Here is a 72,089-nt window from a genome sequence, read left to right on the forward strand (position 1 = left end):
ATGTCAGAGTCACATGTTGGGTCATGATTTGCAGAGACATTTATCATACCAATAACTGGGGGCTAACTCCACAATGCACGACCCATTTTCATTAACAAGGAGGGTCTAATGGGAGGGGGTAGATCACAGATGAGCCTAAATAATGGTACCAAACTTCCTGTATTTACTGAAAAGAAAACTAATAAATTAAATTAAAAAAAGACAAAAAAAAAGGTTAAAAAAAATTCAAGATATTCTGAATAAAACATATGAAAACCTACTTTTTTGAATAATGGAACATCCAGAAGCTATAGATTGTTACTAGAACATTTTCAGTGCCACGGATGGGATACCTTCCAGTAAATTGTTGACCAAGGAGGTCCCTGTTGCCTCCAAAACATTATAGGCTATTGCCAAGACCCTTGGTTTCCATTGAGAAAGAAAAGGTAAGACCCTATTGCTGAAGACTTCACATGCCTGAGTGGCAAAGTCACTGAGAAATCAAGCTGGTTCTAAGCAGAAAACCTTCTTCCTATATCCCAGCCAACTGAAAGCTGGAAAATGTTGGATTTTATGCAGCCCTATGTGAGACAGAAGACATCAGTGGTGAAAACAGTGGACATTGGAAGCCTCAAGTTTGGCCATACATGCCAAATGACCAAATGAGTGTAATAGTGGCATGTCTGCTCTAGGGGAAACCAACTGCTCTTTAACTGGACTGAAGGCCCACTCTATGGGAGGGAAGACATGTCTGGTACTGAAAACCTAATCAAAAGCCTATGGCAGGCAACAGGGACCTCCCTGTCCAACAACTCACTGGAAAATATACCATCCCAGGCACTGAAAATGTTCTAGTAACATTCTATGGCTTCTGGGTGTGCTATTATTTAAGAAAGTAGATGTTCATATGCCTTATTCAGAATATCTTGAATTTTGATTGCCTCCAAAACATTATAGGCTATTGCCAAGGCCCTTGGTTCCCCATGATAAAGGGATAGTCAGACCATATTGCTAAAGACTTTACATGCCTGAGCAGCAAAGTCACTGAGAAATCAAGTTGTTGAGCAGAAAACCTTCTCCCTGTAGCCCAACCAACTGAAAGCTGGAAAAAGCTGCACTGTATGCAGTCTTATGGGAGACAGAAGTCATAAGCAATGAAAACAATGGACATGGGCTGGAGAGATGGCTTAGTGGTTAAGCGCTTGCCTGTGAAGCCTAAGGACCCCGGTTCGAGGCTTGGTTCCCCAGGTCCCACGTTAGCCAGATGCACAAGGGGGCACACGCGTCTGGAGTTCGTTTGCAGAGGCTGGAAGCCGTGGTGCGCCCATTCTCTCTCTCTCCCTCTATCTGTCTTTCTCTCTGTCTCTGTCGCTCTCAAATAAATAAATAAAAAATTAAAAAAAATCATTTACAAAAAAATAAACAATGGACACTGGAAACCTCAACATTGGCCAGAATGGCCAAAGGACTGAATGAGTACAATAGTGGCATGTCTGTTCTGGGGGAAACAAACTGCACTCTAATTAGACTGAAAGGTCCACTCTATGGGAGGGAATATGTGCCTGGTACTGAAATCCTAATCAAAATCCTATGGCAGGGGAGGTCATGAGCCTTAGGGTTATAAAGTCTGCTCTTCTCTGGATAAATGCATGTATTATTCTCACCAAATTTCCCTGAAAGCATTATATTTAATGATCATATTCATATAGTATTGCTACTCTCATTTTGGGTTACAGAATTTTCTCTTTTGAGATGGCGGTGACCACTGGGATTACCCAAAAGCCAACATAGTGCTGAGAAGAAGGGATGGAGGAGTGTCCAGCACTGAAACATTTCACACCCTTCAAGCCTTAAGGTCCATTGCTGAAGAAATGGCAGAAAGAATGTAAGAGCCAACGTAAGGGTACCACTCGTTACATGCAACTGTCCAGACAGAATTTGGCCTCGATATTCAGGACCTCACAGTGCCTAGAAATGCCCACACAAGACCCTCAAAATGATGATGACATCAAATTAAAAGAGAGACTAATGGAAAGAGGGAGGGTATATGATGGAGAGCAGAGTTATGAAGGGGAAAGTGGGGGAGGGGTGGGACAAGAAATACCATGGTTTGTTGTCTGTAAGTATAGAAGTTGTCAATAAATAAAAGAAAAAAAAGCCTATGGCAGGGGATTTAATCAGCCTTATAGGTATAAAGCCTGCTCTTGTCTGGATAAATGCATATATTATTCTTACTAAATTGCCCTGAAAGCACTACACTCAATGTTCATATTCATATATTAATGCTAACCTCACTTCTGATTAGAGAAGCTTCTCTTTTCAGATGGCTATGACCACTGGAATGACCCAAAAATCAACATAGTGCTGAGAAGTATGGATGAAGGAGTGTCAAGCACTGAAATATCTCACACCCTCCAGGTTCCATTATGGAAGAGGTGGAAGAAAGAATGTAAGAGCCAAAGGAATGGTACCACTCCTCACAATGCAACTGTCTGGACAGAAATTGGTCTCAATATGCATGACCTTGCACCTAGCAAAAACTCCACTAGATCCTCATAATAGGAGAAAAAGATGATGACATGATATTAAAAGAGAGACTAATGGAGAGACTGAGGGGATGTGATGGAGTGCAGAATTATGAAGGGGAAGTGGGGGAGGGGAGGGTAATATCATAGTTTATTGTCTATAAGTATAGTACTTGTCAATAAAAAATCTATACTTTGGGCTGGAGAGATTGCTTAGTGGTTAAGCACTTGCCTGTGAAGCCTAAGGAGGCTGGTTCGAGGCTCGATTCCCAAGGACCCACTAATAGCCAGATGCACAAGGGGGTACATGCATCTAGTTCATATGTAGTAGCTGGAAGCCCTGGTGTGCCCATTCTTTCTTTCTCTCTGCTTCTTTCTCTCTCTGTCTGTCTCTCTCAAAAAAAAAATAATAAAAACTTTAAAAATAAATTTAAAAAATCTATATATTAAGTAAATTAGGGCTGGAGAGATGGCTTAGCGGTTAAGCGCTTGCCTGTGAAGCATAAGGACCCCGGTTTGAGGCTGAATTTCCCAGGTCCCACGTTAGCCAGATGCACAAGGGGGCGCACACGTCTGGAGTTCGTTTGCAGTGGCTGGAAGCCCTGGCGCACCCATTCTCTCTCTCTCCCTCTATCTGTCTTTCTCTCTGTGTCTGTCGTTCTCAAATAAATAAATAAAAAATGAACAAAAAATATTAAAAAAAAGAAAATTTTAAACATAAATTTTAAAAAAGCTGCCAAATACTTAGTGTGCCATATTTCTGGTTTCTACTTATGAATGATTATTTTAATCTGTGTGAAATAAGTTTTTCTATACTGCATGATTAAAATAAAAAATGAAAGAAAATTGAAGTCATCCTTGGCTACATAACATGTTCTAGGCTAACTTAGGCTATACAAGATACTGTCTTTAAAAATAAAAGTTACACAATTTCTATGATGCTAGGAATACCTGAATTTTGTATTTAGACTTTTCTCTTTATAATCACATAACAAATACAACTTTTTTGTAATGGAATATATGCATACCATGATAGTAGTCAGAAAGGAGTTAGCAGGCAGTAAATGAATTTACCCTTTGGGCCAGGATAAGAAGAATAATGTATTGAATACACTGCAAAAGGCAGTGGGCTCAGCAATAACAAGAGTGCCACCTACAGCCAATCTCACTAGATTTTGTGACTTGAACAACAGTTATTAGCCCACATTTTGTGAAATAACTGTATTTGTGATTGAGTTTATGGTAGGGTCTTGGCTCACAATGTCTTACAATATTAGCTGGATCTTCAGTCACCCACACCTTGACTGGGGCTGGAGAATCTTTAGAAAACCTCATTCACATGCCTCTTATAAGAAGCTTCCATTTCTGAAAATGTGTTCTTCCTCATAAACTTGTTCAAGATGTAGCAACAGTCTTTCCCCTATAGCAAGCAAATACAGAAAGGGACAGAAGAAATACTAGGAAATTGGGCCTTTAGAAGCCATATTATCAGTCAATGCTCTCAACTAATGTGTGAGTCAAATTTGATCAGAGAAGCAGAACAAGTATGTGTACTATAGAATAAGGAATATGCTTTGTAGCATGCTTTCTACTAGTGTGGACCTTTTTTTAATTTTTTTTGTTTATTTATTTATTTGTTTCTTTTTTTTTTTTTTTTTTTGAGGTAGGGTCTCACTCTAGCTCAGACTGACCTGGAATTCATTATGTAGTCTCAAGGTAGCCTCGAACTCACAGCAATCCTCCTACCTCTGCCTCCCAAGTGCTGGGATTAAAGGCGTGCGCCACCACACCGGGCTTATTTATTTATTTGATAGCAACAGACAGAGAATGGGCACGCCAGGGCTTCCAGCCACTGCAAACGAACTCCAGATGCATGCGCCCCCTTGTGCATCTGGCTAACGTGGGTCCTGAAATTGAGCCTGGAGCCAGGGTCCTTAGGCTTCACAGGCAAGAGCTTAACCACTAAGCCATCTCTCCAGCCCTAGTGTGGACCTTTTTATGAGGTGTCTACTTCGACATCTGTAGAAAGTTAGCAGGGTAACATTCAATATTGAAACAGACTTGAAGTGAGAGAATGTACAGGCAGACAGAAAATCCTAAGGGTGAGCTACAAATTGAATCTCCTGAGAGGGGATATGGAGCATATGAAGATAAAGAAGAATGTGTACTTTTTCTCATCAGTTCCATCTTTAATGATGCCAGTGGCAGCAGGATCAATGGGAATGTTTTACCGTGGGGTTACTTCAAGACCTGTTCCAAAATTTAGAGAAGGAAAAGAATTAATCAGAAGGATTTTGTTAAGCATTTTTAATGATGTCTTTGAAGAGGTAGGGCCTATATGATGTGTGTCTTGTCTGCAATGACTGCAATTAAAGAGATTTTTAAATGGACATTCCAGGCAAGGGAGGAGCTATTAGAAATAAACAAAAACAGCGAAAGGAGAATAGAGTATGTTTAAAGGAGCAGATGAGACCATCTGGTGGGAAATGGTAGTGTAGGACAGCTGTACTCATCTGCATAGTTAGTGATCTCTAGGTGCGTAGAATAATTGGAAAAAAAAAAAACAACACAAATACTTAGAGTCTTGAACTTCATCTAATGTAAAATAGTTTGTTTTTACCACTGACAGGAAGCCAAAGCAAATGAAGCATGGAAGCATAAATCCTGTGCACTGCAATATGCCACAGATATTCTGGTAATTGCTATTCTAGACAGTCAAACAATATGCTTATGAATTGGCAAAACTTACAAGTGCATTATATAGTCAAGTAGTCATCAAAAATGTGCTGCTTCACATATCAGACATGAATATTCTCTATATTAGCTATATGGAAAGAGATTAAGGATAAGAATTTAAGTTCACATAAATTGTGAAGAAACTGCTAGAAACATGAGAATTATGTGCTAGATATGAGTTGTATGAAGCTAACTGTAACAGGTTGCTAAGGGTCCAGGAAAGTTCTTGCACCCCAAACCCTGGGTATATTTCTAATATTAGTGAAAGAATTAAATAAGAAAAAGAAAACTGAGAAGAATCATTATTAAATTTTTATACTTATTGAGGGAAGTACAGTCAAAGAAAGGAACCCACCTGGCTTGAGATCCAACATGGGGGGCCTGGGGGAAAAAAGCATGGCAAAGAAAGTTCAGGGAGCTCCTTCCATGTGGGGAGATGGAGCAGATAAAGATCCCATGTGGAGAGTAAGGACTAATATTACCTACACAAGACCATCATAATAGAAGGAAAAGATCATGATATCAAAATAAATGAGAGGCTGATTGAGAGGGGGAGGGGATATGATGGAGAATGGAATTTCAAAGAGGAAAGTAGGGGGAGGGAGGGTATTACCATGGGATATTTTTTATAATCATGGAAGTTGTTAATAATAAAAAAGTGAAGAGAAAAAAAGAATTAATTTTGGAGTTCACCAATGGCTCTTCAAAGGAGACTTTAGGAACCCAGAAGTAGCCCTATAGCTTCTCTGGTACTGGCGTTTTCTGTCTGTTAGAATGAGTTGGGACCATGCTGACCAAGAAGTTTTCCCTTCTTTGGGAATTGAGGAGGACTGATTGCTCATCAGCTGTGACTCTCGTGTTTCAGACTGTATACTGATTTGTTGTTGTTGTTGTTATTGTTTCTGGGCCTCAGTATCTTCCCTGATAAGGAACAGGTGACCTATCAGGGGCCCAATGTAGTAGTGTCCCATCATCACCAGTGGCCTCATGACCTGGGAGCACAGGCCAAAATATTGGCCTTTTCAGCTACAATGTTTCCAGTTGGCTTTGGCATCTATATAGGTTATTAATACACTTAGAAAGCAAGTTACACCAACCAGGATGTATGTACATATACAGTACATTTGATTACTGAAATAGATTTAATTAAATTATGACACAAAAGCTTAAAGTCATTTTGTTCAACCTTTTAAAATTTGGTTGTCCTGGGCTGGAGAGATGGCTTAGAAGTTAAGCGCTTGCCTGTGAAGCCTAAGGACATTGGTTCAAGGCTTGATACCCCAGGACCCACGTTAGCCAGATGCACAAGGGGGCAAATGCATCTGGAGTTCGTTTGCAGTGGCTGGAGAACCTGGCGTGCCCATTCTCTCTCTCTGTCTGCCTCTTTCTCTCTCTGTCTTTTGCTCTCAAATAAATAAAAATAAACAATTTTTTTTTTCAAAAAAACTTTGGTTGTCCTATGGCAGTATAGGCCATACTGAGGCATAGAAAGAAAGTAAGCACATATCCTTTAAATATCTATTAGCTATAAGTACAGGAAGAACCTGTTACCAGTCTTGAAAACAATACAAATATCAACCAATTAATTTAACCTAGAAATTGTCAAGAAAGGACAAGTAAGACAGTGTAAAGACTTAGCCTCTGTGTTTGGAAACATTTTAGTCCAGATAACTCTATGGGTACCAATTATCCAGGCAACAATGGAAACAGAACCACAGAGCTTGAAATTATTTCTCACAGACGAAGACCATTGCTTGAGCATGAAGCTGTACCCTAAAGTACGGAATATGTCTTAAGAGTTAAATTTCTTATAACCACTGGACTTGAGGTGCCGGAAATGAGGCAGTTACTTTACATACAATAGCGAAGAATCTGGTCATTGTTGAGCCCAAAGAGCTAAGCTTTAATACAACCCTTGAAAAATCTGTCTTGAAAGAAAAAACACCACTTGACAACCAATGTTTTTAGCTTAATCTTGATAGCGATTGACTTTATGTACTATAGAAATTTTTATTTTTATTAACATAAAAAAATTATGTCTTACCCATGACTTAAAATTGATAAAACTTAGGCAAGCTATCCCAACATATTTTACCTGACAGAAAGATGAAAGTTTTCATTATTGAAATTAAATCACTTAAACCTAAGTAATTAAACCTAGTGATGACAATTCAATAGAATTAGCATGAATAAAATGGAAGCTATCTTTAAAATCACAACATCTTTAGGTATGAGTACCTCATCTTTGGAAATAAAATGCTTATACATGAACCTTTTTAAGACTCAGTTTCCCCAATAGTTAAAACCTTGACAAATAGAGGAACCTAATTTAATTTACCAAGAGTCTTAAAGCTAGTTTATATGACCCTCAAACCACATCAAAGTAGCAGCAGTGAACTGTTAATGATTAAGGCCTTACCCATAAAACACAATTTCTCTACTGGTTAAAAACCCTGACATCAAGTAAGTATAATTTATATTTTATCCAGTTAAATATTTCAATGAATTATATTATATATGATATAATAACAGTAAGCAAGAGCAAAAAGAAATGAGAGCAGAGAGCTAAGCATGCTGACATTCTTTACCCTATTCTGAAGTTGTTTGTTTTTACCCAGGAAATTTATTTTACCCATTTGTAATATACAAGGTGATAGGGGTTTGTCTATGTTTAAGCTGGTTAGACCTCCAAAGAATGTGAGTTACATCTGTGCTATGACTTTGTGACCCACCTAGCATAGGAGAACATCACATATGTCAATGTGAGTTTATATTCCTATGTAAAACTGTTAGAGCATCCTTAAGAGTCTGTAAACAGTTGAACAATTTTTAATTTTAGGCATGATATTTATCTATGTTTAGCCTGAAAATTAGCTTTTTGTTCCTTATAAAAGGAAATTAATTTTAGGCAAAATTTGGTCTTTTTGGATCTCCTATAATATCTTTTCTACATGTGCCTACATTTATCCATATACTTTAACATTCTGATATAAATTTCACTCAAATTCTATTTTTAATGAGCATTCTATGCCCAAAATTGTAAAATTCCTTCTCAGTTTCATCAATCATCCTACTCAGTCTTCAGCAGACAGAGCCCTCTTGGAGGAAGTATGTCACAGGAAGTGGATTTTGAGACCAGTAAAGAGCCAGCTTGCTTAGCTCTTGATGTTCATTCTAGCTGCTGTTAGCTCTTTTCTTTTTGAGGTGAGTCAGCTTTGTCTCTCATGATGATTCTTCCTCTAGAAATTATAAACCTGAAATAAACCCTTTCCTCCCATAAGCTGCTTCTGGTCAAATACAGATACACAAAGGTAACTCACTGCCACAGAAAACTGGCACAAAGAATTGGAGTTGTTGCTGTGACAAATCTGTTCATATGTTTTTTAGTCTTTTGGAATGTATATGCAAGAGGAATGTGGAGGGATTTAGTACTTTTAACTGTAGAAGTATTGTAGTGGTATAAACAGAACTCCATGAACTATTCTGGTAAGAGTTTAAAAATGATAATTATAGGGGAAATTGTGAACTGTGAAGGCTCGGCTAATGAACTTTACAAAAGGGAAGGACAGAACTTTGCTGGAACTTGATTACTGATAGAAAGAGTGGCTGCTTTTCACTCATGGCCTGAAAATTGGAGCTAAGTTTAAACTAATGGGTTGGTGTGGTTGTTAGGAGGTATAAAAGAGAAGGATAGGAAAGATGCACAATTTATCACAGGAAAAATTCAAATAAGTTTGAAGTTACAGGCATAGAGACTGGTTTTAGGTTACTTAAGCTATAATTGTTGAAGAAATTACTGTCATCAAGGGTGGACCAACTGTTTCACATTGAAACAATGGAAATGATGCCTGAGGATGAAACCGGCCCATGGAGTGTTCAAACTAGTATGAATATAAATTCCTTTTTTTTCTTTTTGTTTTTTTGAGGTAGGGTCTCACTCTAGCCCAGGCTGACCCTGGAATTCACTATGGAGTCTCAGGGTGGCCCCGAACTCACGGCAATCCTCCTACCTTTGCCTCCCAAGTGCTGGGATTAAAGGCATGTGGCACCACGACCGGCCTTGAATACAAATTCTTTTAAAAGGAGGTGACTTGAAGGAATACTGATGAAAGAATATCCTGTTCTCCCAGGTCAAGCATTGTCCCCCACTGGGTTTATAAATTTTGCTATGCCCCCCCATACTGGTTTTGGAAACAAGAAAAATGCAGGAAAGTGGTGTGGCGGTTTGATTCAGGTGTCCCCCATAAACTTATGTGTTCTGAATCCTAGGTCCTCAGCTGATGGCAAATTGGGAATTTGGAGGCAGTGTATTGTTGGAGGGAGGGGCTTATAGGTGTTATAGCCAGTTTTCCTATGCCAGTGTTTGGCACACTCTCCTTGCTGCTGTTGTCCACCTGATGTTGGCCAGGAGCTGATGTCCACCCTCTGCTAATGCCATCATTTCCCCTGTCATTATGGAGCTCCCCTTCAAGTCTGTACATCAAAATAAGCCCTTTCCTTCCAGAAGCTGCTCCTTGTCAGGTATTTTTTTTGTTTTTGTTTTTGTTTTTGTTTTTTTGCCAGGGATGTGAAACTGACTGCAACAAGTGGGTCATGAAGTATTTATGGTTCCAGGAGCCACTGAGATGTGACAATGCAAAGCAGGATTGAAATCCCTGTCAGAAGACCCAGAAAGGCCATTACATGAAGTTGAACATGTTCTGCTGTTTCTGGTCAAGTGTTTGTCCCAGCTGCATGAAGGTAAGTGCAACAAATGTTAATATTGTGCCATGTACTCACACTACATAAAACAATCCTTTTTCTCTAGTAGGTAATCACAACAGAAAGAGACAACTTTATTTTTGTTACTGGTTACTTACATTCTAAAGTAAGCTCAAACTTAGATATAACATATGCTTAGTTAATAAATTTGTTTTCATTAGCATGTGTAATATAAATTTTGCTAAATGCTCCCTATATTTATATTTATATTGAAATTATTTTAATTACTAACTATAGAAAAATATAATCTAGTCACTTTCAGGTGTAAAAAATTATTTTTAAACTATTGCAGCACAAACCTGAATGTTACCAGTTTCTTTCTGTACTAGTGACATAACCAGTATTCCCTAAACAAGTACACTGAAAGGCATGAAAACTTTTGTTTTTCTTTGATGGATAAAACATTTTCATATTGTGGAACAAGGCCTACTATCATATCAACTCATGGAATAATATATAGAGAATACAATTCTTGAGTTTGTCAAATCAATTACACTTGAAGAGAGAAAGATACATTTACTTTCAGAATTTTCATAAATGACTTATTATAACCCTCACTGAAGCTTGCAATATTTGAATATTTGAATGGATAGTAGAGCATGGATGTCCTGAATCATTGTGTTATTTATAGATAGTTTGAACAGAAGCAACTCTTGGGTTTCTCCCTCATAGTGAATATAAAAATGCTATTCATGATTTTTATTTTATTTTATGAAATAACACACCTCCACAAAAATTTATGGCATGAAACTAGAGAAGTAGATCACTTGTCAGCAGTAGCCATAGCTTAGCTTCCTGCTTCATATGTATATGTTTTTTGAGGTAGGGTCTCACTCTAGCCCAGGCTGACCTGCAATTCACTATGGAGTCTCAGGATGGCCTCGAACTCATGGCAATCCATGCCTGGCATGTTTTGTATATTTTTATAATACAAGAACTTTCAAAGACATCCACTTCTGCAATAGCTTTTGATGCATGTTTTCATCCACAACTGCCTCAAGGAGATAAATTTTGAAGACTAATAATGGAGAATACTTGATGTTCTCCTTTGTCCTTGGCACATCTTCACACACATGTGATTAAACCATATACAACACACCACATGCAGCACACCACACATAGTATATACATCAGAAAAAATGGGAAAGAAAGAAAAGAGACCATAATCAAGGAAGGGTACAGGAGCACAAAAGAGGAGAATTAAATGTATGTAAAATTGGAACAGAAGGAAGGATTAATAGTGGGAAGGGGAATAATAGAGGGGATTAGCAGGAAGGGCTATAAGTGATGGCTGATAAGACCAAAGTATAATGAAATATTTCTGTGAAAATGTCACAATGAACTCCGTTCACATGATAAACTAAAATGTAATCTTGTCTGGCCTATAGAATAATACCTTGTCTTAAAAAATGAGAAAATAAACCAGGCCAGGGGAGATGGCACATGCCTTTAATCCCAGTACTCAGGAGGCAGAGGTAGGAGGATCGTCTTGAGTCTGAGACCACCTTGAGACTTTGTAATGAATTCCAGGTCAACCTGTGCTAGAGCAAGGCCCTACCTTGGAAAACAAAAACAAAAAAACAAAAAACAAAAAATTCAAAAAAAGAAAAAGTAGCAACCTATAGACTCATCTCATGAAGTTATTTACCAATTTCAAAGTTATCTCATGTAGAAATATTGAATTGGGTGAAATGAAAATATATGGGATTATAATCATAAAATATATGATGACTTAACAAATATATAAATATTTTGTATTCTTCATTAAAAAAAGAAAACTAATCTGAGAAGTTAGCTCATGCTATAAAGTGCTTGCCATGAGGACCTGAGTTCCATTCCACATAAAAAACATTGAGATGTGATATCTTGGGATTATAATTGCAGAAATGAGGTTGAAGAAACAGCCAAATTCTCTGGGTTTAATAGCAAAGCTAGTCTATCTTAAGACAAGCAGATTTCTAGGGTGTCCTGGTTGGCTAATCTAATATATTTGGAAAGATCAAGGGCAATGAGAGACTCTGTTTCACAAAAGGATTGATGATCCTTAGGAATGACACTAAAGTTATCTTCTGGCCTCCACATGTACATACCCTTGTTTGTGTGCACCCACACACATACACTTACACATACAAAATTAAACTGAGACGATTGATTAAAAAAATAAAAACTGGAGAAATGGCTCAGTGGTTAAAAGTGATTGTCTCAAAAGCCTGATGACTAGAGTTAGGATCTCTCATACCCACATAAAAGCCATATGTATAATCCCAATGCATCCAAAGCAAAGGCAAGTGGATCAAGAAGAATTAAAGTGCTCACAGGCCCACTAGTCTGGCCTTTATAGTGGCAAAACAAACAAGGTATAATGAGAACAACACCCAGAGGCAGCCCCCTGACCACCACATGGGCACCATGACACATGTATTACCCATGGACACACACAGAGAAAAACACAAATTAATTAGTTGATTAGTTTATTTGAATTGAACATTATGTATTTTCATTACACTATATTGGGATTGTGTCATATACTTGTTATTGTTATATAAAACAGAGCTTTCCTCAAAGATTAGAGATGCCAAATATAATTTTGAAGAATTTTATAGTAATATAATTGTTGTGCAGTTTTGTTTTGGAGACAGCATTTCACTGTGTATCCCACAATTACCCCAAAATTGTGATCCTCTTGTCTTTTCCCCATGAACTATTATTACAGATGTGTGCCTTCCATCATGTCTAGCATAATGGTATTTTTTTGTTTAGTTTCAAAGTGTAATCTTCCAGCAACCATTAGCATATCCATGCTGACAATGGAGAATGCCTTCTGAATATCTTTCACTTATATAAAGTATTTCACTATATTTATGATTTTCCATGGAATGTCTCTTTAATACAGAAAGAAAAAAATGATTCTGATTTATAACGTTGTGAGAATGGATGACTTCTGGCTATGTCATAATTGACTGGAAAGCCAATATTAGCAACTGGAGCACTGATGAAATCATGCTTCAGAGCTCTGAGAAACACAGAGAATTGTACTGACTGCTGTTTGTCTTCTTTGCAATTTCACAACCATCAGAAAGTATAGAAAAGAAAGTGAACACTAAAGTTCACCTGGCTTCATTGGACTTTTTACAGTTGAATTTATATTTCTTTTTTTTTTAATTTTTATTTATTTATTTGAGAGCAACAGACACAGAGAGAAAGACAGATAGAGGGAGAGAGAGAGAATGGGCACGCCAGGGCTTCCAGCTTCCGCAAACGAACTCCAGATGCGTGCGCCCCCTTGTGCATCTGGCTAATGTGGGACCTGGGGAACCGAGCCTTGAACCAGAGTCCTTAGGCTTCACAGGCAAGCGCTTAACCACTAAGCCATCTCTACAGCCCTGAATTTATATTTCTGATGAAAGTTTTTCCATATAATATTCTCTTAATATTCACAAACAATTTAGCTTTGGTTAAGGTTTACCTAAGTTCCTAAAATCTCACCCCAACTAGCCTCAGGATCTAGGTGACTTTAACTTACAGTTATAATAGTAATAAATTGACACCCCAGAATCTAATATCAACAAATTGTATCTATTATTAATTGTATCATGATCATTCACAAAGCATGAAGTGTAAAACCTTAAGTTACAGAAATTATAATTCTTTAAAATGTGAAGAATATTTCCTTCTAACTTTCAATGGGTTTTCAATTAAGTTATAATATAATATATACATATATAATTTTTAAATTTATACTTTTCAAAAGGCCATTAGAAGCATATTTCTACATACATTTCTTGGACATCTGCTTGAACAGATAACAGAATAATTACTGAATTATTTTTAGTTATATTTAAATGGATAAAGTTACCCATTTAATTAAGAAATTAAATGCAACTTTAGCATTTTAAATTTGATGAATTTAATTTAAAGCAAATATGTTACATATTTCTTCACCTAGGAATATGGAATCATAATTATTTTGAATTTGTGCTAAAACCCAAATAAAGATATTTCCTGATATGTTGTTAATGACATCACCAAGAGAATAATCAATATCACTATTATTAAATATTTTAATGTGCTAAACATATTAAGAGTTCTAAGCAATAACTATTGCTAATTTGTAAATTGGACACATATATAACTGATTATGTTGATATCAAGTGGAGCAAATTACTGAAAACAAAGTGATTTAGTCCATTCCTGAAAAATGATACCCAAGGTAGTCTTTCAGCCACCATGCACATGTGTACCTGCACATATATGTGCACCCAGACATATAGAAACTTATATACACAAGTAAAACATGTACACACACACACAGAGAGAGAGAGAGAGAGAGAAAGTGTGTGTATGTGAACAAATGATTTGGGAAGTACAATTAGATGCAGTCTTTTGACTTTGCTCTTTTCAATAAAAATAGGGAATGACATTGAGAGCAGTCAAATATCTTATGATAAATTAATGCAATGAAATGCTCATTAATGATTTAAAGGTATAATGTATAAGTATACAATTTTTATTGCAAAATACATTTGCATATTATGTGATAAAAAGCAATTTGAAGAAGAATATGTATAACAAAATCTTATTTGAATTATTTTCAGTGCAAACTCTAAGGTATATGGATATCACATAAATATATGCCTCTGAATATGTGTGCATAAATGTAAAAATTAAGTTATTTATGTATGATTAGCTATAATGGTAACCATCTACTTGAAGAATTCAATCAGTTTTTTTTTTTAATTTATTAGTTTTCTTTTCAGCAAATACAGGAAGTTTGGTACCATTGTTTAGGCTCATCCATGGCCTACCCCCTCCCAATGGCTCCTCCTTGTTGATGTAAATGGGTTGTGCATTGTGGAGTTAGCCCACAGTTATTGGTACAATAAATGTCTCTGCATATCATGACCCAACATGTGACTCTGACATTCTTTCCACCCCCTCTTCTGCAAAATTTTCCTGAGCCATGTTGGGTTCATTTTTGGTCTGCTTCAGTGCTGAGGTGTTGGGGGCCTCTGAGGTTCTGGCTCTCTGATTTGGTAGGAGTTGATTTTTCCCTGTGTTGGTCTCCTTCCCTTTTGTGCTGGTATCTGGTTCATCAGGAAAACTGGACCTTTGCTTGTTTCACCAATTTTCCTTAGTTTCAGTCGGGTCCCTTTTGAGGTGTCATGGGGCAGCTGTCTCATTAGGATCTGCATCTATCTGAAAAAGAGAAGCAGATTCTCCAACGGAGAGTAAGTTAGCACCCAGAAAATTGAGATAACACTTTTTTGATAGAGAGTTTAATAGGTGTAGGCCCTCTTGTAGTCCATGATTGATGGTAGCTTAATATTGGAAAGTGGCCTTATGTTTGGATATGGTTCTGACTTGTTTCCCAGCTCCAGCTATGGGTCCCGTACCACTGAGGGGATCAGTTAGCCAAATCAAGAGCAGGTGGTTCTCCACCATGGCTGTGTGCCACTATTGCACTTGTGTGGGCATCACACCAGGATATTTGCTGCTAAGTAGATTAGACCATGGGTTGCTTGGACAGATATTGGTCATTTCCCCCAGACGCCCATGTAGCACCTTCTGGCACTAGACACACTGACTGTCTGGGGACTGACTCTCTCCTGGCTTCCAGCCATGCCATTCCATTTTACGTGTCAGCTGCGTATGGAGTCTTCAGCAATAGGGTCTTACCACTGACCTTTGGTGGGTCATCAAGTACTCTGACAGAAGTCTGTCATTCTTTTGGGAAACCTTGTAGGTTTCTCTGATCAAAAGCTCATTGTGGATGATAGCCCCATGCTGGTAGTAGGGTTTACAAGTCAGTGCCCACTAAGAAAATGAGGAAAAAGATAACTAATATACAAGAGTTAGAGAGGAGAAAGGGAGAAGGAGGAGGGGGAGAGGGAGGGAGAGAAGATGTAGAAGATTTAGGTTAGACTTGATCCTACCCTCCCCAGTGTCTTGTGGTTCAGGTGTTTCCTGTAAGGGTCTAGTGAAGGTTCAGCCATTTGGTCTGCCTTTTAGGGAGTAGAATTTTATGTTACCATTGCCGTTTGGGTCCAGATTAGTGTTTCCCACCCCTTAAATGCCCTCCCTTCCCTCCTAATCCATCCTAGTGTCTAGTCCATGAGGTGCTTGTGGGTATGTAAGGTATCTTGGGTAGATTCCAGTTAGGTGTTGTAGATGAGTGAGACTATGTGTCGCTTTTTTTTTTCTGTGATTGGGTAATTTCACTGAGAATTATCTGTTCCAGGTTCAACCATTTTTCCTCAAATTTCTTTGAGTCATTTTTTCTTACTGCTGTATAAAATTCCATTGTGTAGATATACCACATCTTAGATATCCATTCTTCTAGTGATGGACATCTGGGTTAATTCCAGCTCTTTTAGCTATTACATACTGAGCCGCTACGAACATGGTTGAGCAAATCTCTCTGGCCTGTAGTTTGAAGGGTTTAGGGTAGATGCCCAGTAAGGGTATAACTGGGTCTGTTTGTATCTCTATAGTCAGCTTTTTCAGGAGTGTCCATATTGCTTTCCAAAGTGGTTGTACCATCCTGCATTCCCACCAACAGTGGATGAGTGTTCCTACTTCTCCACACCCTAGCCATCATTTATTTTCATTTGATTATTTTAATGTTGTCTATCCTTATTGGGGTAAGGTGGAATCTCATATTTGTTTTAGTTTGCATTTCTCTGATGATTAGGGATGATGAACATTTTCTTAACTGTGTGTTTTCCATTTGTATACCTTCCTCTTTGAACTGCCTGTTCATCTCTTTGCCCCATTTTATGAGTGGGGTATTTGTCTCCTTATTGTTTAGATTTTTGAGTTCTTTGTAGGTTCTAGAGATTAGGCCTCTATCAATTGGATAACCCACAAATATTTTCTCCCATTCTCTGTGTAATCTATTGGCTTTGCTTATTATATGCTCATCTTTAAAGAAACTTTTCAGCTTCATATGATCCCATTGGTTGAGAGACTGTTTAAGATTGTGAGCCACTGGGGTTTTGTTCAGGAAGTCTTTTTCCATTCCTATATCATGGAAAGTACTTCCTAAATTTTCTTCCAGTAGTATTCTAGTTTCTGGTCTTATGTTGAGGTCTTTGATCCATTCTACCAGCCTATTTCCCTAATGAACATAGATGCAAAGATCCTGAACAAAATACTTGCAAACCAAATCTAACAACACATCAAAAGCATTATCCAAGTTGACCAAGTGGGATTTATACCAGGAACACAAAGGTGGTTCAACATACAAAATCTGTCAATGTAATACACCACATAAACCAGTTTAAACATAAAAACCACATCATCATTTCGATAGATGCAGAAAAGGCCTTTGACAAGATACAACATCACTTCATGATCTAAACATTGGAGAGAATTAGCATGTTCAGTTCACATCTTAACATAATAAAGGCAATATACAAAGCTCCAAAGGCCCCAATAATACTTAATGGAGAGAGACTGAAGGAATTCCCATTAAGATCAGGAACAAGACACAGTTGTCCTCTCTCACCTCTGCTTTTCAATGTAGTTCTGGAAGTCCTAGCTCAAGCAATAAGACAGGAGAAGGAAATAAAAGGGATACAATTTGGAAAGGAAGAAGTTAAGTTAGCTTTATTCACTGACAACATGATTGTATATGTAAGAGACCTGAGAGACTCCACCCAAAACTCCTGAAGGTGATTAATTCCTATAGCAAAGTAGCAGGATACAAAATCAATGCATAAAAATTGGCAGCATTTCTGTATGCAAATGACAGAGGTACAGAAAATGAAATAAGGGACATAGTCCCATTTTCAACAGCAATAAAAAAAATAAAATACCTTGGAATAACGTTAACCAAGGAAATAAAACATCTATATAACAAAAATATAAAAACACTGAAAAAAGAAATTGAGGAGGACTTGAGAAAATGGAAAGACCTCCCATGCTCCTGGATAGGCAGAATTAACATTATGAAGATGACAGTCCTACCAAAGGCAATATATAGATTTAACACAATTCCAATTAAAATCCCTATAGTGTTCTTCACAGAGATAGAAAAAATGATCTCAAATTTCATATGGAAAAGCAGAAGGCCTTGCATATCCAAACATATCCTCAGCAAAAGAAATACCTCTGGTGGCATCACCATACCTGATCTAAAGCTATACTGCAAAGCCATAGTAATAAAAACAGCATGGTACTGGCATAAAAACAGGAGTATAGACCAATGGAATAGACTTGAGGACCCAGATTTTTGGTCAAGCAACTATAGCTACTTTATATTTGACAAAGGCCCGAACAATATAGGCTGGAAAAAAGATAGCATCTTCAACAAATGGTGCTGGATAAACTGGATAACCACATGCAGGAAACTGAAACTTGATCCACACATTTCACCATGCACTTCAATCAGTTGTTTTTTTTTTTTTTTTAACTTGTTAAAAATTTGGTGTGTTACACACTGTAATACACAGCTACAGGTCAGTGGGATGAATTTCCAGACCAGGCACAGTTATGGGAGAAAAATATTTATTGAAGCAGGTAAAGTTCCATAATGACAGAGGAAACTGGCCCATTTTCATGGGTCCAAACAGAGAGAAAAGCAGTAAGTCAAAACCCTTAAGTATACTGCAGGAAATCCTGGCAGAACTCATGCACTTTGCATATATTTGGATGGAATTTCAAACCCACCACCATACCTTACAGGCTGGGTCCTAGGATTGGCCCAGTGACAGTTCCTCTAGCCATGTGGCTGTAGATCTAAATTACAAACTTTAATAAAATCCTGAATATATTGGGGGCTGTTCATTCAAACTCCCCCACACACATTAAGATTTCTAGTGTAATAACTACAGTAGATTTGTGAATTTCACACAGGCATATACTGTCGTGGGAATATCATTTGAGAGAATTTGTTAGAAAGGAAGAAAAGCTAAACTATTCAACAGAATTTTTGGTTATTTTAATTGCTATTTATTTTTTCATCTAATGAGAACAGTTTTGAGACTTTATATGAGGATTAGAACACTTGTCTACAAAATGCAAACCTAAGGTTTCCATCACCAGTACCAATTAATAATAATAGCAATAATAATGAGAATGAGAAAAAAATACTGCTATTTGTGAAGACTTTAAAAGCTCATTCTGTATTCTCCTGTTAAACCATGCAAAATCAAGTCAAAGTATAAAACATGAATTATAACTAAACTGAAAAAAAAATCTTAGAAATATAAGATAATACACATTATTTAGAGTTGTTCATTTAGTAGATAAATACTGTCCCATGTATTAGACAGCTAACAGAATACAGTGGTCCTTACATTTTTTTTTTCCATTCTAGATCTCTTGTGACAATTGTTAAAGACTATGTCCATTGAGAAATGTGGTTTGCTTCCTCTTCTGCTGCTGCTATACAAGCTCATCCTTGCTTTGTCTAACAGACTGCAGATGATGCTTATGCTATGTACCTTTCACAGTACATCACCAAAAAACAAGTCACTCTAAAATATGACAACCTTGTTTACACACACTAGAGAGGCCTCTTTAAGTACTCCAGTTCCTTACCATAACTGAACTCTCAGGTAAAAAAAAGAAAAAATGAACTTTCAACCCCATAACTAAGCCAGCTTGGATAACTGAGCTTTTCTTCAGATGGCAGGACTCCAGAAGATACCTGGAAGAATTCTTCAAGGAGCACTTCCTGATTTCTTGACCTGAAGACTCATTAGTAATATAATAAAATTGTTTAATCCCGCTATATTTTAAGTAACCTTTTCCAGAGAAATAAATAACTCCAACATTCAAATCCTTAGTGGAGATCTCCTTATTTGGAACCTCTCACTTTTTAATGAATTGAGATAGAAGCACTAATCTTTGCCTATTTCTTGATTTTCATTATTATGTGAGAGAAGACTTAGCCTGCTTCAAGATATTTTATAAAAGGGTTGAATTGGATACTTTGGCTAATACTCTACTTGAGTATTAGGTTATCTTAGGAAAAGATTTTTTTTTATTGTTCATCTTGATTTCATTCTTCATCACAAAATAGAGAATATCTCCTAAGAACCATGAAGGTCATTAACTTCATCTGTTTCTAAAGACTGTGAAGCTGCCATATCTATCATTTGAACATTTCAAAAGGAGATACCATGAATAGAGGTGTATTATCTCCCAGATATCTACAAAATTTCAATGACTTAATGCAAAATTTAAAAATGTGTTAGTATCTATGCTAATTACATGATAAAATTATGACACTTAGATATAGCAGGTTAAAAAAGTTATTTTATTGTACCTGATCATATCCAAAAGGCTGAGAAGTGATAAAATCTGCCTTTAAATTGATTTCACACACATTACTTGTATTAAATATTTTAATATTTATCTATTGGATAGCACTACTCTAAAGACAATCCTTGAATTAAATCATGAGTGAACTGAGTATCAAGACCTAAATTTTGATCCTCCAAGTGTATGATTATTGAATTGTTCTTGTATTTATAACTCTAGAATGTCTTATAAGATATTTTAAGAAATAATTCAGTTTAAAATAAAGCATTTAAGGATCCACACTACATAACAAGGACTTATGAAAGCTAAGTGAGTCATCATAAGTTGGGTTAGGCTGCAGAAATAAACTATCTACAAAATCTCATGTAATTAAAATAGCAATGATGCCCTTTGTGCTCATTTTTTATTGAAAGGTGGGTGCTCTGTTCACTGCAGTCATTTATGGACTAAAGTATATGGCATATGGAGAAATCTTAAATATTGCTGATCTCAGAACCAAAGTGAGTGAACAATACCATAGGGGTCCAAATTGATAGTTAAGTACTATAGCCCAGAAGTAATTCATGTCCCACTAAAATCTCATTGAAAACTGCAAGTTCTATTATTTGATGCAGCATGATGCATTCAGAAATTTCAAGATCCCATAGATCAGGAAAGAGAAGTACAGATGAAATAAATAGAAAAAAAAGCAGCATTAAGCATTATTATAATGGGCTAAGAAATTTACTTCATGTATCAATATTTTTAAATAAATGATTTCAATTGCTTTCAATGTACATTTGTTAAAAGATAATGTTTACTGTATATTACTCATCTGTTTACAAATGATGTATTGATATTTGTTTTGACTGATATTCTTCTAACAATGTTACTAACAATGTTTCAGACTTATTGCTGTACTTATGGTTTAATTTCCTCCATACTTTCTCATTTATTTTAATATCATTATGCTTATAAATATTTAGAAAATACCAACAATCATTGTTGGAGTAACTTTATGTACATTTACCCACATGTGAAAGAGACTTTTAAGAGAATTGTTTAAGAATAATTGATGTATTATGTCTCATAATATGCTAAATAAACTCATGTTAACTTAAATTTTAAAATTAAAATTTCAACTTACAATGTGGAGTGTAAAAATTCTATATTAGTAGTGACTTTAACTTTATAATCTAAAGGAAAAAAAGTATTTCCTTCCTCAACAGTTAGTTCTTCACTATTTCCTTTATTTACCAAATAGGTTACTGAACTAACCACATTTCTGTCTAGAAGTGTTAGATATGGGACTGGCAAGATAGTTGAGTGGGTAAATTACTTGCTGTGAAAGCATGAGAATCTGAATTTGATCCCCAGTACCTTCATAAAATGCAGTGCATGGAGGCATTCACCTCTGATCCCAATGCTGGGGAGACAAGCAGAAAGAACCTTTGACCCAGTCTAGCCTAATCAATGATATCCAGAACAATAGGAGCTCCTGTCACAAAAAGACGTGGACAGTTTTCTCCAGGAAAACATGGAGATTTCCCTCTGACTTCCACACATGCTCACAACTATGCACATGTACCCACATACACATGTAGATAGAGGCTGATTTAATTTTTTGTTTAATTCAAAATATCTGTGATCAAAACTAAAATTGAAATGTTTTACAAATTAATTGGAATAAACTGGATGTTAACAAATTTGGGATAAATTCATTTAGTCATGTAAATCTTGAGTATCAAATCTATCTTCCTGATTGAAACTCCACAAACATGCCTATGATAACACTGATGTCTAAAAACATGACATATATTTTGATCTGGTGTGTGTATGGTATGGTATACTATCCAAATTTGTTTTAAACTCTATATAGATTTAAAATATTTTATTTATTTATTTTCAAGGAAAGACAAAACAAGAGAGAGGAAATTGGTGTGGCAAGTCCTCTTGCCACTGCAAATGAACTCCAGATGCATATGCCACTTTTTCCATCTGCCTTTACATGGATACTGGGGAATCGAACCTGGGCCATGAAGCTTTACTAGCAAGCACCTTTAACCACTGAGCCCTCTCTCCAGCCCTCTAAGTTATTTTTGTTCTTATAATATGTATATACAGAAATGATTATAGTTGAAGTATTTATGGTATCACTGGGGATAAAGCCCCAGATATGCACTTTACCACAGAGATATATGCCCATCTCATAATGACAGTTTTAAACATCCTTTTGCCCCTAAGATCATGGATTAAAGGCAACTAAAACCACCAATATGTATTTTTAAATGACAGATTGTGATTTATAAACATTGGTAAGTGCATTAGACATTAACAAAGAAAATGTGTGACAAGATTGGAATGTTTCCTTTTTTTTTTTTTTTTTTTTTTTGGTTTTTCAAGGTAGGGTCTCACTCTGGCCCAGGCTGACCTGGAATTCACTATGTAGTCTCAGGGTGGCCTCGAACTCATGGCAATCCTCTTACTTCTGCCTCCTGAGTGCTGGGATTAAAGGCGTGTGCTACCATGCCTGGCTGGAATGTTTCCTATAATTTAAAGAATGCTGGCTACACCAAAAAAAACGGAAACTTCAGTTCTAATTTCACTGTTTCCTCCCATGATACAAATGAGAATTCCTTATAAAGATAAAAATAAACATATCAACTTCTCAAGTACAAATTTTACATTTATATACTATTAAGTTTTTTTTGAAACTATATGAATTCTTCCTTTTTTTCCCTCTTGTTTTAAATGATATTTGGTTGGCATACAAAGAAAAGTGTTGCTTTATGAAATTTGCACACATACATATCATTGTGGTTTGCTTCTACACACACTGCCAACACCGTCCCTCATTACTCCTCTCCCCCTCTTGCTGAGTCTCTTTGTTTTTCTTAACAATTAATCATTCCACATCTAATATTCATTTTTTACCAAGTAAAATATCAATAAGAAGTTATTTGTATGAGTCTACAGCTCAGCCAGTCGTTTATGGTTGTAACAATAAATTTTCAATGATGATTTGGTTCTTATAGCAGTCAGTTTGCATCATATCATGGTAAAATGCTAAACAACTTCAACATTTCAGTGCTTCATCAAAACAAAATAGTTTATTTTCTCCATCAGTGTATAGAAAGACAGAACCCTCCCTGTGGCTCTACTAGGTGTTTTGTTTTTTTTTTTTTTCTTTTTTCCCTGCCCTACATATTGACTTTGTTTTCAGAGTCAGGTTAAAAGAATAAAAAGAAAAAAAAAAAAAAAACTGGAGATTTCAGCATTGTTGAAAAATGAAAATGAAGGGACTGGAGAGATTGCTTAGTAGTTAAGGCATTTGCCTGCAAAGCCAGATGGTCCCCACTTGCTTCTCAAGGGCCCACCTAAGCCAGATGCCCAAGAGGGCACATGTATCTGGCATTCATTTGCAGTGGCTGGAGGCCCTGACACATCCATTCCCTCCCTCTGTCTTTCTCTTTCTACCTCTTTCTCTCTCTCAAATAAATAAAGAAATAAGATATAAAAAAATTAAAAAATAAAAATGAAGAAGAAACTGGGTGAAAATACACAATGACTTGTAAAATAACTACTATAATTTGGCATTCATGATTCTTATTCACATTTCTTAATCAATGTACATCATATGGAATAGCAAAGTATACTTTTCTCAGAGGGCAACACTGTCTCATATCTATGGTCAGCAATAAATAATCCCCTAGAGGCAAAGGAGAAGTGAACATATCACAGCAATTATTTAGTTCAGATCAGAAAAGGATGTAATAAAGATAGAAAATATAGAAGTGCAGAGTTCTGACCCCAGGCATTCTATCCTGAAGGTCAAACATAAACAAACATGACAAAAGCAGGGATAGCAGACTTGGAAAAGCCAGATACAACTTTATAATCAAATGCAAACTATTTTTCAAGTAGGACAGTATGGTTAAATGCATAATGCCTTGGATAGCTAAGTAATAAGGTGGGAGACATAATTTGCCACTGTATTTATCAGCACAAATATGACTGATGTTCTCAGAAATGGTATATAAATATGATTTTCGAAGTGAGAGTAAAGTCAGGAGTGAATGAGGATTTCTTAATCAAAGGCAGCCTAAATTAGGAGAATTCTGTATGATTAATTCTTAGAAATCCTAGATAAAGTATTATAATAGCAAAAAATGCTTAAATTATAAGAAATGGGAAAATCCCAAACAGCGGAAACAAAAAGGGAAAACAGAGCCATAACACTAAGCTTGTTATTATCAAAGTTATTATATCAAGGGTCTTGAAGCCATGAGGTCATTTTCAAAGTTAAGGCTTGAATTTAAAAGCTTACCATTGTATAGGGGATATTCTTTATACCAACATGATGGTAGAATTTAAAAGTTATGCCTACAAATCAGTATAGAATCTCCAGCCAGAAAGAAAATGCATCAATTTAGAAATTGGAAACAAGAATCAAGGCAAAAATGTTGATTGATTAGGTCTGAATAATAAGCATTTGCATGCTATACTATCTTCTAAAGTATTTAATATGTTTGAAATATTAAATAATACTATTTTGGAGTATTGACTTATATTGAAATTTAAAAGTTAAGAGAAAACAAAGTTGTTAAAGTTATATTTTTAGTGTGATAGGAGACACTTAAAATATTTCCATAAGTATGCCAAAAATGAAACAGAAAATAACAAACAGAAAAGGCCACCTCACCCCCTACTCGGGTATATATAAGAAAAGAATAAATGAGCAAGAAACTTTAAGAGATTTAATTGGGTATGATTAGTTTTTTGTAAAACCCTCACATACATTTTCCACCCTCACACAAAAGAAGACAGAGAATAATATTTAAACCAAAAATCTGTTGATGGAAGATTTATGGGAATTTTTCTAAAAGCTTGATACACATTCTTTACTAATCTTTAACAGACTATATGCTTCTAGTTTCATTCTTCTATATGTGTGAAAACAGTTTTCCTGTACCATTTGTTAAACAGTCTGCTGCTATGTGGGTTTATTTCTGGTACTGTACTTTGTTTCTTCAGTTTGTCTATTTGTTTTTGTGCTAACACCATGCTTTTTCTGCTATAGCTCTGTGATCTAATTTAAAATCAGGTATTATGATACCTCCAGTATTACTCTTTTTACTAAGGAATCCCTTGACTATTTGTGGATTCTTTTTTTTTTAGCTTCTGTATGAATTTTAGGTAATATATGTGTGAAGGACATTTTGTGTGTATGTGTGTGTGTGAGAGAGAGAGTGAAAAGTGGAATGTGGGTTATGAGAGGGGGCAGAAAAGCATCTTAAGTGAGGAGGGGAAAGAAGGAGTAATAGAATATATGTAATGAAACAAAAAGAACTATTTGTGAGAAAGAAGAGAGCAATAAAGAGGTAAGCAGGGGGCACAGGGCAGGAGAATGGGTTAGGTGAACAACTGAGAATATGCTGTAATGGCAGTTTGTAAGCTAACCTAAAAAAATTAAAAATATCCTTTTTGGAATTCTCACATGGTCATGTATGGTAATATAATATACAAAAGGATGCTAAGAGATATACAGGCAACAAGAAACAAATGAGTGAAAGTTAGTCAGATGAGTTCAATAGCAGATTCTCTTGAACCTGAAAGGAATACAAGTTCTGAACTATTCTAATTACATAAACAATTCTAATTACATAAACAAATGAGTGTACTAAAAGTTCTTTTATTCTGTTTTTTTTTTTAAATGAAAACAGTATCTGGGATAGATATACAGATTTCAGTTAAAACCAGAAGTCAAAGGGTAAATATATATATATATATATAATTTTTTGCCCTATCTGGAAACTCAGAGAAGCCATGAGAGATTTTGAATACAAACATTATTTTGGGACAGGGGCTAAACACACACAGGGATGGAAAAATTACTCAGTGGTTAAGGCACTTTCCTGCAAAGTGTAACAACCCAGGTTCAATTTCCTAGTACCCAAGTAAAGACAGATTCAAAAAGTGTTGAATGTGTCAGGAGTTCCTTTACAGCTGCTAGAGGCCTTGGTGTACACATTCTCTTTCTCTCTCTCTCTCTCCCCGCTCTCTCTGCTTGCAGATAAATAAATTAATTAATTAATTAAATTGACTACAGTTGTAGTTTGATTTTGAGTGATGACAGTGAGGGCGCAACCCATATTAAAAGTAAAGGAAGATGAATCATCAGATCACAAAGCTTCACATAAGTAGCACAAACAGGAGATGAGTTCTATTTGAATGTCAAATAAATTGTTGACCCACTGAAGGCTAGACAGTATAAGCACAGTCAGAATCATACAAGATTAGAGTTGATAAATGATTGGTGTAATAATAGAAAAAACAAGCTTAATATCATATAATGATGAAAAATAACTGACATCATAAAGTTTAATTTTAGTAGATGGCTATTTAGTGTTCAGCCATGCTTACTTTATAAAACATCAAAGGCTGTCATTTACATTTATATAAAGTGATTACAGAGTAAATTACAAAAGGAGACATGAATAAAATAAGTTTGAAATGTCCCTTGTAAAAGACATACTGAGCATGTGTGTGTGTGTATATATAATAGATGGTTATTCATTCATAAAAATAATTTATTCATAGTACTAATATATAATATACTGTGGCTGAACATGGAAAATATTATGTTAAGTGAATGGAGATAGAAATAAAAAGTTGCATATTATATTATTCCTCTTGTAGGAGAACACTAATTTACAGGAACTGGAGGAAAATGCAATAGGAAACAACTGCTTAATTGGCACAATGTTATTAAGGTGTTTCAGAATTATATAGAAAAATTTACATTACTGGGAACACCCACTGACTTGTTCCCTTTAAAGTGATCAGATTTATTTAATATGAACTTCACCTCAATTTTTAAATGACATAGTAAGAATTACTTTCAATGATTTAAAAATAGTGTTGAGGCTGGAGAGATGGCTCAGTGACTAAAGCACTTGCCTGTGAAGTCTAAGGACTCATGTTCAACTCCCTGGGTCCCATATAAGCCAGATGCACAAAGTGATGTAAGCCCACAAGTTCACATATGCACACAAGGTGGCAAATGGATCTGGGGTTCAGTTGCAGTGGCTGGAGACCCTGGAATGCCAATTGTCTCTCACACACACACTCTCTCTCACTCTCTCATTATAAAAAAGAAAGAAAGTCAGTCTCTTGGACTTGCCTCAAAAAATAAATAGTATTAGAAAGTTGTGAGGAAATCAACATCTTTATGCCCTGTGGGGATACAAGTTACTGTTAGGTTCTAAAAGCAATATAACAACATATTTCAACATTAAAATTATTCCATATGTCTTTCATTGGCAAAACCTACTTAAGAGAGTAATCCTAAAACTGTGTTTCATAGTTTTAGTTGAGAGATTTTTGAAATCCATACACAGCTTGACAGCTCTCCTCCACAGCCATAAACCATTATATACTGCTGAAAATTGGTTGGAAGAAATTGCTTGCACAAAGGAAATGTAGGGAACTATAAGTACTGTGTTAAATGAGGTAACACAGGCATAGAAAGACAAATTCCAGATGTTCTTCATAGGTGAATAGTGACTTCTAATTTTTATGTATACATTAGTGGGAGTAAGTATAGATAGACACCAGTAAACTATAAAGGAACCCATGGAATAGAATAAAATGGGCTGTAAGAGAGAAGAGTGTAGGAGATAATTGAACACATGCAATATGAAAGTAGAAGAGAGATTACTGTGGGTGAAATAGGATACAGTAGGGATATAGAGGTAGACAAGGAGACAAATAGAAGCAGGGGAAGGAGAGATAATCAACCAAAACTAAGTATTGTGAAAATGCCATAAGGAAACATTACTTTGTATACTAATGAAAATAATGATTTTTACCAAAATTAAGTAAATTAATTAAATAAATAAATGTGTCATGTAATGGATAAACAATTTTATGATATTTATATATTTGGGTCTAGTTATATTAAACTTTGAGTATTATAGCTTATTTTGCATCCCACTGACATAGGAAGTATAGGTTAATTTTTTTTAAATATTTACCCACTTATGTATATATTTGTTTATTTGTGTGTAGGTAGTGGGTGCACCAGGGCCTCTTGCCACTGCAAATTAAAACCAGACACTTGAGTAACTTTCTGCAATCATTAAGTGGGTGGCTTTGAGCTTGAACCCTGGCTGGCAGGTTTTTGGATATAAGCACCTTAACTACTGATCCATCTTCCCAGCCCAATATTTTAAAATCTTTGAATCTCAAAAGTCAACCTAGAAAGACAAGAAATCATTTTCTTTCATAGATAGATACTGTAAAGTTCAGGAGTGACCAAGACCATGAACACTCTGAGCCAAAGATGGAAGCTTTCATTCGGGAGAAACTCGCACTGCCAGGAGTGACTCTCAAGTGTGGAGCATTCAACTTGGGATTACAGATCCCAAGGTTCTTTAGTTGGGAGAAGGTGCGGATGGTGGAAGTAAAGAAAAGGTTTCTTTAGGGGAGATATAAGATAGCCAGGGTGTGACACCAGAGTAGTAACCTGGTGTCCTGAGAGATAAAGGGGTAGGAAACCTAGACCTGGGGCATTGTTAGGCAAGAAAGGTATGATGTCTGGGTGGTTCCTTGAGGAATGTTGATGACCCACTTCTTTATGTCTCTGTTTCCATCCTGCTGTGCTCAGTGACTCCATTTTGTCTTGACCTAACAGATACTAGATACATATAGGTATGACATAAAAGAGAAGTAAAACTGGCATAAAAAAGACAGAAGGAAGAGGAATTGGAATGAAGGTTAGGATTGAGTGATGAATAAAATTAAATTACATGACATTCTTTTATGAAAATGTTTATGTGGACTCTCCATATGTACAATCCATATTCCAATAAAATCTATTAATAAAACGTTGGAGCCATGTGGTGGTATACACCTTTAATCCCAGCATGTGAGAGGCAATGGTAGGAGGATTGCTGTGAGTTCGAGGGCACCCTGAGACTACATAGTTAATTCCAGGTCATCCTGGACCACAGTGAGACCCTACCTTGAAAAACCAAAAAAAAAAAAAAAAAAAAAAAAAAAAAGTTGACAAATGGCTTACTGTTCCATCAAACACTTTTGGTTCTAACTGTTTTCTTTTGGAGTTAAAACATACTTAGTTTTGTTTGAGCTGGGAAGATGTCGCAGTATAGAAAATACTTATCATATAAGTATGTGGTACTTAGTTGAGAATTGGACCATCATATAAATGCAGCCCACCTGTAATGTCAGTACTCAGGGGGTAGAGACAGGGGATTTCCTGGCAAACTAGCAAGCTGGCTAGCTAGGCTGAGTCCAAGTGAGACACCCTGTAGTAGACTGCTTCAGGTCACTGAGATGAACTTCCAGACCAGGCAGTTATGGAGGAAGGGACTTATTGAATCTTACAGATCCATCAGAAGTTCTATAGTGGCAGAAGAGGCTGGTGCACTTTCACAGGTCCAAGGAGAGAGAGAGAGAGACCACAGAGCACACTTCAAGAACTCCAACTGGGCACTTTGCATATCTTTAGATTGGAATTTCAAATACACCACCACACTTTAGGGCCAGACCCTAAGATTAACCCTTTGACACCTCCTCCAGCCAGGTGGCTGCAGGTCTATATTATAAACTATAATAAACACTGAATATATTGGGGGACATCTATTCAAACTACTACACACCCTGACTCAGTAAATAAGGTGGAGAGTGATGAAAAAAGACACTCCATATCAACCTCTGGCCACTTCACACATGTATCTTCACATCATCACAAAAACACACATACACAGAGCACACATCCCAAATAAAATATCCTAAGTATGTCCATAAAGAGCGAATTCCTTTGAAAACCATTGTCCTCTAAATTAAGTATCTTGGATTCCTTGCAGCATGCATAACAGATGGAGAGGTATTTAAAATTATCAACAATTGTGGACAGCACTTCATTTACAATTCATGAATATATGTATGTGAAAACAATTACTGTTTAAAAGGCCAGTCACAAGGAAGTTAGTTAATCACATATACTGAGAAAACAAACAAACAAACAAACAACTAATGCAATACCAGGCTGCAAAAAAAAAGTACCCAAAATATTATTTTTCTTTTGGCATAATAAATGCATATCAAAGTGAGAGACCCATGCTGTGGCATTTCCTTTAAAATATGCAAATCTGTTTTATTTAAAGATTAAAATAAAAGTCTTGCATCCTATGAAATTTTGGGCCATGTTTATAGAGGGAGTGATTATTAAGTTCAAATATTAACCTCTGAAAATAAAGCCTGACAAAGAAAATGCTAGCATGGCCTTAATTACAGTTCAGTTCAAAATGTTGACATTTTAGTTTTTATTAATACTTTAATAAAATCCTCTTTCCTGAGTATTTAAGCAGTCCAAGCTATTTAAAGGCTTTGGTATTTATATAGTGTAGGTTTGTAGGACCCTTGTGAGAGAAACCCTTGTCAGAACAAAATCATTCATTTGGTTTGACAAGATATAAAGCATGAGTACTCACATGCAGCTGGTTGTACACTCAGCATCATGATTATATGAGTTTTATAAACTCCAGCTCCTGGCAAAGATAAAGAACTGCTGGTGTTTGAATATATTCTCCTAGTTCTGCTTCTATGCCTAAAAACATCTTTATTTGTATTTTTCTGCTAAAATGTTACCTTCATTTTGTATATATGCATATCATACATATCCTCACTGAATTCTGCTTTTATGTTTCCTTCTTATTAAAATAATTTAGTAATGCTGTCCCGTCTCTTCAAAAAGAAATCCAAGGAATTATTCAAGGAACAATATCCCTTAAGACAGTGGATGAACCATCACTTTGAGTCACTAGAGCAAACATTCATGAAGCCCACCTTGACTATACCTTGCCCATGTAAAAATGGGAAACAAAAGCTATAGGTTTCTGAGTTCCCTTGCAATAGAGTATGTGAAAGCAAAATTTCAGGGAACCACCACCAAGAATATTTGTAAAGGTTATTTTAAGAGTATATTTTATATGAATCTCCAGACTTAAGTTTAAAGTAGACATTTCTGATGTCATGACACTGAATAGCCTGATATTTGATGCACATACTAATGCTACTGGCTTATGTTCTGCAATTTGTCAGGTCTCATGTCCAGTAATAATTCTGCATTTTGGTATTCCAATATTTAATAATATTGAGCTTAATCCATTTTCTTTTAATAGAAAAATTTCAATCAAAATGTTCTGTTTGCATTTTTATATTGCAGTTAATTTAAGTATTTTTAAACATTTCATATATTTAAGTACATGTGACAAAACAAAACAAACAAATATAAATATACAATTCAATGATTTTCACATTCTTTTCCAATTTAATGTACTCTTTAAAAAAAACAGTATTAGAGACATAGAAAAATTGGATAGCACAGAGAACTATTCACAGATATCTCACACTGTTATGGGGTCTGGTGTTTCACAAGTAAGACAGACCACTGGTTCATAGAGTGCTTAGTAAAAGCCGACACATCAGGACTGCACATCAGAGGTCAGGATCTTCAAGTGGAGCCCCAAACTGCTCGGAATGTCAGATTTTATTAGAGAAAACTGCAAGATGTTCATTGCAAAAAATCAGGATGGCAGTTAAACCAAAAACCATACAAATCACATGTTACAGTTACAGTCATAAAAATAATTTTAAACATAATGGGGGTTTGTTGCATTATAGCAGAGACATTCCATTCTTATAAGATAACAGGAAAAATAACTTGTGAAATAGGTCTGCTGGTCAGTTACAGGAAGCATCTGGGAGGTATGAGGCAGGCCTATGACCAAGATTCTTAGAATGGTAGGCTGGACTTATATCTGGGCTCCTCCCACTTCCTCCTGGGTCTGAGTTCCCTGTGAGGTCATTGTAGTGGTCTGAAGTGAGTAGGATGGACCAATTTAGGGACTTCTCCCACTTTCCAGGTCTTAGTTCCTTGCATGGTCAGTGTGTGGGCAGGTGCAGTGGTCTGGAGTGAGTAGGGTGGACCCATATCTGGACTCCACCTACTGTCTGAGTCTGAGTTCCTTGCAAGTTCAGTGTGTGGGTGAGCAAGTTGTTCTGGAGTTTGTAGGGTGAATCTATTACTAGACTCCACCGACCTCCTCCCTGCTCTGAGTTTCTTTCATGATCAGTGCATGGGCATGCCCAGTAGTCTCAATATGAGGCCAATGTGTGGGCAGGCACAGCTGTCTGGAATGAGTAGGCTGGACCCATATCTGGACTCCTCCCACTGCCTGGGTCTGACTTCCTTGTGAGGTTAGTGGGTGGGTGGGCGTGGCCATCTAGAGTAAGTAGGTCAGTCCCCTGTATCTGGGCTACTCCCATTTTCCCAGTCGAGGTTGCCTGTACTGGTCTATATTCTGAAGGGCACAGCATGAAGTAGGCCAGATCCCTGTTCCCTTATTCCTGCTAGTTCCCTGGTTCTGGTAGGTCCCATTTTGCCTTTCTTGGGGAGGGCTGGCCCTTGTGTGAGCTGTGGGATCAAGCCTCCTGCTTTGGTATCTTGACTGGCCACCAGTATCAACATCCCGGTTCACCTGAGACAGAGGGTGAATGGGCCAAAGGACACAAACTTGCTCCCTTCCCCAATAAAATAGTCATCATAAATTGGGTAGACAACAACACACACACACACACAAAAGAACGAATAAAAAAGAAGTCAGAAAACTGAGAGATCTCCACCAAGACTGCCTAGTCCTACTATGGAAGCCTCCAATGAAATAATAAAGAAATAAACAGAAATTCATTCCCAAAATGAAAACACAACAACCAACGAGAACCTAATAAAAAAAAAAATTGTTGAACTTGAAGCAAATTATCAAAATACCAAAAGTCATATCAATGAAATTGAACAGAATTGTCTCCTAAGCATTCAGACTTTCACAGTAGGCTTAACGTGATTGAAGAAAACATTAGAGCCCTCCAAAGAGATATGAATAAGTTGAAGGTAAGTCATTAAATGTAAGAACTCAACAACCAGTTGATTAAGCTTAACTTGATCAAATGTAAGAATGAACTCCAGGAAGCATCAAGAAAATCAGAATTGAATTGAAATCATACCTCAAAAAAGAGATGGACATGATGCAACGTAACACAACAGAAAAAAAATCAAATAGAATTTATAAAAACCACTCTAGAACCACTCACCAAGAAAGTTACTCATGTGTAACAAAGAACCTCTGACCTGGAAGATAAGACAGAAGAAATGGATTGGGAGGCCAAAAATTTACTAAGTTCAAAAAAAAAAAAAAATCAAGTGAACAGAATACGAGGGAACTATGAGACACTAAAATGACTAAATATCTGGATCATGGGTATACCAGAAGGAAAGAAATCCAGACCAAAGGCATAGAAAACATACTCAACAAAATTATTGAAGAAAAATTTCTAAATCATGCAAAAGAGAGGCCCATCCAGATAAAAGAATCCCACAGAACACCAAACAGGTAGGACCAAAGAAGAAACTCTTCAAGACACATATAGTTAAAACACTTAACAATTGAAACAAATAGAGACTATTAAAAGCAGCGAGAGAGAAGCAACTCACAACATACAAAGGCAATCCCATTAAATTAACATCAGATTTCTCAGTGGAAACCCTAAAAGCCAGAAGGACCTGGAATAGAACACTTCAAAATCTGAAAAACTATGGCTTCCAACCCAAGCTACATTACCCAGCAAAAGTAACCCTCAAAGTAGATGAGGAAAGAAAAACTTTCTATGAAAAAAGTCAACTCTATGATTATATGAACACAAAGCCAAACCTACAGAGAATACTTGAGGAAATACTTTACACAGAACAATCAAACAATGAATCTCAAGAGCCAACAAGAAGATCACAATAATCAAAACTAGACCGGGAACAGTACTTAACACAAGTAAGCACCCAAGCACTTAAAACACCACATCATGGAAAAGATTAATTCAAATCTTTCAGTAATAACTTTAAATATTAATGGTCTTAACTCCCCATCAAAAGACACAGACTATCACGATTGATCAAAAAATTGGACCCATCCCTCTGCTGTCTCAAGAAACCAATCTCACCACCAAACATAGACATCTCAGGGTGAAAGGTTGGAAAATGCTATTCCAAGCAAATGGAAAAAAAAAACACAAAACAATCATGTGTTGCTATATTAATATCTGATACAAATAGACTTCAAACCAAAAGTAATCATAAAGAACAAAGAAGGCTAATTCTTACTCATCAAGGGAATAATAAAACATGAGCACATCACAATCAAGTATATATGCCCCAAATACAGGGGCACCACAGTTTATAAAACAAAATCTACTTGACAACACAGCAGAAATAAACACCAACACCATCATAGTAGTATATACTCCACTATCATCAATAGAGAGATCAGCCAAGCAGAAAATTAACAGGGAAATAATAGAGCTCAACAACAACATATATCACCAAGACCTAATAGATATCTACATAACTTTCCACCCCAACTCTACAGAATATAAATTTTCTTCAGCAGCCCATGGAACCTTCTGCAAAATTGACCATATATTGGGCCATAAAGCATAACTTCATAAAGTCATTCATTGTTTAAAAGTGTGTTGTTTATTCTCCAGAAGCTGATGGAGTTCTTGATGTATTTCTTGTTCTTAATTTCTAGCTTTGAAGCATTTTGATCTGACTTGATACAGGGTGTTACTTCAATTTTCCTGCATCATGTCAGATCACAATATTTTACAGCTAGAAATTAACAACAAGAGACACATCTAGCTCCACCAACACCTGTAGATTAAGCACCACATGTTTTAAAAATGAATGGGTCATAGAAGAAATCACAAAAATAAAGTGTAAAGTTTCTAGGTTTAAATGATAATGAAAGCACAACCTGCCAAAATTTATGGGACTCCATGAAGGCAGTCATAAGGGGAAAATTCATAGCCCTAAATGCCTTCATTACAAAATCAGAGGGATCACAAATCAATAACCTGATGGTCCACCTAAAGGTGCTAGAAAAACAAGAAGTATCCAACCCAAGGAGCTCCAGATGGAAAGAAATAATCAAGATTAGAGTGGAAATTAATGAATTGGAAACTAAGAAAACAATTTTTAAAAAATAAATGAAACAAACAGCTGGTTCCTTCACAAAATAAACAAAATTGATAAGCCCCTGGCCAAAGTGATCAAGCAAAAAAATAAGACAAGTCTGCAATTAAGAAAATCAGGGCTGGAGAGATGGCTTAGTGGTTAAGTGCTTGCCTGTGAAGCCTAAGGACCCCGGTTCGAGGCTTGGTTCCCCAGGTCCCACGTTAGCCAGATGCACAAGGGGGCGCACGCGTCTGGAGTTCGTTTGCAGAGGCTGGAAGCCCTGGCGCGCCCATTCTCTCTCTCTCCCTCTATCTGTCTTTCTCTCTGTGTCTGTCGCTCTCAAATAAATAAATTTAAAAAATAAAAAAAAATGAAAAAAGAAAATCAGGCCAGGCGTGGTGGCACATGCCTTTAATCTCAGCACATGGCAGGCAGAAGTAGGAGGAGTGCCGTGAGTTTGAGCCCACCCTGAGACTCCATAGTGAATTCCAGGTCAGCCTGGGCTAGAGTGATACCCTACCTCAAAAAAACCAAAAAAAAAAAAAATCAGAAATGTAAAAGTAGGGATCACTACAGACATCAATGAAATTGGAAGAATCATCAGGGCCTATGTTGCAGTCAGGTTCACATTGCTAGTAGAAATCACCCAACCAAGAGCATCTTCTATGAACAAGAAGTTTATTTTGGGTTACAGACTCAAGGGGAAGCTTCACAACAGCGGGGGAAAACAATGGCATGAGCAGAGGGTGTATGTCACCCACTGGCCAACATAAGGTGGACAATAGCAACAGGAGGTTGCCAAACACTGGCATGGAGAAACTTGCTATAATACCCATAAGCCTGCCCCCAATAATACACTGCATCCATGAAACCTTAAATGCCAAATTTCCATCATCTGGGAACTTAGCATTCAGAATACCTAAGTTTATGGGCGGGGGGCCACCTGAATCAAACCACCACAGCCTACTTTGATAACCTCTACTCCACAAAATTAAATAATCTGGAAGAAATAGATAAATTCCTAGACACATACCACCTACCAAATCTAAACTTGGAACAGATTAATCTACAGAAACCTATTACATCCATGTAGATTGAAAAGGTAATCAAAAACATCCCCCAGGGCTGGAGAGATGGCTTAGCGGTTAAGCACTTGCCTGTGAAGCCTAAGGACCCAGTTCAAGGCTTGATTCCCCAGGACCCACATTAGCCAGATGCACAATGGAGCACATGCAACTGGAATTCATGTACAGTGGCTAGAGGCCCTGGTGCACCCACTCTCTCTCTCTCTCTCTCTGCCTCTTTCTCTCTGTGTCTGCCACTCTCAAATAAATAAATAAATGAACAAAAAATTTTAAAAAATACTCCCCCAAAAAGAAAAGTCCAGGACCAGATGGACTCTCTGCTGAATTCTATGAAACCTTCATAGAAGAACTGAAACTAATTTTTCCTAAACTTTTCTGCACCACCAGAGACCAAGTAATCCTCCCTAATCTTTTTAAGAAGCTAGCATCACCCCAATGCCAAAACCAAACAGAGATGCAACAAGGAAAGAAAATTATGAGCCTATTTCTCTAATGAACTTAGATGCAAATATCCTGAACAAAACCCTTGCAAACCAAATTCAACAATACATCAAAAACTTTATCTACCTTAATCAAGTAGGCTTCATCCCAAGGATACATGGATGGTTTAACATATGGAAATTGGTCAACATAATACAACACATAAATAAACTGAACCATAAGAACCACATAATCATCTCAATCGATGCAGAGAACGCCTTTGACAAAATACAACACCACATCATGATCAAAACACTGTAAAGAATAGGCATGTAGAATCTATATCTCAACACAATAAAGGCTATATATAAAGCTCCTAAAGCCCAAATAATTTAGTGGGGAAAAACACAAAGAGTTCCCACTGAGGTTGGGAACAAGACAGAGGTGCCCACTGCACTACTGCTCTTCAACATAGTACTAGAGGTACTAGCTCAAGCAATAAGTCAGGAAAGAGAAATAAAAGGGAGTCAAATTGGAAAGGAAGAAGTCAAGTTAGCCCTATTTGCACATGACATGATCCTATATATAACTAACCTGAAAGCCTCTATTCAAAAAATTCTAAAGGTGATAAATTCTTTCAGGAAAGTGGCAGGATACAAAGTCAATACACAAAATTCAGTAGATTTTCTATGTAGAAAAGACAAAATTGCAGAGAAAGAAATCAGTGAGGCTGTCACATTTTCAATAGCAACAAGAAAACAAAATACCTTGGAATAACACTAACAAAGGATGTGAAAGAACTATATAATGAAAACATAAAAAGACTCAAGAAAGAAATAGAGGAAGACATGAGAACATGGAAGCAACTCCTGTGATTCTGGATAGGTAGACTTAATATTGTGAAAATGGCAATTCTACCAAAAACAAAATACAGATTTAATGCAATACCAATAAAAATACCAGCATTATTCTTCACTGAGATTGAAAAAATGAGCTCAAAATTAATATGGAATGACAGCAGGCCTAGGATAACCAAACATATCCTCAGTAAAAGAAATACCTTTTGTGGTATCACCATACATTATCTAAAACTATATTACAAAGCCATAGTGACCAAAAGAGCATGGTACTGGAATCAAAACAGAAACATAGACCAATGGAACAGAATTGAAGACCCAGACTTTAGGGCAAGCAACTACAGCTGCTAGATCTTTGACAAAGTTACTAGTAATTTAGACTGGACAAAAGAGAGCATCTTTAACAAATGGTGCTGGATAAATTGGATGACCATATGTAGATAAATGAAATTATACTCATTCATTTTTCCATACACAAAATCAAGGACAAGTGGATTAAAGACCTCAATATAAGACCTGGAACACTTTAAATACTGGAAGAGAAATAGGAACCACTGTACAAGATATAGGATGGGAAAAGATTTCCTGGCTGCAGAGATGGCTTAGAGGCTAAGGTACTTGCCTGCAAAGCCAAAGGACCCAGATCTGACACCTCAGGACCCACATAAGCCAGATGCACAAGGCGGGGGGAGCATGCATCTGGAGTTGTTTGCAGGGGCTGGAGGCCATGGCCTTTCTGTGTGTGTGTGTGTATGTCTCAAATAAATCAATTAATTATCAAAACAGTAGCCAAGGAAATTAAACAAGTATTTTTATGGAGCCTAAAAGCTTTTGCACATGGGCTGGATAGATTGCTTAGTGGTTAAGGCACTTGCCTGCAAAGGCAAAGGACCTTAGTTCAATTCCTCAGTACTCATGTAAGCCACGTTCACAAGGTGGCATATGCATCTAGAGTTCATCTGCAGTGGCTGGAAGCCCTGGCATACCCATTCTCTCTCACTTTCTTTGTCTCTCTCTGTCCCTCTTTCCATCTGTCAAATAAATAAATAAAAATAAAATATTTTTTAAAAAATAAAAAAAAAGCTTTTGAGCAAAGATACCATAAGCAGAGCCAATAGATTACTCACTGAATGGTAGAAAATCTGTGACAGCTATACTACTGACAGAAGCCTAATGTCTAGAATCTACAACAAACTCAAATAATAAAAAATAAAAAAGAAACAAACCACTCCAAAATTGGCACAGAGAACTAAATAGGGAGGTCTCAGAGGAAGAATAACAAATGGCCAATACATACTTAAGAAAATGTTGAGGGCTGGAGAGATGGCGTAGCGGTTAAGCGCTTGCCTGTGAAGCCTAAGGACCCCGGTTCGAGGCTCGGTTCCCCAGGTCCCACGTTAGCCAGATGCACAAGGGGGCGCATGCATCTGGAGTTCGTTTGCAGAGGCTGGAAGCCCTGGCACGCCCATTCTCTCTCTCTCCCTCTATCTGCCTTTCTCTCTGTGTCTGTCGCTCTCAAATAAATAAATAAAAATTAAAAAAAAATGTTGAAAACCAGGCATGTTGGTGCACACATTTAATCCCATACTTGCAAGGCACAGGTATGAGGGTTGTGATGAGCTTAAGGCTACTCTAAGTCTACAGAGTAAATTCCAGGTTAGCTTGACAAGACCCTACATTGAAAAACCAAAAAAAAAAAAAAAAAAAAAAAAAAAAAGGAAAGAAAGAGAAAAGAAAAAGAAAATGTTCAACAACCCTAACCATTAAAGAAATGCAAATTGAAACAACTATGAGATTCCACCTTACCTCATTAAGGATAGCAAACATTAGAAATCAATGAAAAGAAATGTTGAAGAGGATGTGGAGAAATAGGAACCGTCATTCACTGTTGGGGGGAATGTAAGCTGGTACAACTACTGTGGAAGTCAATATGGAGACTCCTGTAAAGGATTAATATAGAGTTACTAGCGTACCCTGTTATTCCCTTATTGGGCATTTACCCTAAAAGCTCCACATCTCAGCTAGGAGATACTTGCTCAGCTGTGTTTATAGCTGCTCAAGTCATAATAGCTAAGAACTGGAATCAACCCAGGTGCCCATCACTGGATGAATGGATACCCAAGATGTGGTATATCTACTTGATGGAATTTTACTCAGCATTAAGAAAAAATGACATATTGAAATTTGTAGAAAAATGGTCAAACTTGGAACAGATCATTCTAAGTGAACTCACACAATCACAGCAGAACAACCGTTGCATGATCTCAGTCATCTGCAGTTCCTAACCTGGATTATCCCATGTTGCTGACATAACTGAATAGTATCTTGAGGCTTGGACAATGGGGATGGTAGGGCTTGGAGGAAGGGAAAGGGTGTGGGGGGGGACAAAATCTGAACCAAACTTGAATTAGAATTATAGACTTCTATATCCTGGAAATCACACTAAAAGGTGGAACCCTCAAGTGGACCTTAGGGAACACCTGAAACAAAGGGCCATGGAGAGAGTGAGACTAATCCTAACCTCAAATTCCTCCTGTTCCTCTTTCTTCTCTGATATTTTCTTTTTTCTTTTCCCTTGGTGCTGGTATGTATTTCCCTGAACCAGGATGTGGTCTACATCCACAATGAGCTGTTAATCAGAGAGATCTACTAGATCTCCCAAAACAAACAAGACAGACTTCTGTCAGAGCACTTGATTACCCACCAGAGGTTAATGGTAAGACCCTACTGCTGAAGACACCAAACGCTATATGGTATGGACCATGGAGAGACCTGGTTGGAATCTTGAAGGGAGTCAGTCCCCAGATAATCAGCATATTTAGTGCTGGAAGGCACTACAGGAGCTACCAGGGGAAAGTGGCCAATATCTGTCCAAGCAACTCAAAGTCTAAGTGACTCAGAAGCAAACAATTGATGGGATGCTCACACAAGTACAATAATGGCATACAGCCATGGTGGATAACCAACTGCTCTTGGATTGGCTAACAGATCCACTCAGTGGAAAGGAATCCATATCTGAAACAGGGAAATAAGTCAGCATTATACCCAAATAATGATTCTGCTTTCTGTTGTCAAGCTCCCATTAAGCTGAGACTACAAGTGTGTCTAAACTCTTTTAAATTTCTCTAAATTATATTGGTTATCCTATTTAGTGGATTCTGAATTCACTCTCTGTTGGATAATCTGCTTCTCTTTTTCAGTTGGTAACTGGACATGAGGAGATAAATGACCTACCATGCTCCTCCCACGCTCCAACTGAAACCATAGATGAATTGGGGAAATGAGCTAGAATGCTGCACTCTTAATTAAGATGATATCAGCACAAGGGTGATGGAGAAAAATACTGGGGACACTCAACACCTACCAAACCAGAGATCCAGATGCTCCTAAGTGATCATCACTGAAGTAGACTTAAAATGCCCCCAGCATATCTCAGGGAATTTTGCAGAAGAGGGGGACTAAAGATTATTAGAGCTACAAATTGGGTGATTTTGCATAGAGACATTGCTTTCCCCCATAACTACTGCTGCTCCCATAGTGCATGACCCACAATCCCCATGGGGTTGACCTGCATATCCAATGAGGAAGGCCTCTTCAGAAAAGGGACCGGGAGAAGGGAAAGGATGGTACCAACATGTGATGTTTACACACAAAATATGTCCATATCTAATAATAAAAAAGAAGAAAGTGAAAGTATAATAAACAGGTCACAGAAAGACAAAGGCCACCATTATGATTGCTTCCTTAAGCATTGGGCCATCATTGAAGCAGACAGAACTGCAGAGCCCAGAGTTGGGTGGGAAGATAGTGGCTGTTCCCTCTGGCTGCTTCTGATACTTCCCTATAGGTCCCAGAGATCTGCTAATGATGCTGTCCACTACTTTAAAACTTGTCAAGTAATACTTAAACTAGGTGTTCTTTGCACATAGAAAATAAAACAAGAAAACAGAACCAAAGGACTCTTTGGGAGACATTGATGGTTGTGACAGACTGGGATTTTTTTATGTTCAAACTTAACACAGTGTACATATGCATGTGTGTAGTCCCTGGTGTATGAATGTGCTGTATGAATTGTATCTCTATAAGGTTGGTTAATAAAAAGACTTCAGCAGAGAAAATATTTCCTTTCTTTTTTCAAATAACAACTTCCAAGACTTTCCCTTTTTAAACTCCACTCTCCATCATATCCCCTTCCCATCTCAGTCAGTCTCTCTTTAATTTTGATGTCATGATCTTTTCCTTCTATTATGATGGTCTTATGTAGGTAGTGTCAGGCACTCTGAGGTCATGGATATCCAGACCATTTTGTGTCTGGGGGAACACGTTGTAAGGAGTCCTACCCTTCCTTTGGCTCTTACATTGTTTCTACCATCTCTTCCACAATTGACCCTGAGCCTTGGAAGGACTGATAGAGATATCGCAGTGCTGAGCACTCCTGCCACTTCTTCCCAGCACCATGATGCCTTCTGAGTCATTCTAAGGTCACTGTCATCTGCAAAGAGAAGGATCTCTACCAAAAGTGAGAGTAGCATTAATATCTGGGTATGAACTTTAAGAGAAGTGCTTATTAGGCCATTTGATGAGCATAGTAGAAACATTTAGCTGAACAACAGCAGACATTACACCCCTAGGGATCATGTCTACCCCTGTTGTAGGCTTTCAGTATCAGGGATGTATTCCTCCATGGAGTAGGCCTCCAGTTCAAATAGAGAGTGGATGGTTTCCCCCATAACAGACATGCCACCATAGCACCCGTTGGCTCATTTGGCCTGATTGGCCAAATTTAAGGTTCGCATGGTCCACTGTTGAGTATCTCCACTGGAGATTTCTCTCTCTCCCATTGAACTGCATAGAGTGTAGCTTTTTTCAAGCTTTTTGTCAGCTTGTCTATATGGAGGAGGTTATCAGCTCAGTTCCAGCAGGATTTCTCAGTGGGCTTGCAGCCCACTTATGTGGAGTCTTCAGCAAAAGGGTCTTACCACCTATTTCTGATGGAAAACCAAGGGCCTTGGCAATAGCCTATAATATTTTGGGGGCATCATGGACTTCCCTGGCCAACAACTCACTGGAAGGTATCCCATCCCTGGCACTGAAAATTTTCTAATAACAGTCTATGGCTCCTAATTGGTCCATTGTCCAAAAAAGTAGGTTTCCTTATGAGTTTTTTATATCCTCTTAGATTTTTATTAGCTCTCCCTCCACCTTTCTTTACTCAGTCTCTTCCCCTGACCTCACTTGGGCCTTTTCACCCTGATTAATTTATTCTTCTACTTACATATATACAATACCATCCTATTAAGTACACCCCCTTCCTTTATCTTTCCTTTTTATCTCTTTTCTAGCTTACTGGCCTTTGCTACTGAGTTTTTTTCTGAGTCACACAGAAGTTCAATCATCTGGAGCTAGGATCCACATATTAGAGAGAACATGTGATGTTTGGCTTTCTGTGCCTGGGTTACCTCACTTAGTATAATCCTTTCCATTTCCATCCATTTTCCTGAAAACTTCATAAATTCATTTTTATTTACCCTGAGTAGTACTCCATTGTATAAATGTGCCATATCTTCATTATCTACTCATCAGCTGAGGGACATCTAGGCTGGTTCCATTTCCCAAATATTGTGAATTGAGCAGCAATAAATATGGTTGAGCAAACACCTCTAAGGTAATGAGATTAGTCCTTAGGAACGTCCCACTTATCTGCCATTAAGGATCTTGCTTACCCTTAACCTTGTAAGCCTGGGATTATGCTATTTCAATAAGCATAGCATCCTGTTTAACTACCATCCTGATCTGGTTAAGCAAGAGTTTCATTCCATTGTTTTATGAGCTCCTACATGGAATTGATTTCTATATTTCTCTAAGCTTGATATAAAGAAATTTATAGAAATATAACATTTTGCTCACTTTATAACACTATTCTATAGACATTATTTCTCTTAATACATTTCAATAATGTTTTATACTTATAGAAATTATGAATATATATTGAGATATTAGAGTTACATGGCTGTAGATGGCTTACATTAAAATGTGGTCTTAAGCTGGGTGTGGTGATGTACACCTTTAATCCCAGCACTTGGGAAGCAGAGGTAGGAGGATGGCCATGGATTTATGGCCACCCTGAGACTACATACTGAATTCCAGGTCATCCTGGGCAAGAGCAAGACCCTACCTCAAAAAAAAAAAAAATCTGGTCTTTACTTTGTGCCATTTTATGAGCCCTGACAAATATAATATCCCTCATATCCATCATTACAATATCATAAAACCATGTCTTGAAAACTCATTTGTGATTTATTTAACTCTTTATCTGTTCTTCACCCTCTAAAGGTTTTAGCTACCATTGACCTTTGCCTATACATAAAATCTTCTTTCACTTGCCAATATGCACATAAATTTGTGCCAGTATTTCAACTTATCACTTTTATTTCTTTACTTGTTCATTTTTTCTCTTCACTTCTTTTATTCTGACTTTCTTTTGTATCTAAAGAAGTACCACTAAATCCAAGAGCAGTGAAATTTTCTATTGAACATTTTAACAACAGTGATAATGTATATATAAAATAAACCCTGATCATAATCCCATCCTTCTACCCTCCTTTGTGCTCTCTTCTTTATCTCCTTCCACTGCACACCTTCTTCTTTCTAATTAGTCCCACATCTATTTTGATTCATCATGTTTTGCTCTTACATTATGCTGATCTTGTGTAGGAAGCATCAGCTACTGTGAAGTCATGAATGCAATGGCTGCTTGGATATGGAAGATAGCATTCCAAAGTCTTCCTCCCCATCCTTTGCCTCTTCCATTCTGCCACCTCTTCTGCAATAATTATGGAGCCTTGGAGTGTGTTACAGAGATGTCCTGTTGGGTGATTTGTTTGGAATCACTATTCTTATCCATTCCATGCATCAATTATTGCTTTTGTTGTCACTTGGAGGACTACAACTTCATAACTTGATTCTAGAGTTTTCATGAAGTTATTTTTGCTGTACATATTATTGTTAAATTGATATTTGGTAAAGTAATGAAGTCTGTGGCTTCCTACTATTCTATAGCATTGACTCCTCCACTTTGGAGGAATAATTTCATTGGATTAGAATTCTAGGTTAGTAGGATTTTCTAATACTTTTTTTCCTATTAGTTAGTCCAAGCCAAAATAAATTCTCCCCACTTCCAAGCAAGGAAGGGCTGAGAAGTAGAGAGAGAAAATTTTCCTTCACATAGAGATATCTTTGGGGAAGAAGCCAATAAAAATGTGACATACACATGTGGAAAGCAAAGCAGGAGAGCCCAAATCAAAAGAACTCCCTCACATAGGGGTACATAGAAGACTAATACAGAGTAAGAGACTCGGAGCTTAAAAAGATATCACACAAGTAGAAAAACAACCAAAACAATATAGGAAAAGTGCCCACGCAAAAGTAAATCTCTCCCTGCTTTCCAACAAGGGTTGCTGTGAAGGGGGAGGGGAGGCAGAGTAGATCCCCCTCACATAGTGAAAGAGCTAAGAGCTTATTAAAGAAGACAAAAAGCTATGTCCAAGAAGCAAGAAAAAAATCAGTGGTCAAGAGAGATTCAAATGTAAGATTTAAATGGATCAAACATTCAGTTAGAATGAGCCTTATTATTAGACTTAGGTGTGTGAGGGAGATACCTGATTGGTTGGTAGACTCAAGAGGCTTACTTAGGTAGGGCCAGGCCACAGGTGTGCTAAGCCGTAAAAAAGTTGAACAAGCAGGAAAGTGTTGCTGAAAAATTGTTTATTACAGCCATCCTGGATGAGACTAGGTCAGATATGTGTTCTAATCCTGCCAGGATAAATAAAGTGGCATCCATGATCCCCTTGTCCTCTCTCCCTGGATGACTACCAATATCAAAAGCTACCTTGCTCCTATTCTGCCACTAAATCTCAAAATTGTTCATTTTCCTTTTGGTGTTTCTACATGGTTATCATTCCTTTTGTTTTCCCAAACACTAGTCATTTTTTTCCAATTTTTCTATTAACAAATTCCATGATTGTAGAAAGTATCCCGGTAATGCCCGCCCTCCCCGCCACTTTCCCCTCTAAAACTCCATTCTCCATTGTATCCCCTCCTCTTCTCAATCAGTCTCTCTTTTATTTTGATGTCATGATTTTTTCCTCCTATTATGATAGTCTTATGTAGGTAGTGTCAGGCACTGTGAGGTCATGGATATCCAGGCCATTTTGTATCTTGGGGGAGCATGTTGTAAGGAGTCCTACCCTTCCTTTGGCTCTTACATTCTTACTGCCACCACTGAGTACTTCTGTCACTTCTTTCCAACACCATGATGCCTTCTGAATCATCCCAAGTTCACTGCCAAAGTGAGAGTAGCATTAATATAAGGGTATGAACATTAAGAGAAGTGTGGACTTCCAGTTAAGATGCCGGTGTAGGTACCACGCCAAAGCAGCCTGGGGGGAAAAAAGACCAAAAAAAACCTTAGCAAAATACACACTTTTGCTAAAAAGCAAGGTGTATAGGAAATTGAAGCAGCAATGGAGAAGTAGAAGCGATCCAGAGCATCCAGAGCCTGCACAGGCCGTGAAAGCGGCCCCGGCAGCTCAGCCAGCCGCGACGGCAGCGCACCAGAAAGCCGCCAGGCTCAGCTCCAGCCGCAGAAAAAGCCAGGTGTGGGAGCTTCCCCTCACACCGGCGCTCTCCGCAACTCAGGAAACATGAAGGGAGAGCGGCAGTGAGCAACGGAGGAGCAGACCTCGAGGTAGAAGAACACATGGAGCAGCGAGAGAACCAGAGCAGCTGCGGCTCCCTCCCCTCCCCCACCGCCTGAGCCCAGCTCCAGTGAACAGAGCAGCGGTCTAGCGACCCAGCCACGCCAACTTGAGCTGACAGCGGGACACAAGCAGGAACAGAGTCCGGGAGCAACATCAGCTGCTCTGGCACCTGTAACAGCGGCCCCAGCAGCAGCAGACCCAGGAGCGGCAAGAACAGCCGACCCAGCAGCAGCAGCAGTTTCAGCAACAGGAGTGGCTCCAGAAGTGGCATCTACAGCAGCAGCAGCAGCAAGGCAGCAGCAGTGGGCCCAGCAGCAGCAGCTTCAGCTGCTGACAGACCCACCAGAGGCAGCTTTCACAGCAGCAGTTCCAGCAGCAGGGGTGCTGATCTGCAGGGCCACAGTTGCCAGGCTTGGTTTGCCCTGCAGGAAAAGTCAATGCCCAGCTCCAGAAATCAGAACAGCAGCCCAACGACCCAGGCAGCAACTTGACTGACAACAAACTCATCCAAGGTAACTGGGTTTGCACAAGGGAAGGGTCTCACTTGGTCACAAGCTGATTTGGATCCCACAACAGACCAGAAATCTTAACCTCTATGTTGATAGAGGATCTGGTTGTCATAATAACTACTCTGGCATACATACTTGGGGCTGTTTTTGTCTGAATGGGTAAAGTGTTTAGTTAACTTTTAGAATCTACCTGTATTTTATTTCACTCAGCCTACTTGAATACCCCCATAGCAGGGAAACTCAACCCCTAGGAGCACCTTTGTAGATACTCTCAGAGTCTTAAGAGCCACATCTAAACCTAAAGCTCCTACCCTAAAAATATATAACATCAAATAAATAGATACAGCTAAGAATACCCAGCTAGCTAGAAAATCCAAGCATTAACTTAATCCAAGATGCAAAAATATATACATTATAACACAAGAAACACTAAAAAGAAAGACGATATAAATCCACCTAAAAGTATTAATGCATCAGAAATGACCTCCAGTGAGAACGAGTTAGAGGAAATGCCTGAGAAAGATTTCAAAAGAATGATTGTAAATATGTTCAAAGAAGTCAGAGAACAAATCAAAGGAGTCAAAGAGGAACTTAAAGAGGAAATCAAAGGAATCGAAGAAGATGCAGGACACCAATTTCATGAAATAAAAAAGGCAATACAAGACATAAATAAGGAAACAGAAATAATAAAGAAAAAACAGTCAGAATTACTAGCAATGAAGAACACAGTTAATGAAATAAAAAACTCTGTAGAAAATCTCACCAGTAGAATGGATGAAGGAGAGGACAGAATATCTAAGCTAGAAGACCAGGTGGCAGATCTAATACAGGCCAACAAAGAGAAAGACAAACTTATAGAAAAGTATGAGTGGGAATTTCAAGATATTCGGGACACCATGAAAAGATCAAATATTGGAATTCAGGGCATAGTAGAAGGAGAAGAACTCCAATCCAAAAGCATAGTAGGTGTCTTCAACAAAATCATAGAAGAAAATTTCCCCCAAATTGGGAAAGAGGTGCCAATACAGATACAGGAAGCCTTTAGAACCCCAGCCAGACAAAACCTGGAAAGAGAAGTGCTTACTGGGCAGTTTGATAAGCATAGTATATACTTTTAGCCAGACAGCAGCAGACATTACACCCCTAGGGCTCATGACTACCCCTGTTGTAGGTTTTCAGTATCAGGGATGTATTCCCTCCTATGGAGTGGGCCTCCAGTCCAATTAGAGGGCAGTTGGTTTCCACCATGACAGACATGCCACTATTGTGCCTGTTGGCTCATTTGGCCTGGCTGGCCAAATTTAAGGCTTGCAGTGTCCACTGTTGAGTATCTTCATTGGTGATTTCTCTCTCTCCCATGGAACTGCATGTAGTATAGCTTTTTTTTCAGCTTTTTTCAGCTGATCTATATGGAGGAAGTTTTCAGCTCAGTTCTAGCCGGGTTTCTCAGTGGTTTTGCAGCCCAAGTATGTGGAGTCTTCAGCAATAGGGTCTTACCATCAATACATGGTGGAAAACCAAGGGCCTTGGCAATGGCGTATAATGTTTTGGGGGCATCAGGGACCTCCCCAGCCAACAACTCACTGGAAGGTATCCCATCCCTGGAACTGAATGTTGACTGTGAGAAACAAGTAGATATTCTGAAGGTTAAAATATTATGAAAATGTGAATTCTTCCTTAAGTATTTGACTCCTAGATAGTTTTTTTTTTTTTAAGTAGAGACATTTATGGATACCACACATCATTTGTTGGTACTATCCATTCCCTTCTCCCTGCCCCCACTCTGTAGAAGACTCTGTAGTGGTGTTGTTGATATTCACCATGTAGTTCTAGGTTATGAGTTCTGACAACAGCAGTCAGTCATTGTGGAGAGGGCTATGTCTCTGAATATTCCCTCCCACCCAGTTATTTTTACATTCTATCCACTCCCTGTTCCACACACTTCCCTGAGCCTTTAAGTCTACTTTAGTGTCAAGTTCTCAGCAGCTTCTAGATTTCTGCTCTGGTGAGTTTTGAGCATCCTCAGTGTCTATGTGCATCACCTGGCCCAGGTTATCAGGCTTGCCATGGAAGCAGAACCCTTGCTTATCTCACCAGTTCCTCTGTGTTTTCAAGTGGGCTTTGGATGCAATGTGAGGAGAAGCTCATTTACTGTCAAGGAGTCAGCTCTCTATACTTGTCTTGTTGGTAGATTATTGTTGTACTTGATTCTTGCTGTTTTCTGAAAAAGAAAAAAATACATATTCTCCAGCAGAGAGTGAGATCAGGAGAGGTTAAAGTGGATAAGCATTGCTAATTTACGGAAATGTTGATGGGTGTTACCTCAATTTTGGATGAAGGCTAGTGGGAGTTTCTCACTGGAGTCTATTATCTTGGTCTCCATAAGGTTCTGATGTGGTTCCTAGTTCCAGTTATAGGTTAATTTCCACTGCACAGATCTCATAGCAAATCAAAGAGCCATTGGTTGCCCGTGTAGGCTGTGTGCTACTATGGCACAGGTATGTACATCTTATCAGGTTGGTTGTTTTCATATATCAGTGCCCCTGCTTTCTAACAATATTGTTGACCATATTTCCCCAACAGCTCATGTATTGCTTTCCAGCACTATACAGGCAAACCATCTGGGAACTGGCCTCTTTTCAAGCTCACCTGGATCTCTCGATGTTCTGCATCTGCAGTGTTCAGTATCTTCAGCAATACAGTTTTACCTTTTACCTCAGATGGGTAAACAAGTACTCTGACAGAAGTCTTCCTTGTTTGTGAGATATTATAGGTCTCTCCAATCAATAGCACAATGTGGATTGTAACCAATTTCTGGTACTAGGAGTTGCAAGCCAGAGCAAAATGTTTTAGGGTTAGGCTTCATTCCACCCTATCCAGGGCCCTTCTTAACAGACAAACCCTCCACACTTCTATTAAGGATTATATCTTTTAGTCTACTATCCAGGAGGAAGGTTTCGAAGGTAACAATTCATTTTGGATTTGTTTTAGTGTATATCTCCCTTCTACCTCCTGTTCTCCACCCCCAAACCTTTCCATCCCTCTTGTATATCTCTTTAGTTGTCTGTCAGGTATGCCTGCAACTCACGCCATTCCCACTTAGGACCTACAGATGAGGGAGTACATGGAACATTTGTCTTTCTGTGCTTATAGGAGTCTGCTTAGTATGATTGATTCTAAGTCCGTCCATTTTACTACAAATTTCATTATATAATTTTTTTTTACAGCTGAGTATAATTCCATTGTGTAGATGTACCGCATCTTCATTATCCTTTCCTTTTCCTTTTTCCTTAAATGATGGGCTTCTGGGTTGATTCCAGTTCTCAGCTGTGGTGAATTGTGCAGCTATACACATGGTTGAGCAAATATCTCTGTAGTGAAGAGTGGAGCCTTTATGGTAGATGTTCAGTAGAGGAATGGGTGGATCAGTTGTTAGCTCAATTTTCATCTTTAACAGAAGTCTCCATATTGATTTCCTAATATGTTTTAATGTGCAAGATAATATGCTGTGAGTAAAAATTACCTATTTGGTATTCATATCGGTTACTGATCCCAGCAGCTTCTGCTCTCCCTGTGCTGATCTCTGATTCTCCATACACACCTGTCCCAACACAATTCAGAATGGCAGTTTTCCCTGTCAGCTCATTTCTCTGACATGTTGTAAATGTCATTGACTTTTCTATTTTATTAGCTTTTTGTCATTTTGAGGATGGGAATGATAACTTTCAAGCACTTGGGGCTAAAACTGCACTTAGTAGCTTCATATAGAGTCATGAAATTCCAAGATCAAATGTAGACCATTTCTATCACCATAAAATCCTCTCCCATGTCTCTTAAAATTTCATAATCCATCAAAGTGACAACCATTTATATCATACCACTACAGCTTACTTAGCCTTTTCTAAAATTATTTTAAAAACTGGAATTATACATATATTCTTTAACATGTAATTTTTGGAAGATTCATACAAAGTATATAAATTGTATCCCTTAATTATTTTTATTGCTGAATAAGCAGTTTAATCATTTAATTTTGCTTGACCTTTGATTTTTCCTTATTGTAGAATTTTTGTAATTATAAATGAATTTGTAATATACTCGTATAAGTCTTTATTGAAGGAATTTCCCTTTGGCATTAATCTAAGCATAACTTGAAGAGTATGCAAATGTTGATTTGTTGCCTCTTAGCCCCAAACCTTCTATTCTTCTCTGTGTTTTGATACAGAAAACAGACTGTGCTGATTGTAATTCTGTTTTATCAGTATGCTTGAAATTAGTGACTGATAATAGAGTTTGTTGGAGGTAGACTGAAAAGCAGAAAGAAATAAAAAAGAGATTCTGATGCTCTCTCTATCTCTGTGTCTCTCAAGATCATATGATAAGTAAAGGGTCAGAGCTTTTCAAGAAGCAAGCATTTTGGTAGCTCAGCAAGAGGCCACCCTTCAGTGGGTTCAATGTCTTTTTCTTTCCAATCAGCACAGCAGGTCCCCTTGTTCATCTTCTGGCCCCATCCTCTCCTCAGAAGCCTGACTGAATCTCATCATTGTAAAAGTAACTGTTCTTAGCACTTCTAAGTTCACACTTCATTTTATTCTCAGCCCAAAGGTGGTGATGTCTGTAGATGCTACTTTTACCACACTTTTGAATTCGCTCTCTTTTACTATTTAACTATGAGTTACAACTAATTTTTAATTTTTATTTTCTTTTCACAATTTTTATTAACATTTTCCATGATTATAAAAAATATCCCATGGTAATACCCTCCCCCCTGCACTTTCCCCTTTGATATTCCATTCTCCATCATATTACCTCCCCATCTCAATCATTCTACTAACATATATACAATACCAACCTATTAAGTACCCTCCTCTCTTCCTTTCTCTTCCCTTTATATCTCCTTTTTAACTTACTGGCCTCTGCTACTAAGTATTTTCCTTCTCACACAGAAGCCCAATTATCTGTAGTTAGGATCCACATATGAGGGAGAACATGTGATGCTTGGCTTTCTGGGCCTGGGTTACCTCACTTAGTATAATCCTTTCCAGATCCATCCATTTTTCTGCAAATTTCATAACTTCATTTTTCTTTACCGCTGAGTAGAACTCCATTGTATAAATGTGCCACATCTTCATTATCCACTCATCAGTTGAGGGACATCTAGGCTGGTTCCATTTCCCAGCTATTATAAATTGAGCAGCAATAAACATTGTTGAGCATGTACTTCTAAGGAAATGAGATGATTCCTTAGGATATATGCCTACGAGTGCTATAGCTGGGTCATATGGTAGATCAATCTTTAGTTGTTTTAGGAACTGCCACACTGATTTCTACAATGGCTGGACCAGATTGCTTTCCCACCAGGAATATAGAAGGCTTCCTCTTTTTCCACATCCCTGCCAATATTAATGATCATTTGTTTTCATGATGGTAGCCAATCTGACAGGAGTGAGATGGAATCTCAATGTAGTTTTAATTTGCATTTCCCTGATGACTAGTGATGTAGAACAGTTTTTTTACATGCCTATATGCCATTCGTATTTCTTCCTTTAAGAACTCTCTATTTATTTCCATAGCCCATTTTTTTTTCATAGCCCATTTTTTGATTGGCTTGTTTGATTCCTTATTATTTAACTTTTTGAGTTCTTTGTATATCCTAGATATTAATCCTCTATCAGATATATAGATGGTGAAATTTTTTTTCCCATTCTGTAGGTTGCCTCTTTGCTTTTTTCACTGTGTCCTTTGCAGTGCAAATCTTTGTAATTTCATGAGGTCCCAGTGATTAATCTGTGGTTTTATTGCCTGAGCAATTGGGGTTATATTCAGAAAGTCTTTGCCAAGACCGATATGTTGAAGGGTTTCCCCTACTTTTTCCTCTAGCAGTTTCAGAGTTTCAGGTCTGATGTTAAGGTCTTTAATCCATTTGGATTTAATTCTTTTGCACTGCCTCAAGGAGGCATTAATTCCAAAATCTCTGTCATATGGGAACCTAGCATTCAGAATACCTAAATTTATGGGGAACACCTGAATCAAACCATCACATTCCACCTCTTGCCCCTATAAACTGATAACCATCCATGATGTAAAATGCAATGCATTCATCTAACTTTAAAAGTCCCCATAGTTTTTATCATTCTCAATGATATTCAAACATTCCTACAGTCTGAGATCTGGTAACTGTGCCATAATACCAAAACAACCTCAAAAATACCATAATGGCACAGGATAAACATTCACACTGCAAAAGATGGAATTGGGCATAGCAAAGAAATACTCAAGCAATACATGATTTAAACAGGGTAGACACCAAACTCTGTAGTGCCAAGTCCAACAATTCTAGCCAGTGACAAGACTCCAAGTCTGATAACTCTAACCAGCAACAACTCTCAGGAGTTCCAATTCCACCCCTCCAGCTAGGCTACTCACAGTGCTGAAAAACTTCATCTAGGGCCCACAACTCTCCTTGGCATCCATCTCATGGTCCTGGCATCTCTACTGGGTCTCCACACAGCCCACAGTTCATCCTCATGGCTCCATTGGGTCTCCATGCAGGCAATCCTGCTTCACACTGCCCATAGCTGTTTCCAAAACACAAGACCACATTGCAAACTCAATGAAACTCTCTTTCCTGCATTTATTATACTCCATAATTCCAGGTAGGGTGCCAATCTGTTAATCCAGGGGGTATTAAAGCAGACTTTGAAGAACAGGACACTTCTTGAGCACTCAGGCCCATTCAAAAGAGTCTACGTTCTTTCTGTTGCCCCAGTGCAGCTCAGCTGGCCCAATCTAAATGATTGCAATGCCTCAAACACTTTGCAGGTGAATGGGCAGCAGTTTAGGCCCAAAGATTTCTTCCCCCCGTCCCCGCCCGTGGCATATCTCTATGCTCACACAAATCCATTTCTACACATTGCAACCCTGCACAGCTTTTCAGGACACAGGCATAACAGCAAGCTCCTCACATAAACTGCCAGCCCAGTCCAAGCAAAGCTCTTCCTGACCCTCATAAGCCAAACCTCATGGTATATAGTCCTTACTGCATTCAGGTCTTTCAACTCTGACCAGAGTAGTCCATCAAGCTGTGCTTACAGCACTGCAAGGCATCTCTTAGGCCAAGGTTTCAAATCCTTCCACATTCCTCTTGAAAAGCAGTTCCAAAAGGCCAAAGCCATATAGTCAGGTGTCTAGCATTAATCCCATTCCTGGTACCACTTTACTGTTGCAGACAGGTTTGCATTGCTGGTAGAAATCACTCAACCAAGAGCAGCTTGTTGGACAAAGAGGTTTATTTTGGCTTACAGGCTCAAGGTGAAGCTCCATGATGACAGGAAAAGTGACAACATGAGCAGAGGGTGGACAGCACACCTTCGCCAACATCAGGTGGACAACAGCAATAAGAGATTGTGCCAAACACTGGCAAGGGGAAACTGGCTATAACACCAATAATCCTGCCAGCAACAATACACTCCCTCTAGGAGGCATTAATTCCCAAGTCTCCATCAGCTAAGAACCTAGCATTCAGGACCCCTAAGTTTATGGGGGACACTTGAATCAAATCACCACAGACATCCTTTGGAGTTCCCTCATTTTTGACTCTTCCCCTGTCTATGTAATAATAAAGCCATCTAACTAGTTCCCTAACAGTCCCCAGTTGATGCTACCTGACCCTATGATTAAGGCAGAGGAATAAGGTGTCCTAACACTGGACTGCATTGGGAGTAGAGCTATCAACTATTTAGTTTGAATGTCAAAGGCTTGTCTCTGGGCTATTTTATACCTAGTGAGATATATGAATATAGAAACATTATAACATTTGTAGAATTTTTAAATCATGGATTGGTTGTTGTTGTTTATTCAAGGTAGGGTCTTATTCCAGCCCAGGCTGACCTAGAACTCTGTAGTACCAGGCAGGCCTCAAACTTAGAGTGATCCTCCTACTTCTGCCTACTGATTGCTGGGATTCAAGGCATGCAACACCATGCCCCATTGCATGTACTCATTTTAATAGGAAAAGTCTGATATGTAGTATATTACATGAAAGATATTCAGTTCATCAAGATGTAAGAATCATGCCTTAGATACAGCTTAGCTGTTAAGGCACTTGCCTGAAAATCCAGGTTTGATTCCCCTATACCTATGTAAGACAGGTATATAAAATGGCACATGTATCTGGAGTTCATTTGCAGTGGCTAGAGGCCCTGGCACACCTGTTCTCTCCCTCTCTCCCCCCCTAAAAAATAAAATTTAAAAATTAAATATTTTTTTAAAATGTAGGAATCATTTGGTTTGTGAGGAAATGAATGAACACAGGCATAGTTAACTCACAACCAACTTTGCTAATTTGTATAATAAGTGACTGATGAAATATATGGCTCCATACACTAACATCAGTAGTTATCAATTATATCCTTTACCAGGAATATACAACAACTACAGATGTCTTTTCATGCATACAAATTAGGACAATGTGGCTTATCCTGGTAGGTAATTGTGGTGGTTTGATTCAGGTGTCCCCCATAAACTTAGGTGTTCTGAATGCTAGGCTCCCAGCTGATGGAGATTTGGGAATTAACAACTCCAGAAGGCAGTGTTATTGTCAGGAGTGGGCTTATGGGTGTTATAGCCAGTTTCCCTATGCCAGTGTTTGGCACACTCTCCTGTTCCTGTTGTCTACCTTGTGTGGGCCAGATGGTGATGTCCCTGCCATTGTGGAGTTTCTCCTCAAACCTGTAAGCCAAAATAAATCCTCTTTTTCCCATGAGCTGCTCTTGGTTGGGTGATTTCTACCAGCAATGCAAATCTGACTGCAACAGTAGTCAACTAGGGAATGGCTAGCAGAAACATGGATGTCACTTTGCCCTGATGAGACTAAGACCTATAGTCTGATAATCTAATCTTATTCAAGATGGTTTTAAGCAGTAGTAGTAGCTTTTTGTTCCCTAAATTTTCATGGGCTTAGACTCCATGAGTCAGTGTCCTTCACCCATCAGCCAATCAGGGTCTTTTCTATATACCTATCCTTTGCAATAAGGCTCATTGTGTTTAAATACCTATTTTATGAAAGAACTTGGTTTATGCCTACATATGAAATTTTTCCAACTTTTTTCTTCTTCCTAGCCTGGCTGGGAAAAGTTAGAACTTCTCTTGTCTTGGACACTTTCTTGCATTTTATTCCTCTTACCTCAACTCTCCCTAAGGTACATCTCATAACATATACTTCACTGGCTCCATGGTTTTTTTTTTTTTTAATTTTTGAATAAACTTAGAAAAGGACCTGAGGCTTGGGGCTCACAAGCCTTGGGGTCTCCTGCTTCATTATAGTGATCTACTCCTGCCCCCAAAGCTCCAATCCTGCAACATCATAACATAGCAGTGTTGTTGGCATTTGAAGGTAGAATCTGGAAATAGTGCTAAATGCTTTATTTTATTTTTCAGGGTGAAATAGAATTCATTTATTTTAAGGGAGTAAAAATAGAGAAGTAAAGCTATCAAGTTAAGAGGGGCCCACTAACATAGTGGGACAGGGGCCACAGAGGGAAAGACTGGGAAATCCACATGACAACCTGAATAGTCGTATATTAGGAATCCAATTGGATGTGCCTCATTGTCAAGATCAAAGGTATATTAAGGACCTCAATTGATTGTGAGGCAGTTTATGGTAACTTCCCCCGCCCCCATGTAAAAGCAAAGCATGTCCTTGAGCCTTCCCTTGCAATCTACAGAGATCAGAGAAGGATCTGACTTCTCCTTATCTTTTGCCTAAAGGAGTTCCCTAGATATGTTTATCCATAAACAACCTGAGTCCCTTTCTAGCAGGAGTTCCTCTTTCCTAGGAAATTTTTAAATTCCTGGAAGGACAAAACCTGATCCTGCTTTTGTGGTGTGTCTAGCTCAGCCTAAAACTTGCCATCATGGCTGGTTAGGTCAGCCCCCATTCAGAACCTATAAATGACCCCATCTTGGGGACTTTACCTCTCTTCCAGCATTCTCTTGGGCAAGTGTTCTTCTGTACTTTCTCCTGTTTTCTTCTCAGACTAACAAAGTGTCTCTAAACCTTACTCTTTGGTCTGTGGATTTTAATTTAGGGCTGGAGAGATTGCTCAGTGGTTAAAGGCACTTGCTTACAATGCCTAAGGACCCTAGTTCAATTCTCCAGAACCTACATAAAGCCAGATTAAAAAATGTAGGGTATGTGTCTAGATTTGTCAGTAGCAGGAGGACCTGGTATACCCATTCTCTCTCCATCTCTGAAATATAAGAAAATAATATTTTTTTCAAGGTAGAGTCTCACTGTGGCCCAGACTCACCTTGAATTCATGATGTCATCTCAGTCTGGCCTCAAACTCACAGTGATCCTTCTACTCTGCTTCCCCTAAGTGCTGGGATTAAATGCATGTGCCACCACACCTGGCTGTAAATATATATTAAAAATGATTATTTGAATTCATAAGACAAGAATCTGGGGATACCCCAAGTGATCAATGTGTTGGCCTATGTTAATGTCTTGGCAAGGAACCCCAGAATTCCCATATGAGTTGGTTGGCCTAGGAGGACAGTACATTCTCAGAAAGGGCCTATTCATCATGGCTGCAAGTCCATGAAAAGTTAAGTGAGGAGAACCATGAAACTGCTCTGTATCACCATCTTGAATCAGACCTCAGCTCTAGTTTCCCAAGATTAGGATAGCATCCATGTTCTTTTTGGCCTGATTCCTTAGCTGACTGCCTACAAAAGAAATTTGCTTAGTTCCTAATATGTATCATGTAACCAAAGTAACCTACATGAAATCTGTACTCTAATATATATACATACATATACATATATATGTATATGTGTGTGTATAATATATATATTTATGTGTATATATTATATATTTATTTTACTTTTGGATATGTATGTGATCATGAGGCATGGTAGTACAAGCCTTTAATCCAAGCACTTGGGGGCAGAGGTAGGAGGATCACTGTGAGTTTGAGGCCACCCTGAGGCTCGATAGTGAATGCCAGGTCAGTGTGGGCTAGAGTGACACCCCCTACCTCAGAAAAAAAATAAAAGAATTCACTGGATATGTATGTGGGTGTGTAGAAGCCAGGCAACAATTTCAAAGTGTCATCCTTAGAAATGTAACAGAGAAATTTGGGTTCTGGGGTGCTTCCTGGAACCTCAAGCCCTGAGTTCATATTTGCAAACTAACCAAAAAATTGGCAATTCCAGATTCAATAAAGTGATTTTGTTTTGTTTTGTTTTGTTTAAGAGAATTATTTTTAAAATACCTTTTATTCAGATTTTACAAAGGAGTGCAGAAAGGGGAAGGCTTGGAGATAAGGGAAAATAAAGTGGGAAGAGGGAAGTATAGGATATGGAGCCCAAAAGCCCATGTGGGCCATGTGTAGCTCAGGACCAGATAAGTGTTATGAGCATGTAAGGACCAGCATATGGTCCAGGGACAGTTTAGATAAATAAGTTTGTTTTTCTTTGTGTGTGAGAGTAAAATTGCAAAGTCAACCTTTGTAAGCAAAAATCTAAGAAAAAAACTGAGTACAATGACATAGTAAGAGATTACCAGAAGGTGTGTGCAACCCTAGATAAGTAGTGGAAAATACAAAAAACCCAGCTGCTTAGCAGCCGTTGTCCCAGTCCTCCCGACACTATGACTGACTGAACGGCTGCTCAGCGGTCTGGACTGAGACCTCCGCGAGACGCATCGCTGATCCGAATTCATCTGCCCGACACGCTGTCCGAACGACCGAGACGACTGAGACTCGCCTTGAAAACTGCGAACCGAGAGAAAGTCGGAGCACGGACCCCGCGTCGCCAGGTTGTGACGTCAGAAATCTCACAGACCGAGTCTCGCGATACTCCCAAGTGTCGCGATATCAGGTTGTATACATTTTAGACTCACTAGAAATATTGTGTTAGTAGTGATGAATATAATTTGGATATATATTATATTAGCTATAATATTAGTTGTGATAGTTTGGACTTGCTTGTGTGTGACTTTCATCCCAGTAAACTCCTTTGCGAGTACACCAGCGTCTGAGTATTATTGACCTTCATGGGCGGAATCCTCTCAACCAATCACCTTTGAGAGTGCTCGCGACAATAAGGATCTGGGAAAAAAGAGTGGAAAAAAAAAAGAAAGTTCAAGGAGCTTCTTTCATATGGGGAACTGAAGAGGATAAAGAACCCATGCAGAGAGTAAGGGCTAAGGGGGACTTCCTGGCTAGGCCTGGGCTAACGCCTAGGTCGAACCCTTCCAGGCCCAGCAGAGGGAACAACTCACAGCTGGAAGTTACCAAGGGATCAGAGAGAATCTAAATGTTTCACAATACACATAATAGTTACCCTAAGGAAAAATTACCTAATCCAAGATATATTACTGAGATTTTGAAACTTTACCCTAAAATAGTGTATTCTTAGTACCTTAGTTATGAACTTGTAGGCTTACATATTTAAAAAGCAACATTATATGATCAACTAAAATATTTTTTATTTGTTTTTTGAAAAATTTTACATATATACAATGTATTTTTATTTTGAAAATGCTTTTTATTTATTCTTTTTATTATTAGTTATATACACAGTGTTTACAGTTATGTTGGTACCATTGTTATCCTCCTCCCTGTCCTTCCCCCTCTGCAGGGACCCTCCTCATTGGGGAATATGGGTAGTGCATTGTGGGATTAGCAATCAGTTATGCATAGGAGGCAATGTCTCTGCATAAGGACTCTCACATTCTTTCTGCACCCTTTTTGCAAATTTCCTGAGCCATGTTGGGTTCATTTTAGGTCTGCTTTAGGGATAAGGTCTTGGGAGCCTCTGTGTCACTGGATATCTGGTTTGGTAGGAGCTGAGTGTTCTGTGTGTTTATCTCCTTCACCCTTGTGCTGGTACCAGGTTCACCAAGGAAGCAGCACTCCTGCTCATTTCCCCAAATAGTCTTAGTTTCAGCTGGGGTTGTTTTCAGGTGTGATGGGCTGGTTCTCTCCTTAGAATCTGCATATCTGAAAATGAGAAGCAAATTCTCCAAGGGAGAGAGAAGTTAGTGCCAGATAAATGGGATAACCTTTGTTGTTTTAGAAAGAACTTAATAGGTGTAGGCCCTCTTGTAGCTGGGTTGGTGGGAGCTTGATAATGGAGAGTGGGTTCATTTCTGGATATGGTTCTAACTTGATTCTAAGCTCCAGTTATGGGTTCCATTCCACTGAGCAGATCAGTGAGCCACATCAAGAGCAGTTGGTTTCCAACCATGGCTGTATGCCACTATTGCACTTGTGTGAGCATCACATCAGGTTGTTTGCTACTGAATAGCTTAGACCATAAGTTGCTTGGACAGATGTTGGTCATTTTCCCCCAGTCAAACATGTAGCACCTTCTGGTACTAGATGAGCTGTCTGGGGACTGACTCTCTTCCAGATTCCAGCAAGGTCAATCCATATTACATACCAACAGCATATGGTGTCTTCTGCAGTAGGGTCTCACCACTAACCTTTGGTGGGTCATCAAGTAATCTGACAGAAATCTGTCTTCTTTTGGGAAACCTTGTAGGACTCTCTGTTCAACAGCTCATTGTGGATGATAGCCCCATGCTGGTACTGGGAGTTACATGACAGTGCTCAAGAAGAGAAGGAAGCAAAAGATAAGTGATATAAAAGAGATAGAGAGAAGAGAGAGAAGAGGGAGAGACAGAGAGAGAGAAGCAGGAGAAGATTAAGGTCAGTCTTCATCACATTCTCTCCAGGGCTTTGTGATTCAGGGGCTCTCTCTAAGGCCTTAGACTGTCTTTCAGTATGCATCATTTTATGGTACCATTGCCATTTGGGTCCAGTTTTGTTTCCCTTACTGCCACCTGTACCCTCAACTACCCTCCCACCCCACCTACCCTATTGTCTGGTCCTTGGGATGCTTATTAGTATGCCAGCATCTTGGATAGATTTAGGTTAGGAGCCATAGATGAGTGAGACTATATGATGATTATCTTTCTGTAATTGGGTGAGTTCACTGAGAATGATCTGTTCCAGGTTCAACCATTTTTCCTCAAATTTCATTGTATCACTTTTCCTTACTGCTGTGTAGAATTCCAGTGTGTAGATATGCTACATCTTTGTTATCTCTTCATTTAATGATGGACATTTGGGTTGATTCCAGCTCTTAGCTATTAAAAATTGAGCAGCTATAAACATGGTTGAGCAAATCTATCTGAACTGAGGTGTTGAGCTTTTAGGATAAATACCCAGTAAGGGAATAACTGGGTCTGTTGGTGACTCTATAGTCAATCTTTTTAGGAGTCTCCATATTGCTTTCCAAAGTGGTTGTATCATCTTACATTCTGACCAACAGTGGATGATGGTTCATTTTTCTCCACATCCTACCAGCATTTATGTTCATTTGATATTTTAATGTTTACTAGCCTTACTGGGGTAAGGATACCTGATGATTAGGGATGATGAACAATTTATTGTCTGTTTGCCATTTGTATTTCTTCCTCTGAGAATTGCCTATCCAGTTCTTTGCTCCATTTTGTGAGTGGGTTGTTTGACTTTTTATTTTTTAGGTTTTTGAGTTATTTGTACATTCTAGACTCTGTCAGTTGTATAGCCAGCAAATATTTTCTCCCATTCTCTGGGTAATCTATTGGCTCTTTTTATTGTATGCTTGTCTATGAAGAAACTTTTCAGCTTCATGAGATCCCAATGGTTGAGTGATTGTTTAAGATCCTGTGCTACTGGGGTTTTTCTCAGGAAGCCTTTTCCCATTCCTATATCATGGAAAGCTCCCCCTATTTTTTGTTCCAGCAGTAACCAAGTTTCCAGTCTTATATTGAGGTCTTTGATCCATTTGGTCTTGATTGTTGTGCATGGCGAGATGTGTGCATCAAGTTTCAATTTCCTGCATATGGTTATCCAGTTTGTCCAGCACCATTTGTTGAATATGCTGTCTTTTTTCCAGCCTCTATTGTTAGGGACTTTGTCAAATATCAAGCAGATATAGTTAAATAACACAAAGTCCAGGTTCTTCATCCTGTTCTATTGGTCTGTAATACTGTTTTTTTTTGTTTTTTTTTTTGTTTTTCTTTTTGCCAGTGCCATGTTGCTTTTATTACTATGGCTTTGCAATATAGCTTTAGATCAGGTATGGTGATGCCTCCAGAGGTGGTTCTTTTGCTGAGAATATTCTTGGATATATGAGGCCCTCTGCCTTTCCATGTGAGTTTTGAGTTCATTTTTCTATCTTTGTGAAAAACAATGTTGGGATTTTTATTGGTATTACATTAAATCTGTATATTGCCTTTGATAAGATTGCCATTTTTACAATGTTAATTCTGCCTATCCAGGAGTATGGGAGATCTTTCCATTTTTTCAAGTCCTCCTCAATTTCTTTTTTGAGTGTTTTTATGTTTTCATTGTATAGGTCTTTCATATTCTTGGTTAATGTTATTCCAAGGTATTTTTTTTTGTTGCTATTGAAAATGGGACAATGTCACCTATTTCTTTCTCTCTATCTTTGTCTTTTTCATATAGAAAGGCTACTGATTTTTGTGCATTGATTTTGTATCGTGATATTTGCTGAAGTTAATCACCTTTAAGAGTTTTGAGATGGAGGCTCTCAGGTCTCTTATGTACTGAATCCTGTTGTCTGCAAATAGAGCTAACTTAACTTTTTCCTTTCCAATTTGTAAACCTTTTATTTATTTCTACTGTCTTATTGCTTGAGTTAGGACTTCCAGTACTATGTTGAAGAGCAGATGTGAGAGTGGACACCCCTGTCTTGTTCCTGATCTCAATGGAAATTTCTTCAGACTCTCTCCATTAAGTATTATTTAGGCTTTAGGAGCTTTATATATATATAGCCTTTATTATGTTGAGATAAAAACTGTCCATGCCAATTCTCTCCAATATTTTGATCATGAAGTGATGTTGTATTTTGTCAAAGGCCTTTTCTGCATCTGTTGAAATGATCATGTGGTTTTTGTGTTTAAGCTTATTTTTAGGTTGTATTACATTGATAGATTTCCATATGTTGTACCTCCCCTGCATTCTTGGGATGATGCCTTCTTGATCAAGGTAGATAATGCTTTTGAGGTGTTGTTGGATTTGATTTTCTAGGATATTGTTCAGGATCTTTGCATTTAAGTTCATGAGAGAAATAGGCCTACAATTTTCTTTTTTTTGGGAGCACCTCTGCCTGGTTTTGGTATTATGGTAATACTTCATAGAAGGAGTTGGGGAGCTTTCCCTGATCTCCAATTGTGTGGCATAGTTTGAGAAAAATCGGTTTCAGTTCTTCCATGAAGGTTTGATAAAATTCAGCTAAGAAGCCATCTGGTCCTGGACTCTTCTTTTTGGGGAGATTTTTGATTACCTTTTCAATCTCCAACAGTGTGATAGGTTTGTTTAGGACATTAATCTGCTCTGAGTTTAGCTTTGGCAGGTTGTATATGTCCAGGAATTCATCCATTTCCTCCATATGACCAATTTTGTGGAGTAGAGTTTTTTGAAATAAGTTCTGATGATTCCCGAAATTTCACTTATGTCTTTGTGATCTCTCCTTTTTCATTCTTAATTTTGTTAATTTGAAGTGTCACTTCTTTTGCTTGATCAAATTGGCCAGGGGTTTGTCAATCTTGTTTATTTTTTCAAAGAACCAGTTCTTTGCTTCATCAATTTTCTTAATTGTTTTATTAGTTTCCAATTCATTAATTTCTTCTCTAATCTTAATTATTTCTTTCCATCTGAAGCTTTTTGGGTTGGATTCTTCTTGCTTTATCAGTGCCTTTAGGTGGATGGTTAGGTTATTGATTTGGGATCTCTTTGTCTTTGTTATGAAGGCATTTAGTGCTATGAATTTTCCCCTGAGGACTGCCTTCATTGTGTCCCATAAGTTTTGTACAATGTGTTCTCATTGTAATTCCTTGCTAGAAATTTTGCAATTTCATTTTTTATTTTGTCCACTACCCATTTATTGTTTAAAAGTGTGTTGTTCAGTTTCTCGGAGCTGATGGGATTCCCAGTTCTTCTTTTGCTATTAGTTTCTAGAAATATAGCATTGTCATCTGATATCATGCAGGAAATTATGTGGATCTTCCTAAATATATATTTGCAGGCTTTGTGGCCCAGTATACGATCTATTTTAGAAAAGGTTCCATGGGCTGCTGAGAAGAATAGGTTATCTGTGGATCTTGGGTAGAGTGTTCTATAGATGTCTATTAGGTCTAATTGTTCTATGGTTTTGTTGAGCTCTCTCACTTCCCTGTTGATTTTCTATTTGGATGACATATCTATTGCTGATAATGGAGTATTGAAGTCCCCTACTATGATGGTGTTGGTGGTTATTTCTGTTTTATTGTCAAGTAGATTTTGTTTTATGAATTTTGGTGCCCCTGTGTTTGGTGCATAAATATTTATGATTCTGATATCCTCTTGTTGGATTGTTCCCTTGATAAGTAGGAAGTGGCCTTTTTTGTATTTTTTTTATTACTTTTGGTTTGAAGTCTATTTTATCTGGCATTAGTATAGTTATGCCTGATTGTTTGTTATTCCCATTTTCTTGGAATATCATTGTCCTCCCTTTCTGCCACCTCATTATCATGAGTCCAGTAAACCAAGAACTGAAAATGGCTCTCTAGTATTCTCAAAAACTACATCATTAGCACTATTCACCATCCTCTGGATTTTATATTCTGCTTTCCATTACCCCTTCTGCAATGTTCCCTGAGCTTTGGAGGAGGCAATATATATTAATATATGTAATATATGTAAGTTTGGAGGAGGAATACATAATTTACTGTTGAACAATTAGCAGTCATTTATTGTCAGTGAATACCCTAGATGAATTTTCTTCACAAGCATACCACACATTGCCTTCCATACTCAGAGAGCTAGCCAACAAGGAGGAAGCTTCCTGTTTCAGTTCCATCTTATTTTGTTAGCATCCTGCCACCAAAGCAAGTGATGTGTTCAATAATGTGGTCTTAGCCTCTTCTTTTGGAGGGAAACCAAGAACCATGGTAAATGCTTGTATTATGGACTTCTGAAAACAATAATTCAGTGGGAGGTAACCCATCCCTGACACTTGTATTTTCCTACAATAACCTGTGACTTCTGAGAGCAGCATTATCCAGCCACCAGTGGTTCCTATTTACTAGATTTTTTTTTATCTTTGTTGAAGTTCACTGTATCGTTATCCCCCAAAAAAGTAATGAACAAGGAAAATAGTGGAAGGGTAAGGCCAACACAGTCTTATTGAAAAATGAAAGCAAAACAGGAAAATGTCAAGCTCCCTACAGCTGAAGTAATGGAACTCTGAAAGCCTGGAATGGAGGTCTTATGTATTAAGAAGATATTAGATTGGTATGTGCCTATATATAAATTAGGCATTCAATTGGAATGTGTCAGATAGGTTAATGAAAATGCATATGGGGTATTATGATTGCTGGACAATTTTTTTTTTTAAGTATGGGCTCAGACAAGGGTTCCTGGTGGGGGAAAAATGTCTGCCATAGTTGCAAAGAGGACAATGTATCCAGAAGTAAGAAGAATGAAGGGTTTGTACCAAGTAGCCATCTTGATGAGTCAGTACTTTTTAAAATATTTTTATATTTATTTATTAATTTATTTATTTGAGAGACAGAAAAATAGAGAGAGAGAGAATGGGCGCACCAGGGCCTCCAGCCACTGCAAATGAATTCCAGGTGCATGAACCCCCTTGTGCATCTGGCTAATGTGGGTCCTGGGGAATTGAACTTGGGTCCTTTAGCTTTGCAGGCAGATATCTTAACTGCTAAGACATCCGTTCAGACCAACGACTTCTTGATATTACTTCCTGAACTAAAATTGCCTTCTCATCTCACCAGGGTAGGCTGACATTTTATGTCCTTTTGGGACTGTGTCCCTAAGTAACTATCTACAAAATGAAGTTTCCTTGCCCTTTATCTATATGAGTAAATCTGCTCAAATTATTTTATTATATTTTAATTAGTTAATAAATAATTATGATTCCATATGGATTTTTTTCATAACCTTTAGTTGTAGTTTTACCTTTTCCTCATAACCTCCTCTCCTGCATTCCCCCTCCAACATCCCTGCTTTAACTTTCCCACTTCCGATATCCTACAAAAATATTTTTATATCACATGTTAAACTAAGATATTCAAATTATTAATTGGAAAATACAATGCATATTGTTAAAATTATTCCAAAAGCATAAATGCATATTGCTAATAAGCATATTAAGAGTATGCATTATTAAGAAAATAAAATAAAAATAATAATTCTATTTTACCCAATTAAACTAGCCATGAACCCATGTTGAAGGCCAAAGGAATATACTAAGACATTTGTGCCAGTCTCTTAGGCTATCAAATTATGAGCTTCTACACATGCAAAATTAGTGCTTTTATAGAAAGGCATGTATATGGGGATGAAGTTCTCTTCTAAAGAAAAGATATAATAGGCTTCTGCTCTCCACATATCAAATGAATGGGCTTATATAAAAGGAATAGTCTATGGACTTAGTATTCATTCTCGTTCAAGAGCTCTATAAGCTCAGGATTTTGTGTCCCACAAAAACTATAGAGCTTTCTTTCTCCTTCAAAAATGAAGGAGCCTTCAGATGACATTTTGCTAAGCTTGGCCTTCAATAAAGCCTGTATTTGTGACAGACAGTAGAGTCGGAATGGAGCCCAGGTTATCTTCCTCCTGAAAAGGAGTTATTTTCCTATATCATAGTTACATTTACATGTTTTCTACCTTTTGTCATATGGCTTTCTATGAGTTGTAAAATGACAACAGACAAGACAGGGAGAAATCAACTCCCCAATTCCTTGGCCAAATTATAAATAAACTTATATTCTTTGAGCAATTTCTAGTTCTTAATTTATTTTAAAATGCAGTGGCTATGGATATAGCCATGAAACTAGAAAGAGGGCAATGAGAGAGTAAAAGGAGGCCCTAAGGAATAGAGAGGGGGAAAAAGAGGATAATGAAATACACATGACATAAAAGTAGAAGGGAGGCTACTAGGGGTAGAAAAGGGACCTACAGAAGGGATAAAATGGATAGAGAAGGGATAAGGGAAGAACTGACAAAAACAACGTGTGGAATTGACATAATGAAATTCATTAACATATATGCTAATTAAAATCAATATTATTAAAAATAAATGAAACAAAATGCAAGGCAAGGTTAATGGACTTATGTTCCAAGGAATAAAAGCAATAAAAATCAAAGTTATGATGACTACTTTTCCTTCTTTAAGTTTCCCTTACATACAATGAAAAATCTTCTGAAGAAGCCCAGCAATATTGACCCACTTTACTGGCCATTAAAGTACTGACTTTCTGGGTCAGAGTTCATTGTGTCACAAATGATGAATGTAGACAGAAGAGCAAGCAAGTAAAGGTTTGTTGAGAAGTGAACACAAAATGTTCTTTGTAGTAGGAAGCAGTCCCAAAGAGGTTGCCAAGGAGAATCTGGACAAGATTTTCTCTCAGGCACCAGAATTATAGGAAACTTTTTAATTGCTAAAAGCATAAATATGTACGAACTAATTTTTTTGGTTGTTTTTTTGAGGTAGGGTCTTACTTTGGCCCAGACTGACCTGGAATTCACTCTGTAGTTTCAGGGTGGCCTCAAACTCGCAGTGATTCTCCTACCTCTGCTTCCCGAGGGCTGGAATTAAAGACATATGCCACCATGCCAGGCTAGGAATTAAATTTTATTGTTAAAGCCAGCCAGTCCTTTGGGACTTTGTTGTGGTAGGTCATAATAAATTTATACAAATAGGATTTCTTTTAAATTTTGTGCATGGGCATCTGTACATAGATGCAGATCTTTGTTGACATTTGAAACATGACATTAACTATTAAATATATTGCTATTTTAGTATTATTATAGTATAAGTTAATATGCCAAAGTGCTAATAGAAATTATTTCTGGAGAGTAATAAATTATAATCTCTGTTTTGTTCTCTAAAATTTTTACATTTTAACCAATAAAATGTGGCTTCTAAGTAGTTACTTTAACTAGCTTAGAAATAGTTGTTATTGTTAAGAGCCCCACAAATTCAAGATTTAGAAATATTTTGTCTAACAATGAATTAAGACCTATTTTATTGTAGAAAAAGTACTACATTAATAAAATTAATTACATTAGCATAATATTAAGGGATGTGTACATTTATCTAAAACAATTTATTCAAAAATGGAAATTTCTTGTTTTGCTTTGCTTTATTTTCATTTCTAGGAAACAAACTCATGCTTTATTAAAATAATAAATGAGTATTCTGCCACTGAATTATACTTCCACCCCAGAAATAATTTACCCTTAATAGAAAACTCATGTTTTGTTTGTTTTCAAGGTAGGTCTTCACTCTGGCCCATGCTGACTTGGAATTCACTTTGTAGTTCCAGGCAGGCCTTGAGCTTACAGCAATTCTTCAAGTCTGCCTCCCAAGTGCTGAGGTTAAAGCCATGTGCCACCATGCCCAGCTGACAATCCATTTTTTATATACTAAATGTGTCAATGGATTTCTATACACATATTTATTTAAATTTTGGAGTTCTCATTATTAACAAAATTTAAAATGAAGATTTTGTGATATGTGATCTTATATTTTATTTCATCAGATTAGAAGCATCCTTTGTAACCTAGAGGACTCTGACTTAAGGAACCTTTAAGTACCCTAATTACCAACTGAAAAGAAAGTAAAGAAGGTTTCTTCAAAACACACTAATATTAATTTTAAGGAAGATAAATCCTCTCAAGGATAGCAAATCACCTTCTGCAAGTTCAAACTAATATTTTAGCTAAAGATATATGTATACTAATTAAAATGAATATTCAGCTCTTTCATTAAAGGTTTCAAATCTCATGTCACATGTTTTAAATTTGTGGATTTCAAATGGAAGTGATATTCTACCATGGCTTCAGAATAGTGTTAATTTGTAGCTCTTTTCAGCCTAAATAAATGCTATCACTTTTAATATGTAGTGAATAATCTAATCCAAACTACCTGACATTTTCAGTCAGTCCAAAGAAGAGACTGAAAATGCTAAATTGCCAGGCTGGAGAGATAGCTTACCAGTCAAGTGCTTGCCTGTGAAGCCTAAGGACCCCGGTTGCGTTCCCCAGGACCCACGTTAGCCAGATGCACAAGGGGGCGCACGTGTCTGGAGTTCGCATGCCCATCCTCTCTCTCTCTCTCTCTCTCTCTCTCTCTCTCTCTCTCTCTGTCTCTCTCTCTCTCTCTGCCTCTTTCTCTCTCTGTCTGTCGCTCTCAAATAAATAAATAGAAATTAAAAAAATACTGAGGGAAATGACCAAGATCTGTCCAAGCAACACATTGTTTAACCTAATTAGCAACAAATAACCAGATGTGGTGCCCACACAAGTGCAATAGTGGTACACAGCCATGGTGAGGAATCAACTGCTCTTGATTTGGCTAACTGATCCACTCAGTGGTACTAGACCCTTAGCTGGAGCTGGGAAACAAGTCAGAACCATACCCAAACACAAGCCCACTCTACAATATCAAGCTACCATCAATCACGGGGTATAAGAGGGCCTAAACCTATCATACTGTCTATCAAAAAAGTAAGTGTTATCTCAATTTTCCGGGTGCTAACTTACTCTCCATTGGAGAATCTGCTTCTCTTTTCCAGATAGATGCAGATCCTAAGAAGAGAGCTGCCCCAACATACCTCAAAAGGGGCCGACTGAAACTAAGGACAACTGGCGAAATAAGCAAGGGTGATGTTTTCCTGTGAACTGGATACCAGCACAAAGGGGAAGGAGATCAACGCAGAGAAAAATCAACTCCTACCAAATCAGAGAGCCAAAGCCTCAGAGGTCCCCAACACCTCAGCACTGAAGCAGACCAAAAATGAACCCAACATGGCTCAGGGAAATCTTGCGGAAGAGGGGGCGGAAAGAATGTCAGAGTTACATGTTGGGTCATGATTTGCAGAGACATTTATCATACTAATAACTGGGGGCTATCTCCACAATGCACGACCCATTTTCATTAACAAGGAGGGTCTAATGGGAGGGGGTAGATCACAGATGAGCCTAAATAATGGTACCAAACTGCCTGTATTCACTGAAATGAAAACTAATAAATTAAATTTAAAAAAATACTGAATTATCAGTGAAGCTTTGATGTAAATCAGTGGTCACAGAATACTACAAGGAAGAACATAATGTAACCGGTTGCTCTTCACAGGAAACCATTTTTCTTTCCCTTTTAAAGAAAACATGATGCTGCCATGCTTCCTCTGAATTAAAGGATAATTGACCTTATTATTTTAGGGTAGCAGTACTCTTTAATAAATGTCAAAATAATACCAAAAAGCATTTTTTAAATGTTTTTGTTCATTATTATTTATTTATTTGAGAGTGTCAGAGAGAGGGGGGAAGACAGAGAGAGAGAATGGGCACACCAGGGCCTCCAGCCACTCAAACAAACTCCAGACGTGTGCACCCCCTTGTGCATCTGGTTAGCGTGGGTCCTGGGGAACTGAGCCTTGAACTGGGGTTCTTAGGCTTCACAGGCAACCGTTTAACTGCTAAGCCATCTCTCCAGCCCCGCAAGAGCATTTTTTAAAAAATCATTTATGTAAGAAACAGAGAAAGTGACAGTATAGGCTTGTCAGGGCCTCTTTCTGCTGCAGATGAACTGCAAATGCATGCACCATTTCGTGCATGGGTACTGTGGAATTGAGTCCAGGACAGAAGGTTTTGCAAGCAAGCACCTTTAATCTGTGAGCCCTCTCCCCACCTTCATTTATTGATACTTCAATGATTCCGGAGAACCATACAAATCTGAAACAAATTGTTATATGGCTAGTGAGACTTTCAGGTTCAATTTTACATCCCATTGGTCAAGTAAAAGTAAATTAAGAGAAAAGATAAACCTTGACATACTTTTGAATGTGTGGTGGCACACACCTTTAATCCCAGCACTTGGGAGGCAGGGGTAGGAAAATCACCATGAGTTTGAGACCACCCTGAGACTACATAGATAATTCCAGGACAGCCTGAGCTCGAGTGAAACCCTACCTCGGCAAACCAAAAAAAGAAAGGAAAAAAAAAAAAAAAAGAAATTGTTTTCTTTAAAAAAAAAAAGAGCTTATTTTTTCTCTTTTGAAAAACTACTTCTGACAGACTATATGCTTACATTTTTTTTTCTAAACAAAATATAGCCTTCACACTAAGCAGCTCTGAAATCACATTAAAGCTTGCCAGAAAATTCAGATGTTCAGCCTTACCTCTGACTAACAGAAACAGAACCTGGTTTTTAATGTGCTTCATACATTAAAAACGGAGACATAATACCATTTGATAGCTCAAAATTTTCAAACGCAATAACTTGTATTTTAATGGTTTGTTCAAACCAGCGAAGATGAAAGCATACAAACAGCAGCCTGTGGGCCAGTTTTACTTTGTATATCATCTTTTCTTTTATTAGAACTGTGTTCCTGGTATTTGGAATCCAATAATTATAGTTATTTTTCTAGTTATAAGGAAAAATAAAATGCCCTGTTCAACTCTTCACAGTCAGGTACTTTCATGTATTAGAGATATTATGTCAAGTAAGACACATTCAGTTTCAAATAGTGAGAACCCCAAGTAAGAATTGTTGAAATAAAGGGAATTTTTCAACCAGGTTTCTCAAATTTTTCAGCTTATACATTTTCAGTTTAAATGATATCTATAAACCATACAAAGCCTATCTCTATGCTGTTTAGTAATGAATATGTACAATAAAACAATAAATAGCAAAGGAGAGATTTACCAAAATTCAGGACAGTGGTTACCACTGGAGAGGACCAAAAATATTCAAATGCATTTTATTTAAATTCCTTCAAATAAAAATGTCTTTATTATTTTCTCATAATAAATAAAAGATCAGTTATTGCAATTCATCCAATTTTATTTTGTTCCTTATAGCTATACAAGTATTTATTTTTACTTTTCTTTTTTTCCAGTATAGAAAATTGAATATAGATCTTTGTGTTGGCTCAGGACATCTCACTTTATTTAAACCATTTGTGGAGAGCAAATACTCTACCATGGAGTTCTATCTTTAGTTCTCTTCTTTAATATCTTATTTTAGATACAG

This window comes from Jaculus jaculus, chromosome X (genome assembly GCF_020740685.1).
Source record: "Jaculus jaculus isolate mJacJac1 chromosome X, mJacJac1.mat.Y.cur, whole genome shotgun sequence".
Classification (NCBI taxonomy): domain Eukaryota; kingdom Metazoa; phylum Chordata; class Mammalia; order Rodentia; family Dipodidae; genus Jaculus; species Jaculus jaculus.